The sequence below is a fragment of the Phoenix dactylifera genome, unplaced genomic scaffold (assembly GCF_009389715.1).
Source record: "Phoenix dactylifera cultivar Barhee BC4 unplaced genomic scaffold, palm_55x_up_171113_PBpolish2nd_filt_p 000439F, whole genome shotgun sequence".
Classification (NCBI taxonomy): domain Eukaryota; kingdom Viridiplantae; phylum Streptophyta; class Magnoliopsida; order Arecales; family Arecaceae; genus Phoenix; species Phoenix dactylifera.
Genome location: NW_024067874.1, coordinates 4,674 through 76,762, shown reverse-complemented (window position 1 = coordinate 76,762; position 72,089 = coordinate 4,674). Strand labels below are relative to the sequence as shown.

Genomic DNA, 72,089 nt, shown 5'->3' with positions numbered 1-72,089 from the left:
GCAAATGCTTAATACTAAATGCAGCAAATAATCAATATTTTTTTTAAAGTTTATGCAATGTCATTAGGTTGTATTGATTAAATGAGCAAGCAATTTTTTTTTTTCACTTTTACTTTTTTTTTAATTTTTTTTTTTAGCAATAACTTGAATGTAAACTAAACACAATCCTTATGCGTCAGTTAATCTCCGAATGCCCGTTGAATAAGCTCTGGAGATTACTCCGTGAGGAGCCCCAATAAAGGTATGATAACCTCGGGGGATTGCACCTTATCAATTACTAGCAAAAATAATATAGATTTTTTTAATATTTTTTTATTTTATTTTATTTTATTTTTGAATTTTTATTTTATTTTATTTTTATTTTTATTTTTTTAAAATTTAAATTTCAAATTTCGAATTTCAGAATTCAAATTTTGAATTTAACTTTTTGAATTTTTGAATTTTGAAATATATTTTTTTTCAATTTTTTTTTTTGAATTTTTTTTCGAATTTCAAATTTCAGAATTTAATAACTACGAAATTATTAACTGAAAATAATCAAAATAATAAAAATAAAAACTTACTACTGGAGTGCGTTCACTCCGGGCATCCAAAATCCAATTTGATCTTCGTGATCGTTCTTGCTTCTCGATTTGCCTCCCCGGCAACGGCGCCAAAATTCTGTTCGTCCGGTTCCTGTCTAACTAAAAATATGCTAAACAGATCGTTGTTAGAACCGACAAACAAAGTTTAAATTTAATTTTTACTCTTACCTTTCCTACTCGAAGAATAGTGGTTGTAAGAGGTCGATCCACAGGGAGGCGATTGGAGTTGCATAAAAATTAGAACGTTCACTCGGATTTGAAATCGATTTTTGAATGATAAAAGAAAAACATTATTTTGAGGATGTGGAATGATTCTCTAATCTATTAGAGAATTATTTTTAATTGAAATTAACTAGAAGACATGTACTTAGATTTAAAGAGCATTTATATTTTTAACTAATCAAAGAAAAGCTTTGGCATAAATTAAACGGGATGAAAAACAGTGCTAAGAAGATCAAAAGCCTAGAACATAAATTTCATAAAGGAAAATTAGATGTATTGCATAAAAAGAAAAAAATTAAATGATTGCATAAAGAAAACAGAAATTTAACTAAATCTAGAACAAGGATTGCATGAAAGAGAAATGATAGATTTGCTTAAAAGAAAATTCATTACAAATAAAAGTAGAGATTGGAAACCTAATGTTTCTTCTCTTTTGCAAATAACATAAAAAAAATAAAACAAAAAGCCTCTTCCTCCCGTTAGAACATAAAATATTTTTTTACTCTTTTCTTTCCCAAAAACAGAGGATTGCTCTGTTCTTCTTTTCCCCACCGAGCTCTCTCCTTCCTTCTTCTTCTTCCTTGGACCCGCCGGCCACCACCTCCTTGGACCCGCCGGCTACCACCACTCCCAGCTCTCCTCCTCCTGCCGAGAACTCCCCTATTTATAGATCGCCCGAGCCTGGAGGAAGAGAAACGGGCGAGGGATCATGGCCGCTGGGATTTCGGAAGAGGAGGAGGGTGCGGTCTGCGACCGTGGGCGGGATCTCGGCACGGTTGCTGGAGGAGGAGGCGATCATCCGAGATCGCACATGGAATGGAAGGCGATCCGGGATCGATGGGAGGATGCCGTGGACGCTGGGAGGTGCGAACGGTGTGGCTGGCTTCACGGGCTGAGGCGTTGAAGACGGGAGGAGGCATTCACGGCTTGGATCCTGGCTGGAGCTGGGAGGAATCGCGGAGGAGCCGATCACGGGATGGTGGAGTATCGTGGACGTTGTGGCACGCGGATGCTGGGAGGAGGCGTTGATGAAGCAGAAGGAGGATCGTGCGGGATTACGGGGAAGCACGGGCGGACGTCTTGAATGGCCGGATCCGGAAGCTTGGACGCTGGGACTCTGCTGATGGGCGAACGGCTGGAAGAAGCTGCTTCGAACGGGCGCCTGGGAGGAGGCGTGGATCACGGACGCGACGTCGGAGGCTGGAGATGTGGACGAAGCAGACGGGCTGATCCGTGGTTTCCTTCTTTGGACGTGCCGGCTGGGACATTCATGGCACGGGAGAGCTGGGACGGATGCCACGGCTGTGAAAGAAGTTGGGGACGCGCTGAAGAGGAAGGAGCTGATCACGGCCGCGTGATGCTGGATCAGTCGCGGAAGGAAGGAGATGCGCGTGGGATGGGGTCTCCCGTGATCGCACGGAATGGGACGCGCATGGGGTGAGCTGGGTTTGCGGGATGCTTGTGAGAATCTGGAAGCTTGGAGCTGGAGAGGATGGACGACCGTGATGCACTGCAGGAGGCTGGGAGGAATGGATTTATTTGGGATGTTGATGATTGGCTGGATGGTTGAGAAGGAAATAATCGCGGGGCCTTGATGCGGGACTGATTTGGTAGGTGACCTGATGGACGGCGCAGGATTTCATGCTTGCATGGCAGCTGGGGAATTTGTTGAGCTCGGGCTGCCGGGTATTGGGCTCAAACCCAATGTTATTGGGTCTCTTGGATTCCTTGCACTCAAACACAAATACAACGTTAATTAATTAATTTTATCATTAAAGATTAACTATAATACTAATTAAGATGGTACGATGATTGCACTTTTGTGCTCTCATCACATGGCATACATCATACTTCCAACTCCTGAAGCATATGGAATTCTCTTCATATCCTCAGTCTCCACCTCAGTCTGTGGTGACATTGTCTTCGAAAGACTAACATGACCAGCTATTGGTAATGCTGCCGGTTTCGATCCATCCATGCCATACCTCCGCAAGACCTTTCTGATGTAACCTCCCTAAGATAAATGCAACACCTTCCTGTTTCTATCCCTAAGAATCTCCATTCCTAGAATCTTCATGGCTGGACCCAAATCCTTCATCTCAAATTTCCGAGATAAGGCTACCTTCAAGTCTTCCACAATTCCTCTACTCTTGCAAGCAATCAGCATATCATCTACATACAAGAATAGATATAATTTAGACTCATCCTCACGAGTCTTCACATAGACACAAGGGTCATACTCACATCTGGTCATGCCAATGCCCCTCACATATGTGTCGAACTGCAAGTACCATTGCCTTGATGATTGCTTCAACGCATAGAGTGATCTCTGCAGCAACAGACCTTTCCTTCTGACCCTAGCTTACCAAACCCCTTTGGCTGCTCCATATAAATCTTCTCCTCCAAATTCCCATGGAGGAAGGCTGTTTTAACATCCATTTGCTCCAACTTCAAATCCTGGATGGCAACAATGCTCAACAGCATCCGAATAGAAGTATGTCGAACAACTAGGGAGAATACTTCATTATAATCAATGCACTCCTTCTGGGAGTATCCCTTAGCCACTAACCTGGCCTTGTATCTGATGTATTCTCTATCTAAAAGTCCTTCATTGCATTGGAACACCCACTTGCATCCAATGGGCTTCTTTCCACTTGGCAACTGCACCAACCGCCAAGTCTGATTTTTTTGGATAGACTGCATCTCCTTTGCTATAGCTTGGACCCATCTATCGCTATCTTGGCATACCAATGCCTCCTCATAGGTCTTCGGGTCTCCATTCACAGCAACCAATGCATAAGACATGGTTTCTCCAAAACCATACCTTTCCGGCTGCCTCACAATCTGCTTAGGCTTGTGCAGTGTGACTCCGATGCTTTTGCTGGGATCTTGTTCCTTCCTTTGCACATCTCGTCTTCGAGTTAGCATCTCGCTCGTCTCCATATGTGGAGGCACCTCTGACTGGTGCTCCACTTGAATTTCATGTCCTTCTGGTGCACCTGCAAAAGGTAAAACTAAATAAGAAGTTTGCTGTCCAACCCTATCCGGTTGGTTCTCCCCCGCTCTTCTTTCACCCTTTGCATCTTTAGGACTGAATTCTTATCAAAGACCACATCCCTACTAATAGTAGTCTTTTTTTCCAAGGGATCCCACAGCCGATAACCCTTGACTCCACGCGGATATCCTATGAACACCATCTTTCGTGACTTGGCATCCAACTTGCTCCGCTCACTGGGATCAATGTGCACAAATGCCGTGCACCCAAATACTCTAAGATGGCCAACCTCCACCTTCTTTCTAGACTATAGCTCCTCTGGAATCCTCCCATCTAGCTTTGTATGAGGAGATTGATTCACCAAGTAGCAGGCTGTGTCTACTGTATCCACCCAAAATACCTTGGGAAGCCCTGCCTGCAATCTAATACATCTTGCTTTCTCCACGAGAGTCCTGTTCATCCTTTCAGCCATCCCATTCTGTTGAGGAGTCTTCCTCACTGAAAATTGCCTCTTGATCCCATAATCTTCGCAAAATTTTAGAAACTCCTTTCTTGTGAATTCACCACCATTGTCGGACCGCACACATTTCACGCAGCATTCCTTCTCTTTCTCTACCTCTGCCCTCCAGGCTTTGAACTTAGAGAACACCTCTGACTTTTTCCTCAAGAAGTACATCCAAATTCTCCTTGAAAAATCATCAATAAGGGTTAGAAAATATCTTGCCCCATTCCTGGTTGTGACTGGGGCCGGTCCCCAAACATCCGTGTGCACTAGCTCCAGAGGACCACCACTGCATGTAGTACTGGTAGCAAACTTCACCCTGTGTTGCTTCTCTAACTGGCAAGGCTCACACACCTCTGAAACTCCTCCATTCAGATCTGATATCAGTCCATCTTTGCTCAGCATCTTCATACCACGATCTCCCATGTGGCCCAAGCGGTAATGCCACAAACGATATGCTTCCTGCTGGCCCTGTGCCACTGCTGCTATTTCGGATCCCCCACACACCACGGATCCTTCCATCCTGTACAAATTATTCTCCAACCTCCTCCTCTTCATCACAACTATGGCTCTTGTGGATATATTCAAAATACCACTCCTGGAACGGCAACTAAAACTGTAACCGTTCTTATCCAAGTAGCCAAGTGACACTAGATTCTTTTTCAGATCCGGGATGTGCTTTACATTGGTAAGAGTCCTCACCATCCCATCAAACATCCTCACCTTGATGGTCCCAATGCCGGCCACCTTGCAAGGATGATCATCTCCTAATGTCACTCTCCCCTCATCGATTTTGGTGTATGCAGCAAACCAAGACCGATTTGGTGTGTAGTGATGAGAGCAGGCTGAATCCATTATCCAGATATCCGTGTTGTTCCTGTGATCATCCGAAATTACCAAAAGGTCATCCTCCACCTTGAGATCAGCCACGACACTGACTGAATCCTTGCCATTCTTCTCTTCCTGAAGCTTCTTCCAAAGCGGACAATTCCGCTTCAAGTGTCCTGCTTCATTGCACTTGTAGCATCTGAACTCTTTCTTGCCTTTCTTGGACTTTGATCGTCACCTTTGCTTGCTCCATTCCTTCCCTCTCCCAGGCCTCTCTCCGATAGTAAGACCTTTTTGAGGAACTCCATCCTTTGTCAATCTTTCTCTTTGCTCATTGGACCTTAGCACAGAAATTATGTCTTCATAATTCAGCGTCTCCTTCCCATACAGCAAAGTAGTAACCAAAGGATCATAAGAACCTGGCAGCGAGCAAAACAAGAGTAGAGATCTATCCTCCTCTTCCATCTTCACTCCAAGGATCTGCAAGTCATTGCAAACCGGGTCAAACCTCTGAATATGAAGAACAATATCTCCACCTTCATGCATCTGAAGGCTGTACAATTGTTTCTTCAACATCAACTTGTTGCACATATTCTTCCCCATATACATGGTATGCAACTTTGTCCATAATCCCTTGGGTGTCTTCTCCTCTAGGACGTTGTACAAGGCTGAATCCGCCAAGCATCCTCTGATGGCAACGCAAGCCCTTTTCTCCAAAGAAAACTATTCCTTATCTGTCATACCCTCTGGTCTGTCCTCCAAGGCCGAATCTAGATAGTTCTGCACCAAGAGATCCTCCACCCGGATCTTCCACATAGAAAAGCTTCCCTTTTCATTAAACTTCTCAAACTCCACCTTCATGTTATTGTTCATGGTTGGCCAGACCACAATCACAAATAAACACAAATCTGATTTGAGAAATCACCTTAAAGGGAGATGAGCGGATACTTTCTTCTTAATGTCTTTCCTTCGTTTCTTCTTTCCCATGCCAAAACCTCGCTCTGATACCAATTGTTGGCGCTGTGCGAAAGCGTGTGGATCCCTGATATCGCTAACCTAGGGCATCAGGCCGCATGGGAAAGAAGGAAGAAGAGATGAAGAATCACAATCACAAACTAGGGTTTTCGTGGAGAAGAAGAGGAAGAGAAGAGAGAACGTGGGAGAAAGTTTTCTGGCGACTCCTTTATTGCTCAAGCAATAATCCAAGTGATAACCCTAAAACTGATTACATCAAGCTTTTATATAGGCACCCAATTTTAGTCTAATCATACACCAACTCAATCTCCCCCTAAGCCACATTAGAAAGCACTCAACCCAAGTCCATGACTTACATGGTCTCCCCCTTTGAGCCTAAACCTAGCCCAAGAATGACTTAGACCCTTTGAGACTTGAAAAACCTTAACTTGGCCCGCTTCATGCCTAAAAATCCCGTGAAAACAGTGCTCGGGTTGACTCCTGCAGTCCTGGGGTCGACCCCTGCAGTCCTGGGGTCGACCCCTGAAGCTGTCCCAGAAAACAGCTCTCGGACTTTTTCCTGTCGCTCTTAAGGAGTCGACCCCTGAAGTCCTAGGATCGACCCCTGCACGGTGCCAAGTCTTCACAGCGTGCCAGAGTCGACTCCAAGTCTCCAGGAGTCGACTCCAATACTGTTCACAACCCAGAAACTTGTTGTTTTCCTTTGGATGCGCTACACTTAAGCCTACATCACCTCCAAGCTTCACGCGTCAGCTTCATTCCGGAATCCCAGCAGCTTGTGATTCAGCCCTCCCGCATCATGCTAAGGATCATGCGTCCGTTCCCCATGGATTCATTGCCGGCTTCAAGAAGAAGGGAGAGATCTATATAAAGAGAGGAGAGGCCATCGACAAAAGGGAGGAGGAGGAAGGAGAGAAGAGAGCTCTATTTCAAAAGAAAAAAAAAAGGAGAAAGGAAACAAAGGAGGAGCTCTGTTTTCCGAGAAGAAGGAAAAAAAATATTTTTTTTTTTTTTAGTTTTCCACCGAGAGGGGTACTTGTTCCCTTGTTTTCAATTTTTTTTCCTTCTCACTTTTGTAAGCATTTTTCTTTTTATGCAATCTATTAAATTTTCTTTTATGCAATCCATATTATAGGTTTTGTTTAATTTCTTTTTTTTATGCAATTTATCAATTTTTCTTTTATGCAATCTGTGTCTAAGTTTTAATTTAATATTCTGCAATTTATTTTATGCATTTTGAAATTCTTATTTTAATTGCAAAGTTTTCTTTCTTTTCTTTGTTTATTTTTGAATAGAAAACTAGTTCTGGTTGGTTAGAGATTAATCAAATATCCTCAAGAAATTTTTTTAAAAGGATAAAAGAAAAAAAAATATTGCCATGAATCTTAATGGAGTTTATATTCTTTATTTGTGTGCTCCAATCGCCTCCCTGTGGATCGACCTCCTACAACCATTATTCATCGAATAGAGGATGGTAAGAGTAAAAAAAATAATATTTGTTTGTTGGTTAGGATTTTGACAACGGCACTCTTTTTAAGTCATCCTCAGGTCTACAAAAGAATAGCCGACAACACATCTCGATAGCAATGGTGGGTGATTTCAACTACATCCAGGGCCCTAGTGAGAAAAGGGGCGACAGGGCTTTCACTAAATTGGTGATGAGGGAGTTTCGCAATTTCTTGTCAAGAAATGGTCTAATAGATCTTGGTTTCTCGGGGTTGCATTTCACCTGGTGTAACAACTAGGCCGACAAAACTAGAGTGTGGGAGTAGATAGATAGGGCCATCGTGTCTTTAAATTAGATCCTCCATTTTTAAACCTACCAGGTCAGGCACCTACCTCGGATTGCTTCTTATTATTGCCCTTTGTTGATCTCTACAGCATTGGGTTCCAGTCATCACTGCCCCTTCTGCTTTGAGAAGGTGTGGTTGTCATACCTCCAGTCCTAGTATATTGTCTGGGTGGCTTGGCGCATGCCGACGCAAGGTGATGCCATGCAGAGGGTTTTGCGCAAATTGAAGATCACCAAGAGGTGACGTCGCCGATAGAATCGGAAGGTCATAGGCAACATCTTTAGAAGATTGGAGGAGGTGGAGGCTTCGATTGCTGATCTTCAGAAAAGAGAACATCGGAGGGGCGAGCTCCCGAAGGCCGACATGGCAAGCCTACGGGAGTTACTCGCCACACATCACTCACTCCTGGAATAGTATGAGGTCTTCTGGAGATAGAAATCCAGGATTTAGTGGGTTAGTGAGGGGGATCGGAATACCAACTTCTTCCACCAGTCAACCATCATCAGGAGGTAGAGGAGTACGATCCAGTCCTTGTGGAATGGGATGGGCCAGCAGCAGGAGGAGGAGTCTATAGTCAGACAGGTGTTGCTTGACTTCTTCAGATTCAAGTGGAAGGAGGATAGTGGTGTAGTGGACGTCGGTCAGCTCCCAAGGCTGGATGTTGGGATTGGAGCTACAGAGAATGCAGCCTTGATTCGGCTAGTGTCGAAGTTGGAGATACAGAAGGCAGTCTGGGCTCTCGCAGAAGATAAGGCCCTGGGATTGGACAGTTCCCTTCTTTCTTCTTTCGGACATACTGGGGTATTATTCGGAGAGCAGTGGTGGAGGCAGTATAGTTGTTTCTCAGTCAGGCAGTAAATGGCAGAAGATTGGAAGGCCACCTAAGTCACTCTAATATCGAAGTGCTAGGATGCAGCAGAGCCGAGCCACTTTAGGCCCATCAGCCTATGCACCACACTGTACAAGGTCGTGGCGAGGATTATGTGGGTAGGATGAAGCCATTGCTGCCAGGTATCATCTATCAAGAGCAAGAGACTTTTGTGGGGGGCAAAAATATCTCTGACAATGTCATGCTAGACCAGAAACGAATGTGGGATCTTTAGCAGGCTCTGAAGCAGCAGAGCTTGATGGCAGTTAAGTTGGACATTGACAGAGCATATGACAGGATCCGGTGGGGTTTCCTCAGGCGAGCATTGGAGAGCTTTGGTTTTCATGGAACCTGAATAGACTGGGTGTTGGGCTATGTTTGGGGGCCAAGCTTCTCCATCCTGATCAACGGCACACCGCCACCTTTCTTTCAGTCCACTATGGGGCTTCAACAGGGATGTCTTCTATCTCCGTACTTGTTCATTATTTGCTCTGATGTACTTTTTCGTGCTTTACAAGTAGCGTGCACGAACCAGGAGCTAGAAGCTTATGTTCCTACCTCGGGAGCTCGACCCATCTCATATTTACTATTTGCTGATGATTGTCTTCTACTGGTTAGGGCGAGGGATGCACGAGCTCTCAAGGATGTGCTGGCGGATTACTGTGCAGTTTCGGGGCAAAGTGTGAACTTTCAAAAATTGGCCATCTCCTTAAACCCAAGCACGGAGCGCAGGGTCACAAGGGAGATCAGGAGGATCTTGGAGATGCAGGAGGAGGAAGGGACATGGAGCTATCTAGGAGTACTCATCATAGGCAGGAGGTTGTGGGTTACAGAGTGCTCTGATCTGGTATAGCTGATCTAGAGCAAGCTGGAAGGCGTCATCTTTTTTTATGATGGGCAGATTGATGCTGGTCAGGTCGGTGCTGTGTTTCATGCCTATTTATCTTATGGCTAACACTGTGGTCCCGAAGATAGAGCTGATAGGGATCAAGTTTGTACTTCAGAGCTTTCTATGGAGCTCACATGGAGGGGGGCACGGGGCCACGGAGTCTGCATGCCTATCAGTGAGGATGGCCTTGGGGTGCAGCCCTTCCAGGAGAGGTATGAGGCGCTCATTACTCGCCATACGGTATGGTTTATTCTTGAACCACAGGGTTTCTAGAGTCAGGTTATGGCGGCTAGATATGGTTGAGTGGGATCTGATGGGGCGGCCCTAAGTAGGCGGAGATATTCCTTCATGTGGCGTGAGATCGGGAAGTGTTTGCTAACTACTTTGACAAATATCATATGACTAATTGATGATGGGTGGAGCATTGATGTGGTGGACCCGTGGGTGGACAGTCTCTTCTTGAGGCTTCGGTCGACTACGGTTAGCGCCGAGGCGGCAAACGAAATGAGATCTTGTGGCCTAATTAATGGAATTGATCCCCAGAGGTGACCGATCAGAAATTTAACATCTAGGATTTGATCAATAAGAATGAAAAATTGTTGTTCAGCCCCATTGGCCTCCTAGGAAAACTTGGTGTTCATGCCACCCATTATACTTGGAGTGGCACTTTGCTTGGTTGTCTTTGGCTTTTGTAGGACACCCATCCCCTGATCTGTTTCATTTCATACCTTGATGAAAATGAGCTCATTTAGTTTGATAGATAGAAATGTTGAAATCAAGGAACAAATAAATAACAAGAAGGAAATCCTATATGCTTATCAATATATACATAGTGATCTTTTGTTAACTAACCATTATACTTCATTTAGCATTTTCCTTGCCCAAGTCATTCAATGCATGATTATTATGCATGGCTCCTTTGCAGCCCCTGCTGTGCTTGCATCCCCCTTGCCCAAGTCATTCAATGCATGATTATTATGCACGGCTCCTTTGCAGCCTCTGCTGTGCTTGCATCCAATTTTTCTAGTAGCTAGTTTTTTATGTTGACAAACTATTATGCACCTCCCCGAGTTCTCTTATTCTTCACAAAAAATCTTTAATGAACATGCTTGTTTGTAACTTCAAATGTTATTTCAAATGAAAGTAATACTCTTGCTTTTAATATAGACATATCTGTATGGAAGATGTATGAATTTTGTGCAGATCGACTATATGTCTGAAAGGACAAAAGAGTCAATATATCTTTTCTGATGCTCTTGTATTAGATTGGAATGGATTAATATGTCGATGTATATTGGATTGGATATGCTTTGACTGTATTGCATTGGATTAAAACTTTTCTAACATGGTTCAAATTTTGATATCATATGTGTTAAAATCAAAATTGTATTAGAATGGTAGAATGGTTTAGATTAATATTGGATTGGAACAGATTGTATGCAATCTCCCATTGCATTGGATTAATATTATATTATTCAACATGTCTAAAATTGATTGTAATTAGAATGATAAAAAATTTTGATATGGAAGTAAGTTCAGAGGACTCATATGGGTGTGTATTTAATCTTGTATCAGTTATACACTGGATAGATCTTGGGCATGGATAGAAGGATAAGAAAGAAAATTGATAAAATATAATTTATATTTTTTGCTTAGACTATTTTGGACTTTTCAGATGTTATTTACATAATTTGGAATTAGATTCTTAAATTTTTATTGTTATATAGGTTGATTGCTGTCTAATGTTTATCATTAGCTTATTTTCTTGAGTAGCATGGAGCTAGTGATTGAGATCTACATTAGCTTTACGCATGATATAGCTTGATTATGTCAGTGGAAGAAGATGATGGTCAGTTTTATTATCTACCATTTCTAGCGCCAAGTTACTGATAGCTATTTTTTTAGCAGTTAATAACCAGATAATTATTTTATAATGAACATGCTTGGGGTTTGCTATTTACGTACATAGGACGTGAAGAGAAAAAGGGCAAGAAAGGAAAAAAAAAAAGGGAGCGATAATGATAATGCCGGTTTCTGCTGACGGATCGCTCCCTCGCGACTCGTAAAGAAATACAGCTCCGCTCGTGGCTTCAGCTTCAGTTTCTACGCAGGCACCCAAGCTCAATTCTCTTCTCTCTCTCTCTCTCTCTCTCTCTCTGAGCCTTTGGTCGATCGAGCGATCTCTGGGCTTCGATCCAACTCGAGGAGAAATCTTTTTGTGATGCGAATCTCCTCCCCGAAATGCTCCATCGCCGCCGCCTGAAATCACGGAACCCCGAGCTGGTTTGCTGTGGAGGTGGTGGAGATCTGGGCTAGTTAGAGTTTAAGATGAACCCTCTGTGTACGCGGAGCTCGGCCTAGGGGTTTTCGGCTTCCGGCTCCGAGTTCTTGGGGAACGAGCTCGTTTTCCTATTTCGAGGAGCTTCTTTCGGAGATCTGTGGGGATAGGGTTTGAGATCGTGGCTTGGTTGGGAAGGGGAACTTGTTCTGGTGCTTCGGGAGCTCTTGCAGCTGGTTTGAAGTGCTGGAAGAGCTCCTGAGGGGAGATCTGGGGGGTTGTCGGGTTCCGGTTGGGGTTTCTTCTCAAACGTGGGGGCTTTCGTTCGTGCTATGGTGGTGCGAGCTGGTCTCTTGAGGTTTTGAAAGCTTAATCTCGGTGGAAGCTTAAGATTTTGTGGGGTTTTGGGGGTTTTTGATCGAAAGTTTCTTCTTTGGGGAGAGTTCATACTTGGTTGCCTCAGCTGAGGTAGTTGGTGTACTTTAAGTTTGGTTTTTAGCCTTTTTCTTGAGGTCTTTAATATCTGGTAGGGAGCCTTACTGCTGTTGTTTGACACCTCGGTGGAGGTTACCAAAGCAGGAGTTTTGCTGAGAATTTCTTCCGACGTTTGAAAACCCAGGTTGTCAATAAGCTTAAAGCAAGGACATCTTGCGAAATCTGGGATCCTGGCATAGGTTTCAGGTGGAAAATCTTTTGTCAGAAGGTGGAGATAATCTTTTCATGTTTCAGGTCGAAATATTTAACTCTAGGTTTTGCATGGTGAATGTCAGGAACTGATGAGACTGGAGACGAGAATTTCTGGCAGTGGAACCGGCTTGGGTTGAAGGTGTGCGTGTGTTTGAACAAAAAAAAAAGAAGGTGTGCGTGTGTATCTGCAGGGGTTCGTTCACCAAGCGGAATATTCCTGGCCATTTTTTTTGTTGGTCCTCTTCTTCTCAGTTGGATGAATTGAAGCGGCGGGTTCGGTGCTCTGGAGAGAATCATAAACAAAATGCTGTAATAGCAATTTCAAGCAGGGAATTGAAAAGTGATAATTTTTGTTGACGAAGTGCTTCACTTTGGATATTTCACTTGTGTGCTGAAGAAAAGGAGCAACTTCTGTCTCCAGCTTTTGGTTCCTTTTGCATTAATGCAAAAGATGAGGATCTCGTCGTCAGATCTTGCAAATCTGCCTCAGGAAGGTGAGCTTCTAAGCAGCTTATTTTCTTAGTTGTCTCAAAACGTTGTGTTTATGGAACTATATAGTACCATGCATTCTTTTTAGTTGCTGTGGATACATATTTTTATATTTAAACTCGATTATTGTATTTTGCTTTTTTATTATAGAATACACAGTAGAAGGTTCTGCATTCCACTGGTTTTGGATTCTGCATCAGTTTGGTTTTTTTGCCGATAATCTGTGCATCACAGATGAATGCGCTTTCCTCTGTCAGAATTCATCTTCCCCATCGAAACTCCTACAAGTACTTTGATATTTTAGTTGGTTGCTCAGAAGTTGCATGGGAGCTATGTAAGCGATACATAGGTTTTCTGCTCCCATGAGCTGGTCTTTAAGCTTTACAGCAAGGCCCAAATTTGTCTTGGCCCGGAAATTGGCATCATTTAGGAGGTTGATGTCCAATCCTAGAAAGTTGTCAAGCCTTGATGTGTCCTGTATCCATAAAGACAAGCCCATATAGATGTTATAAAAGGTGTGCAGGCTGAGGTTAAAGTATTTATTCAGTTGTTGAATAGGGTTTCCTGATTTGAATTTTTGATGAAGTTTGGAATATGAGATTTTTGTTTATTTTCTGCAGATGACTTTCTTTGGGTGTTTTCCTTCTCCTGAATTTATCTGTATGTCCTGTATTTAGTTTTCAGTTTGATCTTCTCTGGGCTCATGGTGTACAGGCTCTGGATCCTCTAGAACCCAAATCATTGCAATTTTCTGCAGCTTCAATATGTCACGCTAAACAATAAACATTTAAGTTTCTCTTGCTTCATTTAAACCACCATTATCTGGCTGTATTGGATACAGGCCAGGAGTTGCACAAAAGAACTATCCAGTGAGCATTTACCAAGTATCCAAAATGTATGTGTCTCCTGTAGCTGTTCTTGTGGATGTTCCGAACTCTGCTATGCATACCAGGCTTTTATAGTTGGAAAGTTAGTTAACCATACTGAGATGGCGGGTTCAAACTCTAATATTCATGTAGGTCTTACCTATTTTTGGACAGTTCTGATCACAGACAGAAAGATAACAGTTTTTCTGTGAGGAGCTGTGGAACTAAAAGAACCATTATCAGGAGATTAAAATTTTAAATCTATAACATTCCTTTATGTAATAGAACTGTGAGTTTCAATTCACTATGGAGGAAAGCAACATCTTCTGCAAACATAGACTTTGCTTTATAGTTGTTGTGGTTTTGCAGTGTATGAATCAGTTATCAAATAAAGATAGGAATGATGTTTTTTTTTTTTTTTAATCTTGAAACAGCTTGCAATATTTTATGGTTCTGTTTACACATATTTGGATTAGGTTTAGTTAAGGTTTCAAAATGAATCTATATATGGAAATTTTTGCCAATTTTTATATAATTGCATCTTTTCCCAACTGTGCACCCAGTAGTTTTTTCTATAATTGCCAATTTTTGCTGATCAAATCCAAGACAAGATCATTTTCTCTTTGCTTTCTCCTTTTGAAGTTTGCTTATCTATGTGCCATCATTTACAGAAGAAAAGAGATATCTGAATTCAGAGTTATGGCATGCATGTGCTGGGCCACTTGTAGCATTACCTGCTGTTGGAAGTCGTGTGGTATATTTCCCACAAGGCCATAGTGAGCAGGTCAGTTTCTCACTCAAATTATAGATCAGTTTGTTTCACTCATGGATTACAAAGATGTGCACTATTGTAAAGTGATGATGTTGTGTTTATGACTGGAGCGGATATCAAGTACTTTTCAATTTGTATTGCATGGGACAATTTGTCGTACATTTTTGCTAGCTTGCTAACTTTGATGGGCTTTCTACTTTCTTATGTCTTGCATGTTTTATAAATTTGGCATATTATGTGTGCTATCAATTATTTATTGTCTTGTTTTAATATCTGTAACCCTTCTATTATTAAAATGCTTGATGGGCTGTGTAAAAGGTTCTCTGGTTTCAGCTTTACTATGGGCAATCTTCCTTGATAAGGATCAGGCCTCCTGGCGTAGGAAACCTATTGGCTTCCTTATTATTTTTTTGTGAATTATAATTCTTCAGTGTACCTATGCAGGTGGCTGCATCAACAAACAAGGAAATTGATTCCCATATTCCCAACTATCCAAGCTTACCTCCTCAGTTGATCTGTCAGCTGCATAATGTTACCATGCATGTAAGTTAAATATGCATTTTTTTGGGCATGTATGATTTCATGGCCAGCTGCCTGACACATGAACACCTGTTGTGCACACTTCAGGCAGATGTAGAGACAGATGAAGTTTATGCCCAAATGACATTGCAACCTTTGAGCCCGGTAGTCATCAGTATCTTTGTGCTTTTGACCTTATTTGATTATATTATGGATGCTTTGTATAAATTTTTGACATGATCTTATATTCAGCAAGAGCAAAAAGAACCTTATCTCCCTACTGAATTGGGTACACCCAGCAAACAGCCAACCAATTATTTCTGTAAGACGCTGACTGCAAGTGACACCAGTACACATGGTGGTTTCTCTGTTCCCCGTCGAGCAGCTGAAAAAGTCTTTCCACCATTGGTGAGTTTGTTTTGTCTGTGTGGGGGTGAATGGTTACTGATGGAATGGCTGTTTTTCTGGAAACTATCCATTACAAATCTGCTTATCTTTCTTATTCTTCTATGTCTATGTTGCTCTTCCAGGATTTTTTGCAGCAGCCTCCTGCACAAGAGTTGATTGCACGAGACCTTCATGGAAATGAGTGGAAATTCCGTCATATCTTTCGTGGTATGTGAGAGGTTTCAACTGTTATCAGCAGCCATCCACCTCCTTCCTTTAGATTACTAGGTCTGTGAACTGAGTCATCGGATGCAAAAGGCGCATAGCAGACATCAACGTGAAGTGGAGCCCTTATCTTTCTAACCCTCAGCCTATCCGATTCTGTGCGGATTAACACCCTTTCATTTCTATCGAAGCCAGCCAACCATATGAAAGCATCTGATCGTCGCGGTTTAACCGGCGATATATCTTACTTGAAATGTGCCTAGTTAGTTCATCTGTAGGCTTTTGGCAACCACATGACTCATAGTTTGCTAATTATATGACTTATGGTGATTAATTGTCAGAATCATGCATATGGGAGGATATCCACTTGGTTGCCTCATCCCACTTTAAGACAGTTGGTACATTTATTGAGCACTAAAAGTACTTTGTCTTATTTCGTTCTTTACCTAAACTCTTTCTTCAACTCCAGGAGATATAGAGACATGTTCCTAGTTTGTCAACTAAAATTGGTTAACCAGTGAGGTAGGCATACCTTTTGGCCAACAAGTATTGCATGTGTTATTGGCAAGCTTTCTCTCATTTGAAGTTGCTTTTACCAAGAGCTCAGAAAAAATCCCCAAGGTGTTAAATATCAGATTCCTGGCTGGTTACCTTAAGTTTTCATGACTTGTTAAATGATTAACAAGAATTTGATCCATTAGACAATCCCTAGTAAAATGGAATAAGACCATCTGATTAATGTTAAGATAGTACACTGCCTTTTCCACATTCTCTATAATCATTGCAGCAAACAGATGATTTGCAAGGCAACTTCGTCAGGTTCATATATATTATTGTTTTTTATATGCATGTGTGTGCATGGCAAGATTCGCCATCTTAGTACCGTATCCCGTACCAGTGCCACACTAGCACAGTGTCGGTACGGTATATATTTTTTTGGTATACCGAGTGTCGATATGCCATCCGTACTGGGTACCGGTACCGAACCAGTACGATATAGTATGACCCGTACCGTCCAGTTCGGGTTGGTATGGCATACCTTGGTGTATAAGATAATGATGCATGGTATTAATATTTTAGAATGCTTTAAGCAGATTTTGACTATCTTGTCTTCAAGATATGAAGTTTGTTGAAATTATGGCCCTAATTCTCATAGACTGGATTGGGAATGATATGTAGGCATATACTTTAGCATTCCTTATGCCAGGTAAATCTAAGAAAGTATTGATGGCACAATGGTAAAAATAAGTTGTATTAGAATATCAGAAACAGAAAGAAAAGGAAATAAAAAGGATGCTTGTATATATGATGATTAAATGTGCCTATGCCAAAATCAGTTTGTTTCCTAGATGAATTTGACAAGCTAAATGATTGGCAGAACAAAAATTGAGCATGATAATGAGGGAAGAACACTACTAATGATCAAGAGTTTTGGAAATATAGTCTAGAAGCATGATTATAGTTTATTTTCTTTCCGGCATCTTACTTGTGCATCTATCGAAATTTTGTTGACTAATGAACATTATTAGGTCTTGCAATAAGTGCACAAGTTTTCTGAGTTACTTTTGGTTGTTCTCTGCATAAACATTATTGGTAACTATCTCCTGTGCGTTGCATCAGTATAAGAAAGCAAACAATAATCATTTTTTAGTTAAGTTTTTTTTTTCCTTTTCTCTAGTCCAATTTTTTAGTTTAAATGTGTTAGTTTGTATCTGCAATTTACCATTAACAAACATAGGAATTGGAATATTGCTTGCTTCTAGTGCAGTAGGTATTGGTCGTTTTTAGATATCGAGTATAACTTTTCTTCCTTAGCTACTGATTTAGAATTCAGCAGTTGCCTGATAAATTTCTATGCTGTTTTAGCCTTTCATTCTCCACCATGATCACTGAGAAACTTAGATCTCCATGCTGTTGAGACTTTCTCTAACATTACTCAAATACTTGTTTGCAGTTAGCTGCATTAAATTAAGAGCCTTGTGTCATACTTGTAAAAAGTCACTTTATTCGTTTAGGATGGTAATCTAGAATATAACCTGGCAGCTTTATAAATGATAACTTAGTCATGAAATGGAGAATTTATAATATAACAAGTAATGTAAAACCAAATATTGCTTCTGGTTACCATATCCTATTAAGTATCATGATATTGTGGCTGTTCAACTGAGCTTATGTCAAACAATTTTTTGACTTTGTGACAGCACATTTTTTATGATGCATTTATATGTAATATATAATTGCATATTTTTTTATTGTGTGCGTGTGTGTGTGTGTGTATATAGAGAGAGAGAGAGACTATGCTCCTCATGAGAGGAGGGTATCAACTCTCCGCGATTAATGATCTATATCTAGAAAGAGAGATGAATTAGGCTCCTCTCAATTCCAAAATCAATAATAAGGCATCCAAATCAAAGATCCACACCGTTGATTATGATCTATATCCTAAAGATACCCAGAAACTAAAATCACAGATTTTGGTAATTTCTAACTTGTACATCATGTTGATACAAAAGTGGACAGTTTCCATTTTGTTAGCATGCTGAAATTATGACAACGTAAATTGAGACTCCACTTTATCATGATCTATACATATTAAAAATCAATAGATTTTAATGCTTAGATCATAGCAAAACGTAGTCTCATATCATTTTTACCATTGTTTTTTACCTCCGTCCGATGCATAGATTAGAGACCGCCAAAACACGTGATTTTTAGTTTTGTAAAATTTTTTAATATAACTCATAATTAATGGTATGGATCTTCAGTTTGGATCCCCCATTGTTGATTTTGGAATCAAGAGGAAGAAATACCCTATCTTGAGAGGGGCATAGTCCTATATATATATATATAATATAGCTCATCTACTCTCCTTTCTAAAGAATTAAGGTTTCAATTCGACCAACTCAAAATCGATAGTGGTCTTTGAAAATTGAAAATCCATATCATTGATCATGATAAAACATATATGTATCAGAATTCAATAGATTTGGATGGTTCCAAACTATAATTTATGCAAATATCAAATTGAGCCGTCAAAACAATATATTCTTGGACCACTTGATGCATGGGTAAATGACCTTCAAAAGACACGATTTTTTTCTTTCAAAGTAATTTTTGGAATGTAGGTCATAATCAATGGCAGGGATCCTCCATTGATTTAGGATCAGTTGGATTGAGACCTCAATCCTTTCGGATGGAGGGTAGACCATCTCTCTCTCTCTCTCTCTCTCTCTATATATATATATATATGTTTGCACATTTATTGTTAGATTGTAAAATTGATATTGGTTGTCTATGATGCATTTTTGCGCCCTATTATGGGGCTGTTTGGAGCCCTGTAGATGGAGCTACACTGCAACTCAAGTGGCAGTTCAAATTGAGTTGCAGGCGCTCAATTTTCCTTGTTAGGATGAAAGATGATGGGAGTGGTGAAGGGGGGATGGAGAGAAGGATGAGGGAGAAATGGATGAAAAAAGTGGGCGAGTACGAGAGGGGCTGAGGAGAGATCAAGGCTGGCGGGCTTGGATTGGTCAGTTTGGGGCTTCTTCCAGTAGCTGCCAGCTACTAGGGAGGAGGGCACAGCTGGAAGGGGGCTCTGCTGCAGTCCAGCTGCAGGCCTCTAAACTTGCAGGCTGGCCAGCCTCGCAGTTGGAGCTGCGGCACATGACACAGCTCCTTTGTGTAGCATTTGTGTCATAGTCCGCAAGCCTCATACACTACTTGCTGGCTGGCTGGTAGACACCGATGAGAAGGTAGGGGACATGCAGTAAGATGGGCATTCTTCCTTGGTCTGTCCGTGTGGCCAAGATGAGGTCTTTGTCATGACTGAAATGAAGAATGAGGTGTCCAACCATACATGGTAAACTTGATTTGTCAACAGCATTTGATCATGAGGTGGTTACCTGTTTTTGCATTACATATTCATTAGAAGTGTTTTGGTTCTTTTTGGCATCAGTAAGAAAATGCCAAGGTGCCATCGGTGTCTTGTCAACATGATATGAACTATGTATGTGCATAGCTGTGGTTTTAGTTTGTGTATATTGTGCTTTTGACTTAAGTTCATTTAGGCATAACACGAGTGTTAAAGTGTAATACGTATATGCGCACACGCATATATATATGTATATGTATGTGCGTGTGTGTGTGTGTGTATGTGTGTCTATATATATATATATATATAATATTTAGCATGTTTGCTACTTGCTAGTTTGTGAAATATAGTATTGTAAGTTTGTAACCGTAAGTACATATTCGTGATGCAGGTCAGCCAAAGAGACATCTTCTTACAACAGGATGGAGTGTGTTTGTAAGTGCCAAGAGACTTGTTGCTGGCGATTCAGTCCTTTTTATCTGGTATTATCTTTTAGCATTGTATCATTGCGACTTTGGGGGTCGGGGGTGATCTATATAAAGTTGTGGAGCTGAAACTTTTGAGTATATTGTCTTGTTAGGAATGAAAACAATCAGTTGCTTCTGGGCATTCGTCATGCTAATCGACCACAAACAGTTATGCCTTCATCAGTTTTGTCAAGTGATAGCATGCACATAGGTCTTCTTGCTGCAGCTGCTCATGCTGCTGCTACTAATAGCCGTTTTACCATATTTTATAACCCAAGGTAGAGTGGTGCATTTGCCGTGTCGGCATCTTCTTACTTTTGCTAAACAATGATAGTTCATATTATTTGATTTCAGGGCAAGTCCTTCTGAATTTGTTATACCATTAGCTAAGTATGTTAAGGCAGTGTATCACACACGTGTTTCTGTGGGCATGCGTTTCCGAATGCTTTTTGAGACAGAAGAGTCAAGTGTTCGCCGGTAGGTTCATGTTATGATTTTCATTATTTGTTTAAATTTTTGAGCATGTACATACATGTGCACCAACAGGTACAGATTGGCACTTTAAAACTTCTGTGCTGCCTTTAGTTATTGATATTTGTACTGTCAAGCAAGTTAGGTTTTCCCCATTATTAATGGTTTCAACTCACATAATGCTTTGCCTTGTTTATTTCCAGATACATGGGCACAATTACTGGCATAAATGATCTGGACCCTGTCCGTTGGCCAAACTCGCATTGGCGTTCTGTGAAGGTAAATATTTTGACAACTGTTGTATTTGATTTTCAATATAGACTGCTCTGTTCTCACAATGCAGCTATTTAAGTTCTATATAACATTGTTGTCTTGCTACTGCTGCAAAGATGATTGCCTGGAATATGTTATACATTTGCTTTTTGCAGAAGTATTATCATAAGCTTGGGGTTTACTGATTCAGGTTGGCTGGGATGAATCAACTGCTGGAGAGAGGCAGCCTAGGGTGTCACTATGGGAGATCGAGCCTCTAACAACATTCCCAATGTATCCAGCCCCTTTTCCACTCAGGCTTAAGCGTCCATGGCCTACAGGATTACCCTCTCTACATGGTACTCCTTTTGATTGCATTTTGTATTTGATAGCCAAGACTATTAGCAGGATGTTTTATTCCGACTGCTTGATATAGTTATTTGAGCAGAAAATCCCTTAATTGTTTTTCATTATTGTACTTCTTCCATCTTACCTTTGTCACAATTTATGTAGGTGGAAAAGATGATGATACCGGTCTGAATTCTCCACTGATGTGGCTTCGAGATGGTGGAAATCCAGGGATCCAATCTTTGAATTTCCAGGGAATTGGTAGTACACCTTGGATGCAACCAAGACTTGATGCTTTGGGACACAGTCGACAGCCTGACATGTACCAGTCAATGGCTGCAGCTGCACTTCAGGAAATGAGGACTTCGGATCCTACAAAACAGGTATTACCAGCTATTCTGCCATTCCCACAACCGCAAAACTTAACTAGCAGACCCACCCCTCTATTACCGAGCCAGATTCTACAGCAAGTGCAACCTCAATCACAACGAAGTTTCCTTCACACCATTCTAGAAAACCAGGTTCCAAGCCAGACTCAGTCTCACTTCTTTCAGCATCAGTTGCAGCAATGCAACTCGTTAGGTGAGCAGCACCAGCATCAACAGATTCAGCAGCAACAAATTCCACAGCAACAGCATTTGCAAATACAACAGCAACATCAGCATCAACAAATGCAACAGAACCACTTGCCTGATCATCAACAAATTCCTAACATAGTGTCAGCCCTGTCTCAGTTTACCTCTGCTTCTCAATCCCAATCTCCTACATTGCAAACATTTTCCTCGTTTTCCCAGCCACAGAACTATCCAGATTCCAATGGTAACTCTGTTTCAACAACTAGCACCTCCCCCCTGCATAATATTTTGCGACCGTTTTCTCCAGAGGACGCATCACACCTTCTTAGTTTGCCAAGAACCACCCCTCTAGGCACTTCTAGTCCCTGGTCATGTAAACGAATTGCAGTTGAGTCAGTTCTCCCATCTGGAGCTCAATGTGTTGTGGCCCATGTGGAACAGTTAGGTTCTACACAGCCTAATCCCTCCCCACAATCTGTAACATTGCCACCTTTTCCAGGAAGAGAATGTTCGGTGGATCAAGATGGTACCACGGATCCCCAAAACAATTTGTTGTTTGGGGTTAACATAGATTCCTCGTCACTTCTAGTGCAGAATGGCATGCCAAGCCTCAGAACTGGTGCCAATGAAAGTGATTCAGCAGCCGTGGCATATGCTGCTTGCAATTTTTTGAGTCCGTCAGGAACTGACTTCCCATTGAATCAAGCATTGACTAGCTCCAGTTGCTTAGATGAATCAGGATTTTTGCAATCCCCTGAGAATGTGGATCAAGTGAACAACCCACAGAGTGGAACCTTTGTGAAGGTGAGTGAATTTCTTTTCAAATGGACAATAGCTGACTTTTCCATTCTCTTTTCTGGATTTTGATTTGCTGCAAAGCATTTCAGATGTTGAACGTTAGATTCATTTTTTTCCCAAATGGCTTGCTTTTTTCTTAAACTATTTCATTTTTTAATCAAGTTAAAGACTTAAAATATTTAACATGTGACTTGGCCTTGCAATGTTACATATGATGGAGATAATAAAGTTTGATAAACAGTTTCAATGTGTTCCTCCCGTTCTCCTCAAGAAAGCTGATATCATACATAGCATGCTTGCATAAAGTCAATATATTATACCTACATGTACATATTACCTCACAGGAAAAAAGAATATATATATATATATATATATATATATATATATATATATATATATATATATATATATATATATATATTGGGAAAATGCTGATTTGGGGTTGTCAAGTTTTCTGATTAGTCTGTTTAACATGATTGATGTGTGCTTGTCGACTGAATTTATGGAGTATGCTGTCAATTATCAGCTTTTTGTTTGGAATCTTAGGTTTACAAGTCAGGGTCCTTTGGAAGGTCGCTGGACATCACCAGATTCAGCAGCTACCATGAGCTGCGTGGTGAGCTTGGGCATCTGTTTGGCCTAGAAGGTCAGCTAGAAGACCCTGTGAGATCAGGCTGGCAGCTTGTATTCGTTGACCGGGAGAATGATGTTCTTCTTGTTGGCGATGATCCCTGGCAGTAAGTGCTTTATGCTCTTGCCCTTTCTATTGGTTAAGATTTCTTCAGGTTCTTTGTTTGAATGATGCTTGTTGCTTATGATTATAGTTGTTTGTTCAAAGTGAAAATCTTCTTAGAACATGGATTGGTATTTTGGTTTGCTTTTGCTTTTCCCAGGAATTCTGCTGCCTTTGCCACATTAGTAAACTAAAATATCTAAATAAATTTCTGTAGTTGTCATTATTATTTAGATTAGATGATTTTTTGAGGTCAGGAAGTGCGAGATACATTGTACTTCAGGATTGTTGTTTCTGACATGTTTATATCCTCTGCACATTTCATTTGGTTGTTCTTCCAGGGAGTTTGTGAACACTGTATATTGCATAAAGATACTTTCACCCCAAGAAGTGCAGCAGATGGGCAAACAAGGTGTTAATCTTCTGAACTCCGCCCCCATCAAAAGGCCCCCAAGCAACAGTTGTGATGGCTATGTGAGCCGGCAGGACTCGAGAAATTTGAGCAGTAGTATCACATCTGTGGGGTCTTTGGATTATTGAAAACCTAGGTCTGCCGAAGTCTGCAAGGCGTCAGCTCATGGCAACTCCTTTCTTGTATTTTGCTGCACTTGCTTGTTTTAGAAGCTGGACTGAAGCACCGAGTAAGTCAGCTATGTATGTCTAATAACTGTATCATATGATCTCCCCTCATAACCTTGATATCCATGCAGAGAACTTATTTATCTGAAGACTTGATTCTGTGAATGTAGGCTGTTTCATTAATTAGTCCTGATCCAGGGTATTGGGAACAGACCACTGATTCTTGATCTCCAGAAATCTTAATGATGACATTCCCTTTTACTTTAACCTCATTCCAGTGACATGTTATTCCTCTAGGTGTCAGCTAGATTGTAAAGAGAACTAACCCTTTCAACCAGAAGAGAACCGAACGGCGTCAGCCTCTGCAACTGCTTCAGAAAATGACCTCCAGAGCTGGACCACGCCGATATTCTCAACTCCCTCCATGCGATCGGATCGCTGTCTTCATTTCCGAATTTCCACCCATTCAAGCATGGAAAATTACCACTGCCTTCTTAGGGTCTGCGATGCAAATTCCTTCTCTCCATTCTTTTCCCATGCCTGCGTTTCCGTGTGTGTCCTTTTCCAAAGGTAAGCGGCCCCTTTATTTCAATTCAGCTTCTCTGCCTTAGTCGGTGAGTGTGATATTATTATGCTGCTGGAGCCCACCATCTGGAGGATGTGTTTGATAGGCTGCAGTGACGCATGGGCCCTTCTCAATGTAAAGTACGAGCATGTGACCTCCACTAACTCGCGTCTTCAGTTCAATGGCACCTTTCCTCTTCCATCAATTTCTGGTGATTCTATGCTGCTTTTGTATCTTTCGCTGGGCCAAAGGCCTCAGATCTGGTATTCTCTCTTTGACTGCACTGTGCTCAAAGTCCCTCAGTTTCATCTACGGCAGTAGTTGGAGCAGCAGCAGCAGCAGCAGCAGCAGCAATTAGTAAAAACTGTTTGCTCGAAGCCTAGGAAGTTGCACTGCATAGTTTCACGGCCGGCCACATTTGACAGCAGCTGTGTCACATATGAAGAGTATGACACTGCAATGGCTGCGAAGCCAAGGAATTTCTTCGACTTTCTGTCTATATGCGTCAAAAACCAGTTGAACAGAGGGCTTAAGCCATGGACTTGGGAGAACAGCTGAAGTGATCATGGATGGGCTGCGGGGTGTGCCTATGTCATAAGATCACTTTCACGTGGAAAATGGAATATGGTTTTGAGCACTGGCGTATCTTGGTTACTTTGGTTGTGATCTTTGAAAAGAGGACAAGCTGCCCAGGCAGCATGATTACAAATATAACTGACGATATTACCTTTTTACGGGGAAAGTAAGGAATAAAAGCTGTAGATTGTTAGCCTAGATGCATAAATATAATTGATAAATCTTTCTAATATTTATAAACAGTAAATAAGAAGAATAAACTAGCAAATTATTTACTTGACAGTAGAATAAAAAAATAAAAAAATAAAAGAAGATGGCCTGTGAATCGAAGCATGTTGACGTGCTGTCTTAAAAAAGTTTATGCTCCTCACGTACGGATTCGCCGGCATAGATCTTCTAGAGATACGACGACCCATTATATAACTACATCTTTTTTATCAGTATGCATCCAGGGAAGAAAGAAAATCACGTTCACACTTGTAGATAGTTCAAAAGAAACTTAGAAAAATAATTAAAATTATGAGAAGAAGTGAATAAGAATAAGAGTGAGAAAAGAAATTTTTCATTGTCTTGAAATGATCCCTATAGCCCTTTATATAGACTCAAACGTGTTAAAAGAAGCAGACTCTCCTCTCGCGGATTGATGACGTCTTCTTGTGCTCTTTTAATCCTGTGGTCTGTTGCATCTTGGCCGCCCATACTTCCTTCCTTTTTTGGAGGTTATTCCATGCTTGCTCTTACGCATGGATGTATGATACTTGTCTTGACCTGTTTCCTTTGGAGATCTTTCTATATTTGCTCCCTTGCTTATGCATAGAGGTGGGCATTGGGCTGGGCCGTCCATGGCCCTGCACGGCCCGGCACGGCCCGGCACGAAGTGGGCCGTGCCGGGCACGGCCCGCTTGCTACAGTAACGGGCCGTGCTAGGCACGGCTCATAAAAAGGGGACGAGATGGGTTAAGGATTTCTGGCCCGCAGGTGGCACGGCCCGCTTGCTACAGTAACGGGCCGTGCTAGGCACGGCTCATAAAAAGGGGACGAGATGGGTTAAGGATTTCTGGCCCACAGGCCGAGCCCGGCACGGCTCATAAGGGCCTAGGCTGGCACGATTCGTGGGCCAAGCACGGCACGGCCCGCGGGCCAGCCCAGAACGGCCCATAAAGGGTATTTTTCTCCAAAATACCTCTCAAATTAGCCGTTTTATGGCTGTTGGGAGGGGCAAAATGGGTAAAAAGCCACAAATAACCATTATGGGCCAAAAAAATAGCTATTATGGGCCCGGCATGGCCCGCCACCCCACACGCCTAGGGCCGTGCCGGGCTTAGTCTTTAGGTTAAGCGGGTCGTGCCAGGCACGACCCATTTAGTAACAGGCCGGGCCAGGCACGACCCGTTTGGTCTGTGGCCCGGTGGGCCTGGACCGGGCCAGGCCCGGCACGGCCCGATGCCCATCTCTACTTATGCACGGATGCTTGACACTTAGCCGTTGACGAAGTCAAAGCAGATGCAGGCCAAAAGAAGCAGAAAGCCCGTTGACGCAGAATTTGAATTCAAATTTTGAATTTGAATTCTAATTTTGAATTTAGAGGAAAGATTTAAAATATTTAATTTAATTTAACAATCCCCCACATAAATTAAATATTTAAATAATTTAAAAATCAAAATAAAGTGCTGAGTATCTTATATTATGTAATAGGTGTAGGTACCTTTCGGTTTAAACCTCCACTTAGTAACAATTGATTATCTCTGTGGAGCCAAGATGGACTATGCCTTGAACCTTGGTCCATAGCTCAGATTTCATCAACAGCACACATAATATAGCATGAACAATGCTCGAAGCGGGTTTGCACCTTACGACCATGCGCATGTATCCCTTCATGTGTGTTATTAGGGAATAGCCTGCTTCCCACAGTTGTGGCCTCACGACTACACACATATAGGTTAATCCTCAAAAGGGTACAAGCAAGTAGGTACCTTGTCTCATGGGTCTCGGATTCATTAAGAGTAAAAACTCAACCTAAAATTGTGCATGCAATATGTGGCAGAATGTGTAATAAATGTTGTAATTTAAAATCTAGTGCTACCATTACATAAACTTTTATGGATTGTTAGCCTAGATGCACAAATATAATTGATAAATCAATAATTCAATGTTTCTAATATTTATAAACAGTAAACAAGAAGAATAAACTAGCAAATTATTTACTTGACAATAGAATAAGAAAATAAAGAAATGAAAAAAATGGCCTTTGGATCGAAGCACGTTGGCGCGCTATCTTAGAAAAGTTTATGCCCCCCATGCACGGGTCCGCTGGCATAGATCTCCTAGAGATACGATGACCCAATATAGAACCACGTTTTTCCCATCAGTACACCTCCAGAGAAGAAAGAAGGGCATGTTCATGCTTGCAGATAGCTCAAAAGAAACATAGAAAAATAATTGAAATTATGAGGAGAAGTGAATAAGAACAAGAGGAAGAAGAGGAATTTTTCATTGTCTTGAAATGATCCCTAGAGCCTTTTATATAGGCTCAGGCGCGTCAAAAGAAGCACTCTCCTTCCGCGGATTGATGACATATCTTCTTGTGCTCCTTTGATCCTTTGGCCTGTTGCATCTTAGCCGCCCACCTTCTTTGGGGGCTATTTCATGCTTGCTCTTGCGCGTGGATGCATGACACCTGTCTTGGCTTTGCTTTCTTTGGGGATCTTTCCATGTTTGCTCCCTTGCTTGCGTGCGGATGCTTAACACTTGGCCATTGACCAAGTCAAAGCAGACGCAGGCCAAAAGAAGCAGAAAGTCCGTTGATGCGGAATTTGAATTCAAACTTTAAATTTGGAGGAAAGGTTTAAAATATTTAATTTAATTCAATATAGATGAAACTTAGCCCTGGCTAAAATTAACTTGTTTTTCTTTTTCAAATTACTTATTATATCATCAGAGTAAAGGTACACTTACAGCAGTCAATAAAGGCTGTTAAAGTGTAGTAAACACTAGGTTTAACCAGCTAAACGAACGAAGGTCCATTGTAATGTGTGATTTGTACCAAAAAGGGGCCGCCAAATGTGGTTCTAGATCACAGGGTACCCCAAGCTCCACCCATGAAAGGTTTGGTACCTCCTCAAGGAGGATGTCTGAGAGGTGGGCCTAATTTGCGTGTCTTCCAGCATGGGAAAGGCCTACGTGCTTCATGTTACTCAAAATGTGAAAAAGTAACATAAAAAAGGATTCACGAGCCGATTAATTAAAAAGCAATTAAAAAAAGGTTTCTCCCGCTTGTTTTTTCTTGACCGTCCATAAGTTTTGGCTGGAAGGTTGAGATCTCGTATGTTACATGCCTCATAAGTTTTCGGCCGGGCAGAGTAAGCCGGGCTGGACTTGGAATCTTACATCCTTGCCTAACTTCACGGTATATATAATTGATAATATTTTATGTAATAAATGTTATACTATTAATTTGTTTATTTTAAACGTAAAAGTGAAAAAGGAAAATTATGGCGAGATCCTTTCAAGTTTGGGTGCGAATATCTTTGACCTTAAAACTTCAAAATTTTTCAACGAGCCACCATATCTAATTTTAGGTTCCAATGTAGCCTGGCCATCTATGTCCTAACACCTTTAACGGATTGTGGAAAATGACTAAAATACCATCTAGCTTCCAGAAGAATTGGCAATGAAGGGAAACTATTTTGGGATAAATCTTGGCCAAGCTTTTGATCTAATCCCTCTTTCCCCTCCCATCTCCTCCCTGATTCCAGTGTAATCGAAGCCCTAATTGACTTCATTTTCCATCTCCACGAGCGCAGTAGGAGTCAATGACGTTGAATTCCTCACCAGCTAGTGCACGAGCAAGCTCAAGTTAGCGGCACTCATAGGACATCATTTAGGTAAGTCTCAAGTAGGGCTTTTGTATTTCCCATTTAAATTTTGTTTGTGTTTGATAATGCTAGCTATTTTATGATTCGGGGTTCCAAATGAATGTTGCTTGGGTTAGGGATCGTGGTAGAATATTCTTTATGGTTTTGTGCTTTAAATTACTATGTGATGTAGAGTGTATTTAAGTCTAACGACCAGCTTCCATGTGGAACCAAAAGCATAAAATAATGGCAATGGGCAATTGCATCTACTTCTTCTAAGAATCTTATAAGATTCTTTTTTTAGTATTTTAGTCCGCCCAAGATAACCCATTGCAGCCGTCCAAGCTTTGTTTAATATTATCTGCAGACTAGCCGACCGGAAGGCAATGTGCTGGTAAATACGGGATCTATGAGTTATGCCGACAATGTTGTTACCTATGCTTTAGTTAATCGTAAGCGAACTCTAGAACCAACCATGGATTTCAGCCATCTAGATCAATCATGGATTTTAGCCATCTAGATCCATGATTAAGTGCGAGCAGAAACGGTTGGGGAAAAAATGAATTGCCCAAAACACGTGGATACATCGTCGGTACGTGATGATGAGTGCAACGGCAGCAACCCTCAAGGCGCCCGACCTCGAGGCGCTCGACCTCGAGGCGCCCGACCTTAGCGCGCCCGACCTCAGAGCTCGCTGCCTTGCAGCCTTATTCTTGGTTAAGTTGAGCCCGATCGACCTCAAGCCCAAAGGAGACTCAGCTAAAGGATGAAGTAGACCTCTCCACTCCACCGGAAATCAAGCCCCTCTCCTCCTCATCCGAGATCCAATCCTGCGATCTCCGCCCTAGCGACTGTCAACGATTAAATGCGCACGATCTCAACAGACCTCCAGCCATGCCATCCACGGCAACTCATTAATTCACACGATCTCGTCCAATCATCCACGGCAACTCATTAATTCATATGATCACGTCCAATCATGACAGCAACTCATTAATTCGCACAGTCACGTCCAGTCATAGGTAACCCCTACACCCCTCTTATAAAAGGGAGACCTTTTCTTCTGAGAAGGGGATCTTTTGGATGCAATCTCTCTCTCTTTCTCCACAAAAAAATTTCCTCTGACTTAAGCATCGGAGGGCCGGCGCTGGAAACTCCGGCCACCGGCTTCTTGCAGGCCCCCAGAGGACGCAGCCCGTCGACGCACCACCTGCCGGAGCTTCTCCTCCTCAGCCCGCGGTCGCCTCCGGGTCCAATTTTCAGTAACAGTTGGCGCTAGAGGAAGGGCCCGAGTCGTGACCAACACCTCTCGGCGTAAAGGAGCCTCCAACACCTCTCGGCGTCGCACGCCAAGTCCTGGCCACTCAGTCCAGAACCCACCACCAAGACCTCCGACGAATCCAGCCCCCCAAGTCCAGCCGGAACATTTCAACACACTGGAGCAGCAAGTCCAGGCCCTGGCAGCGGCAGTCCAAGGCCTACAACGCATGGAGGCCCCTCCTGTGCCACCTCCACAGATTCCGGTCCGATCAGCACTCCTTCCAAATGGACCGGTGTTCCAAGGCCAAGGTCCCCATGACTCTTTGAGGGTCGACCATGAAGGATGGCGTTGTTACCAGGATTCAACCCGAGCGTCTCCCCGGAGGGAGCCGCTAGGGAAGAACCAGGATAAAAGGCCCCAACTCTCGGAGGCTGAGTCGGCCCCGGATCAACCGGTACCGGGGCAGACCGCCGTGATAGTCTCCCAAGGCGGAGAACTCGACAAGAAGGTCGAAAAACTCGAGCATCAGATCGAGGCGCTCCAGGACCGGAAGGCAAGGCGTGAGGGTGATTTTGAGTTCACTACCAAATCACCCTTCTCCCGCCAGATTGAGGACGAATCAGTCCCGCCGAGGTACAAAATGCCTCAGATAGAGCTTTACAACGGAACCACCGACCTCTTAGACCACTTGGAGAGCTATCTGTTAGATGGATGCCCTAGAAGCCAATCTGGCTGACACATTGTTAATTCTAGGACATAATTTTGTACTTGACTATTTATTATTGAATAAATAAAAGGCATCTTTTTCATTCATATTGTTTATGTGTCTATGAATCGTCCAAGAATTAATAAGATGATGATGCATATTCTTAAGAGTTAAGAATTTGAGCCATGCATCATTGGTGATTAATTTCTAAAATACTCCTGATCAATGGATCATCACAAGGACGGTGATCGATCCGAAGAGATCAGTGCACACATTGCTTTTCTTATAGATGGACGAGACTCAAGTCCACGGTGTGGCGACACTGAAGTAATAGTGCAGGTGCTTGTTAAAGAACAAGGGTACTGAGCGTGACCAAGACAAGAAGTCACTTGGATGTCTATCCACTCGTCAGTGACTTGCTTGATGTTGCAGTAGTGTGACTGATCCTTTGATCTGCGGTGCTTCGGCTACTCACAGTGAGATTATTGTAGTTTGACTGCACGTATACATGATCTCTAGACATATGGGTCCATGCAGTGTAGATTGGCTGCAGTAGGTTCACTGTAGGAGTAGGGTATGCACCTACATGAAATCTATCGACCTTGGTAGATAAGGAGAGATCCTATGTGATTTATAAGACTGAGTTCGTAAGACCTCGGCCGGGGCAGTATGCATAGTGGAGAAAGAGTTTTCCACTCTCGAACTTAAGTCGAATAAATCTTGACATATGACAGACGATGGGGTTTGACGAGTTGTCCATGACCTCCATCCTGTAGGGATCTACGATAGTTGGACTGTATCATACGATAACTGTACCTAGAGGTTCATCATTCCATTCTGCTGGTAGCTTCTACATGCTGCTAGGTGTCACTGGTGGATGGTGAGACTCACAGAGAATATCTTGATGATCGATAAACCCTAATGAGTTAAGTTGGAACTGTTCCAACCCATTGAAAGAAGTTTTCAATGATATTGTGATAGAGATCGCAATATATCTCACTACCAGTCAGAATAGAACCTATGGGGTCACACACACTAGATGTATTGACCGATCCGATGGTTGAAAAGTGATTATGAATCACGAGTAATCAATTTGATTGATAATCAGTAGAAGAAGGAACAATGGGAATTGATTAATTGGACTTTAAAAATAAATCCTACTTGGAGTAGGATTCCTAGAGTCCTAATTGGATTAGGACTGGGAGTCCTACTTGGAGTAGGACTGGGAGTCCTACTTGGAGTAGGATTCCTACAATCCTAATTGGATTAGAATTTTGAATTCAATTTGGATTCCTACTTAGAATAGGATTCCTAGAAGTCTTAATTGGATTAGGACTTCGGATTCAAATCAGAGTCCTAATTGGATTAGGACTAAAATTAAATAAGTCTTAATTGGATTAGAATTTCTTCAGTCCCAAATTAATTATTAATCTAATGAATCAAGATGACTCCTAATTAGATTAGGATTGAAGGTTTCAATTGAGTCATGATTCATTGAGTTCTAATTGAATTAGGACTTACCTAGATTAAACCCAATTGGTTCACCCTTAGACTAAGCCTAATTAGATTAGGACTTAGCCATTAGGAGGCCCCCTAATTCTCCTTAGAGGAGGACTAGGGCTAACCAAGAGGAGGGCCGTATGCCCCCTCCTCATTCTCTTTTTTGGTGCGGCAAGACAAGAGGGGCCGGCGCCCCTCTTGGAAATCATTCAAGGAGCTCCTAAAAGTTAGGAGCTCCACTTGCTTTATAAAGGGGTATGTGAGGCACCTAGGGCATTCAATAGAAGTCCTCCTTGTGGCCGTACGCCTCCCTCTCCCCTTTTCTTGGTTCAGCCGCAAGCAAGAAGAGGAAAAGAAAGAAGCTTGGCGGCCTCCTCCCTCCTCCTTTGCTTCATCCAACGCAAGGGAAAGAAAAGGGCTGCAAAGTGCTTTGGTTCTTCTTCAAGATCCCTCCTTCTTCTTCCTCCTCCCAAGCACATTCAAGAGTTGAAAGAAAAGGAGGAAATCAGCCATCTAAAGTAGTCTCTGCAAGTGAGCTAGCACCCCGGGGAGACGAGGAAGTTTCGATCGGTCCTTTGCTTCGTGTGGATACCCATAGAGGCTGGATGCGTGTGCGGCTTCAAGCGAGCCTTCTTCCAAAACCACGATCATCAGTTTGCGGTGATCATCTACCCGCACAAGGTGAAGATCTGATCTTCATAATTAGTTTAAAAGTTTTTAATTCTAATCTATTTACGAACAGTTTTTGAACAACGTTCATAGGATGAACGTCGATCCCACGCATGCCTCTTCCACTACATCTGAATTTTTTTTAATTTTCTGCGGCATGGGCGGGTTCCCAACACTATCGAGCTCTTATGGCATTGCAGGGGTCCTCGAAGGCTGTGCTCTGCAAGACTTTCCATGCAACCCTCCGAGGAGTGGCTCGGCTCTGGTTCTCAGGCCTGAAGCCGAGCACTGTGTCCTCCTTCGAGCAACTTGGCAGGCAGTTTGCCGCCAACTTTACTGCCAGTCGACGCCAGCGGCGAACGTCGGACTCTCTCCTCGATATCAAGCAAAAGGAGGGAGAGTCCCTTAAAGACTACATCGACCATTTCACCGCTGCAACCTGGGAGGTCCGCGAGCTCGATCAGTCGATCGCCATGTCCGCGCTGAAGACAGGAGCTCGATCCTACAGGTTCCTCTTCTCCATCGAGAAGAATTTTTCCGTCGACTTCACCGAGATGCTGGCCCGAGCTCGGAAATATGCAAAGACCGAGGAGGCCATCGCCTCCAGGCGGGGTGCGGCCGAGCAGGCCCTAAAAGGGCAGAAAAGGTGCCGCAAGGAGCGCGGTCGCTCGAGAAGTCGGTCTTCCCGCCGAGAGAAGAACCTGCCTCGTTTGAGGACTCCGCCTCGCCAGTAGGCGTAGCCCGACCGAGATCCTCTCCTCAGCGGAGATCTCCGCCTCGACCACGGATGCCTCCAGAAAGGTATGGGAACTATACTCCTCTCAATGCACCCCGGGCAGAGATCCTCATGGAGATAGAGGGCCGAGACTATTTCCGACTTCCACACCCGATGAGGAAGTCAGAAATCCAGCGGCACTCCAGGAAGTATTGTTGCTTCCACTGAGACCATGGACATGACACAGAGGAGTGCTTCCGACTCCGAGACAAGATCGAGGCACTCATTCGCCGGAGGGTGCTCAACCGGTTCGTGTAGAACCAGCATAATGAAAGGAGGCCGGTAGAGAACGCTGCGCCGCCCGAAGATCAAAATGACAACAGGCCCATCGCTGGAACCATCAACACTATAGGGAGAGTCCCGGCTGAAGGGAGCTTGGCTGAACAACTGACCGGGAGAAGAGCCCCTCCAAAGCGCCAACGCACCTCTGAAGCCATCTCGTTCTCGGACGAGGACTTAAAAGAAGTTGAGTGTCCTCATGATGACGCTATGGTCATCTCCATGGTCATGAATAAATTTGATGTAAAGCGTATTTTGGTTGATAATGGAAGCTCGGCGAATATTTTGTATTATGATGCTTTCCAAAGAATGGGGATGACAGAAAGTCAACTCTGGAGAATGAATGCTCCGCTGGTCGGGTTCACCGGAGATTCCGTCCCGATTGAAGGTGTGATCAGCCTACCTATTACCGTCGGGCTTGCCCCTCGGGAAAGTACTGTGAGGACGGACTTCCTCGTGGTCCGCCTGCCCTCGGTCTACAACGCCATCTTTGGGTCAATGCTCTCCGAGCTGTAGTCTCGATATACCATCTGCTTGTGTGGTTTCCTACCGAACGAGGAGTAGGCGAGATTCGTGGGGACCAGATGACAGCCAAACAATGCTACATGGCGACCCTCAAAGCAAAGCAACCGGCCAAAACGCCAAGCGGAGCAGAACAATCAACCGATGCATCAGCTCAAGCTTCGGATCAGGTGCTGCCCATCGAGACCCTGGAGGTACAGGATGAGCCTAGGAGGGAACGAGCAGAGCCTGGCGAGCTCCTCATCCAAATCCTCTTGAGAAGAGACTGTCCGGAGCTGACTGTGCAAGTTGGCTCCGGCCTGAGCCCTCGCAAGTGGGATCGATTGATTGAGTTCCTCCAGTCCAACATGGATGTCTTCGCCTGGTCATCTACAGATATGCCGGAATAGATCTCGAGGTCATGGTCCACAGACTCCAGGTGAGACCAACCTACAAGTCCATAAGGCAGAAGAAACGGAGTTCCGCACCAGAACAACTGTTGGGGTATGTGGAGACCATTGGTGATGAAGAGAATTGAAGGAGAATCAATTCTGCATAGTTCTGTCTGGCAGACTGTCCGAGTCGACTCGAGCTACAGCCGAGTCGACTCGGGAACAGCCGAGTCGACTCGAGGCTCGTCGAGTTGACCCGGAAGGAGAAACGTCAGAAGACTGAGAAAAACCATGTTTTTGTCTGGACTGTAAGAGTCGACTCGAAGGTTGGTCGAGTCGACTCGAAGCATCGTCGAGTCGACTCGAGCTACAGTCGAGTCGACTCGAGATCGTGCCAGTTATACTAGAATTTGTCCAGACGTGCCAGAGTCGACTCGAACTACAGCCGAGTCGACTCGGGCTCACGGGAAATCATACGGACGAGTTTCCTTTGGTGTTTTTTGGGTGGCGTTTCGATGGCTATGATCATCTGAAGGTCTTGAGACTATATATAGGACTCATGAGAGCCCTAGAGATTGATGATTCCAATATTTTGAGAGAGACTCTTGTTTGTTTTGTGAGGCTAGGGTTCAAGAGAAGAAGAGGATTGGGATCCTTCTTCTTGTGCAAAGGGAATTCTATGTGAATCTCTTGTAGATCGGTCGCTTGTGATCGTTCGGGTGTGCGCTATCTCTGTAATCAGTTCATCCTAAGTGAGATTTGGAGCGGTGGAGGACGTAGGCTACTTGTAGCCGAACCTCGTTACATCTTTGTGTTTGCTTTGCTATTTTCTTCTTTCTTCTTCCTTTGATTTGATAATTCGCTGCGGTGCTCAAGTGTTTTACCCTATTGATACCAGGGGTAATCTTTTGCCCTTCGTAGCGGAGCGAAGAGGTGATCCTTGAGTCCGGTGTCGAGGGAGCGAGAGAGTGCTTATCCGTTTATTCTCTCTTTGCTTGTCCGACGTTGGTGGTGGTGCCGGTGTGAGTGTGGGTTCCGGCACAGTCGCTGCCCCCAACAAGTGGTATCAGAGCTATTGGTATTCTGCGATGGCGGATGAAGGAAAGTTGCGAATTGAGAAGTTCAATGGCACGAACTTCGGGTTTTGGAAGATGCAAATAGAGGATTACCTTTACCAGAAGGATCTCTATTTACCTCTTGGAGGCAAAGCGAAGAAACCAGAGAAGATGTCCGATGAAGACTGGGAGGTCCTTGATCGGAAGACGCTCGGCACCATTAGATTGTCACTTGCATCTCAAGTGGCATTCAACATCAAAAACGAGAAGACGACGATGGAGTTGATGGCAACATTGTCACGGATGTACGAGAAACCCTCAGCATCAAACAAGGTATTTCTCATGAAGAGGTTGTTTAATCTTCGTATGAAAAATGGCGGCAGCATAGCAGAATATCTCAACGAGTTCAATGGACTCACGGCCCAGTTGGAGTCAGTGGAGATTAGTTTTGACGATGAGATTCGGGCATTGCTAATCCTCTCCAGATTGCCTGATAGCTGGGAGGGCCTGGTGATGGCGGTGAGCAACTCTTCGGCGACGGGGAAGTTGATTTTTGATGACGTTGTGGGAGTGCTTCTGAGTGAAGAAGCAAGAAGGAAATCTTCTGGAGCTACGGAGTCGTCTGGAAGTGCACTAAACACCTCTGACCGGGGAAGACAAAAGAAGGACGGTCGATTTCGAAGCGACTCGAAGTCGAGATCCAGCAGGTCTCGAGCACCTCAGAACAAGGGAGCGAAGTGCTGGAACTACGGAAAGACGGGGCACTTTAGGAGGGACTGCAAATCTCCTAAAGGGAAGCAAGGCGACCACACCGAAGGAGTCAGCAAGGATCTGGCAAATCTTGCTGAAGACGGTGACATGGATGCCCTCGTTCTATCTTTATCTACCTGTGACGAGTCTTGGGTGATAGACTCGGGCGCGTCTTTCCATGCTACATCCCAACGGAAGCTTCTTGGAGGATATGAGAAGGGAGACTTCGGCAAAGTCTACCTAGGGGATAGAGAGCCTTGCACCATACAAGGAAGGGGAAGCGCGGAAGTGAAGTTGATTTCTGGATCTTCACTTGAGCTTGAGGACGTACAGCACGTGCCTCAACTGCAGAGGAATCTGATTTCTGTTGGATAGTTGGCGAGCCAGGGGTACAAGACTACTTTCACAGCTGATCAGTGGAAGATATCCAGGGGTTCGTTGACGGTGGCTAGTGGCAAGAAGGTTGGGACACTTTATGTCGCCAACGGCACGGAGAACTCTATTGGAGTTGTTGCAGCAGATGTGGACACCAAGTTATGGCATTGCAGACTAGGGCACATGAGTTATCAGGGACTGGAGGTGATGCACCAGTTGGGAAAGCTGCAGGGTCTCAGGAGTGTTGAGATGGACTTCTGTGAGGATTGTGTTCTCGGAAAGCAGAAGCGTGTTTCATTCAACAAAGAAGGTAAACCTCGGAAGCAAGAAAAGCTAGATCTCGTGCACACGGATGTGTGGGGGCTTGCACCGGTTTCTTCCATTGGTGGATCTCAGTACTATGTTACTTTTATTGATGATGCTACCAGGAAGCTTTGGGTGTTCTTCTTGAAGCACAAGTCAGAGGTATTTGGGGTCTTCAGGAGATGGCAAGCGATGGTAGAACTTGAGACAGGAAGGAGGTTGAAATGCCTGAGATCGGACAACGGTGGTGAGTATTGTAGCAAGGAGTTTGAGGACTACTGTGCAGAGGCTGGGATTGTCAGGCAGAGGACAGTTCCAGGAACACCACAACAAAATGGAGTTGCTGAAAGGATGAACAGAACAATTAATGAGCGTGCCAGGAGTATGAGGATACATGCTGGATTGCCACAGCAGTTTTGGGCGGAAGCAGTTAACACTGCTGCCTACTTGATCAACAGAGGGCCATCAAAGAAACTTGAATTTGGAATTCCTGAGGAAGCATGGACAGCGAAGAAGATTGATTTGGCGCACTTACGAGTATTCGGTTGTACCAGTTATGTCCATGTTGATTCCAGTCAAAGAAGCAAACTAGACGCCAAATCAAAGAAGTGCATTTTCGTTGGATACGGAGGTCAACAGTTTGGGTATCGGCTTTGGGATCCCGAACACAGAAAGATCATTCGTAGTAATGATGTGGTATTCAATGAGAAAATGCAGCAGAGCACTGAATCAGAAACAAAACCTGTTGAGCCGTGTTTTGTGGATCTTGAAGAGGAGTCTACAAATTCTGGTCAGAAGACTCAGTCAGAGCAAGAACCTGAAGTTTTAACACCCTCTCCACAACTAAGAAGGTCCACTCGTAGTACTCACGGAAAGCCTCCTCAAAGGTATGATGGGACTCTTAGTTATTTGCTGCTCACAGATAATGGCGAACCTGAATGCTTCACGGAGGCATTGGAGGTTGATACCAGGGAGGAGTGGGAGTTGGCTATGGATGATGAGATGGAGTCATTGGAGCAGAATCAAACGTGGGATTTGGTGGATCTGCCCAAGGGGAAGAAAGCACTGTCAAACAAATGGGTTTACAGGCTGAAGGAAGAGCAGAATGGGAAGAAGCGATACAAGGCCAGGCTAGTTGTAAAAGGATTTCAGCAGAGAGCAGGTATCGACTTCACGGAGATCTTTTCTCCTGTAGTCAAGATGAGTTCTATTCGGGCGGTGCTGAGCATGGTGGCAGTAGAGGATCTTCACTTAGAGCAGCTTGATGTGAAGACGGCCTTTCTCCACGGAGATCTCGATGAGGAGATATATATGCAGCAGCCGGAGGGATACATTGCAGCTGGCACGGGTGACTTGGTTTGCAAATTGAAGAAAAGCCTATATGGTTTGAAACAGGCGCCTAGGCAATGGTATCTCAAGTTCGATAGTTACATGCTTGAGATAGGATACAGGAGATGTCAGGAGGATCACTGTTGCTACTTCCGGGACTTCGGCACATCTTACATTATCTTGCTATTATATGTTGATGACATGTTAGTTGCAGGAGCTAGCATGCATGAGATTGCAAAATTGAAGCTGAAGCTGTCAAGAAAATTTGCAATGAAGGATCTAGGAGCAGCAAAACAGATCCTTGGGATGCGGATCAGCAGAGATAGGTCTAAACATATCCTCAGACTATCTCAGGCGGAGTACATCAGCCGAGTACTCAGGAGATTCTGCATGGAGGGTGCCAAACCTGTTGGCACACCGCTGGGTGCCCACTTAAAGCTTTCAAAAGGGCAAAGTCCGAAGACGCGGGTGGAGGAGCACAATATGTCAAAAATCCCGTATGCATCGGCGGTGGAAAGCTTGATGTACGCTATGGTGTGTACGAGACCAGACATTGCTCAAGCAGTGGGAGTTGTGAGTTGCTTCATGAGCTGCCCAGGCTTGGAGCATTGGCGCGCGGTCAAATGGATACTGAGGTATCTGAGAGGCACGGAGCACATGTCATTGTGCTATGGAGGTTCTGAGATCCGATTACAGGGCTTTGTGGACTCAGACATGGCAGGGACTTGGACGGCAGGAGGAGCACGACGGGGTACTTGTTCACCTTGGGCAGTGGAGCCGTCAGTTGGATTTCCAGGTTGCAACCAGTTGTTGCATTGTCGACTACGGAGGCGGAGTATGTGGCAGCCACAGAGGCGTGCAAGGAACTAATATGACTTCAGGGCTTGATGAAGGAACTTGGGAAGGAGCAGAAGGATTGCATGTTATATTCAGACAGTCAAAGTGCAATTCATCTGGCGAAGAATTCAGCTTTCCATTCGAGGACGAAGCATATTGACATACGGTACCACTTCGTGAGGTCATTGCTCGAGCAGGGACTCGTCAAGTTGGAGAAGATTCATACAAGTCAGAATCCTGCAGATATGTTGACGAAGGTCGTCACGGTGGAGAAGCTGAGGAGCTGTTCAGCTTCTGCTGGTCTTCATGCTTGAAGACGTTGAGGAGGCATCGTACCTATCTCACTAGGATGATTCATTTTCAGTGGGAGCACAGAGGAGAGCCAAACAACAAGAGGATATACCCAAGGTCTCCAAGTGGGAGATTGTTGGGGTATGTGGAGACCATTGGTGATGAAGAGAATTGAAGGAGAATCAATTCTGCATAGTTCTGTCTGGCAGACTGTCCGAGTCGACTCGAGCTACAGCCGAGTCGACTCGGAAACAGCCGAGTCGACTCGAGGCTCGTCGAGTCGACCCGGAAGGAGAAACGTCAGAAAACTGAGAAAAACCATGTTTCTGTCTGGACTGTAAGAGTCGACTCGAAGGTTGGTCGAGTCGACTCGAAGCATCGTCGAGTCGACTCGAGCTACAGTCGAGTCGACTCGAGATCGTGCCAGTTATACTAGGATTTGTCCAGACATGCCAGAGTCGACTCGAACTACAGCCGAGTCGACTCGGGCTCACGGGAAATCATACGGACGAGTTTCCTTTGGTGTTTTTTGGGTGGCGTTTCGACGGCTATGATCATCTGAAGGTCTTGAGACTATATATAGGACTCATGAGAGCCCTAGAGATTGATGATTCCAATATTTTGAGAGAGACTCTTGTTTGTTTTGTGAGGCTAGGGTTCTAGAGAAGAAGAGGATTGGGATCCTTCTTCTTGTGCAAAGGAAATTCTATGTGAATCTCTTGTAGATCGGTCGCTTGTGATCGTTCGGGTGTGCGCTATCTCTGTAATCAGTTCATCCTAAGTGAGATTTGGAGCGGTGGAGGACGTAGGCTACTTGTAGCCGAACCTCGTTACATCTTTGTGTTTGCTTTGCTATTTTCTTCTTTCTTCTTCCTTTGATTTGATAATCCGCTGCGGTGCTCAAGTGTTTTACCCTATTGATACCAGGGGTAATCTTTTGCCCTTCGTAGCGGAGCGAAGAGGTGATCCTTGAGTCCGGTGTCGAGGGAGCGAGAGAGTGCTTATCCGTTTATTCTCTCTTTGCTTGTCCGACGTTGGTGGTGGTGCCGGTGTGAGTGTGGGTTCCGGCACAGTCGCTGCCCCCAACAACAACAGCGAGCAGTAGCCGAGGAGGTTGACAAGCTCCTTGAGGCCGACTTCATTCGGAAAGTCTCTTACCTAGATTGGCTCGTGATAAGTGCTGAATAATGCATATATTAATATCTTTCTCATAGCACTTATCATTATTTTAATACATATATTTTGTAAAGTTAACCATAAAAGATGTGTTACCCTCATCATTGCATTTTAATAAATTAATTCGAGTTTGATTTAATTATATTAATTGAGCCTAATGTATGCAGGTCGAGTCAAGCTCAATAAGATAAAGTCTAAACCTACACTGCATCATTTCACATCCTCTGGAGTCGACTCCAAGAACTTTCCTCCAAAACCCAGTGCTTCTCATTAATTCCCTCTCGAGTTGACCTGCGGTGCTTCGGCTACTCATAGTGAGGTTATTGTAGTTTGACTGCACACATACATGGTCGCTAGCCATATGGGTCCATGCAGTGTAGATTGGCTGCAGTAAGTTCACTGTAGGAGTAGGATATGCACCTATAAGGAATCTATCGACCTTGATAGATAAGGAGAGATCCTATGTGATTTATAAAACTGAGTTCGTAAGACCTCGGCCGGGGCAGTATGCACAGTGGAGAAAGAGTTTTCCACTCTCGAACTTAAGTCGAATAAATCTTCACATATGACAGACGATGGGGTTTGACGAGTTGTCCATGACCTCCGTCCTGTAGGGATCCACGATAGTAGGACTGTATCACATGATAACTGCACCTAGAGGTTCATCTTTCTATTCTACTGGGTAGCCACTACATGCTGCTAGGTGTCACTGGTGGATGGTGGGACTCACAGGGTTTATCTCGATGATCGATAAACTCTGATGAGTAGAGTTGGAATCGTTCCAATCCATTGAAAGGAGTTTTCAATGATATTGTGATAGAGATCACAATATATCTCACTACCAGTTAGAATAGAACCTATGGGGTCACACACACTAGAAGTATTGACCGATCCGATGGTTGAAAAGTGGTTATGAATCACGAGTAATCAATTCGATTGATAAGAAGTTGAAGAAGGAATGGGAATTGATTAATTGAACTTAAAACACAAATCCTACTTCAAGTAGGATTCCTAGAGTTCTAATTAGATTAGGACTGGAAATCCTATTTGGAGTAGGACTGGGATTCCTACTTGGAGTAGGATTCCTACAATCCTAATTAGATTAGGATTTTGAATTCATCTTTGGATTCCTACTTAGAATAGGATTCCTAGAAATCCTAATTGGATTAGGACTTCGGATTCAAATAGAGTCCTGATTGGATTAGGACTAAAATTAAAGATGTCCTAATTTGGATTAGGATTTCTTAAGTCACAATTAATTATTAATCTAATGAATCAATAAGACTCCTAATTGGATTAGGATTGAAGAGTTCAATTGAGTCAAAATTGATTTAAGTTCTAATTGGATTAGGACTTACCTAGATTGGATCCAAATTGGTTCACCCTTGGGCTAAGCCTAATTGGATTAGGGCTTGACCACATTAGGGTATCCAAAACCTTACCTAATAAGGATTAGGGCAACACATGTAGAGGGGCTGACGCCCTTCCTTTTCCCTCTCCTTGGTGCGGCATGAAGAGAGGGGCCGGCGCCCCCTCTTTGGAAGGTTGTCATGGAGCTCCTAAACGTTAGGAGCTCCACTCCCTTTAAAAAGGGGTAAGGGGCGGCTGACCTAGGGCATTGAAGCCCTCTTCCTTCTCCATCCGTGAGCCCCCTCTCCTCCTTTTGTTTCATCCGCAAGCAAAGAAGAGAAGAAAGAAGGCTTGGCGGCACTCTTCTTCCTCCAATCCTTCTTCCAACGCAGGGAAAAGAAAGGCTGTGTTCTTCTTCCTTGAGTTCATCCTTCTTCTTCCTCCTCTCAAGCATAATCAAGGATTGATTGATAGAGAGGAAATCAGCCATCAAAAGAAGTCTTTGCAAGGGAGCTAGCACCCCGGGAAGACGAGAGAACTTTGATCGGACCTCTGCTTCGTGTGGATACCTGTAGAGGCCGGACACTTGAACGGCTTCAAGCGAACCCTCTTCCTAAAACCACGAACTCAGATTTGCGGTGATCATCTACCCGCACAAGGTGAAGATCTGATCTTCCTAAAGGTTTAAAAAGTTTTTAATTCTTGCCTAACTACGAACGGTTCATGAAACAACGCTCATGCGATGAACGTCGATCCCGCACATGCCTCTTCCGCTGCCATCTGATTTTTTTGAAATATCAGCGGCATGGGCGGGTTCCCAACAGTGGTATCAGAGCCTAGGCTTCGTAGATTAAGGTAAGAATTAATTATCTAAAGGCTTATTAGATCTGAAAATTGAATGATCATGCATGCTGAAAATTTCTGCATGCAGATTTTTCAGGGGTGCTGATTTTTGCATGCTGATTTTTATGTGATAAGATGATGATTCTAATTGCATTGTTAATGAGATTACAAAGTTTAGAATCATGATTAGCATGATCAGCAACCTATGTCATGATATAATCAGTTAGTTTTCAGATCTGAAAATTATAATTGTTGCATATGGTGATGATCATAGGATTCAAACCCTTTTGGTATCAAATGTAATGACCTGCGATGTGATCTGCGATGTCATGTAATTTTTTAGTTGCTTGCATGCATCTTATTTAATGTTTTGAGAGGCCTGCGTGCCTCCTAAAAGGGAGATGTAATTTATTTTTATTTTTATTTTATATCTGGTTGTATTTCTGTGATGTGATGTACGTCAACGATCAAGTCGAAGATGATGCATGAGATGAGCAGGGGTCTAAGCAGTTGATGGCGATTGGATCAAGAGTTGGTCAAGGATCGAATCAAGGAGGCTTGGAACCAATTCAAGAGTTGAAGACCGATTGATCGATTGACGTGCATGTGCTTGTAATACGACCTAACTAGAATCCATGATCATCACTTATTTAAAGTTTAGCTTTAATTATTGCTGCGATTATAACTGCCTGCAATGTGCCGCTTACATGTGATGTGAATGTGAGTCGGGTAGATAGGTTTACATGTGATGTAGCAAACCCAATTGAGACCTAAATCAAAACCTCCTCAATCAAGTCGAGAGTGAACCGACATGAGCAAGTCATATTAGATTAATTGATCTAATTGGTGTCTAGGAAAGCATGAAAGGTGGTTACTTAATTAGGACCTTACTCTCTGAGTAAGGGGAGCCTCCCACCTGCTTACCTGGCCAATTGTTCGATTACCTCTTATGAAGAGCTCAAGTTGCAAACACTAAGACCTGATTAACCAATATTAAGTCAATAGGTCTTCCACTGTAGTAGAGCTGCTAAGGTCTTTCTGATGTTGATTTGTCTCGGCTGGACACAGTGGGCAAGTTGCATCGGGGGGCTGGACCTCTCTATAGACATGAGATGTTGTAGGGTAAAGGTGGGGTTGGGCACCAATAACTGTTAGGTGAGGACCCAATGACGACTTTATTCCTACGGTTATACGGTGGGTCTGACTTAACTAAGAAATGGGACCAATAACTGTTAGGTGAGATTTTAATGGCTTAGAGACCAAGTTACACTGCAACATGCTTGAGAAGCATTGTACAAGAGTTGTACATTCATCAATCTATGTGTCACCAATAACTGTTAGGTGAGGTGGCATGTAAATTGGTGGGACCGCAGTACCCACTAGAAATCCTAGTCGTGTGGGATTTCCGTTTCCCTACCAGGGGAGTGTGAGGGATTCGAAAAAATAGTGGGAGTTACATTTGTTCTAAAAGACCTTAGAACAGATTAGGATCAAGTACAAAAGTCTAACTAGAATCTTTACTCTCTGCAGATACAATGTCAGCTTCAAATCCTTTGACCCGTATTCTTGAGACCAACCGACTGACCGGAACCAATTACAAGGACTGGCTAAGAAACCTCAAAATTATTTTGGACTGTGAGAAAATAGGCTACATACTCGATTCTGATAGCCCCATACTACCAACACGTCCTACTGATGTTCAGCGTCAGATGCATCAAAAATGGATGGATGATGATATTAGAGTTAAATGCTATATGATGGCATCCATGTCAAATGAACTCCAATGCCAACATAAAAATATGAAGACTGCTAGGGACATACTAGCACACCTGCAAGAGTTGTATGGTGAGCAGAGTCGCACAGCTCGTTTTGAAGTATCCAAGAGGCTCTTCAAGACAAAGATGCGCGAAGGGCAGTCTGTCCATGATTACGGTCTGACTATGATCAAGGACCTAGAGGAGCTTGAGAAGCTCGGAATGAACATGCACAAGGAATTACAAGTGGATTTGATCCTACAGTCACTTCCTGATTCATTTGGTCAGTTTATAGTAAACTACCACATGAATAAAATTGAATGCACTAAGACTGAACTGATAAACATGTTGGTAACTGCTGAGGGAGCCTTGAAAAGTTCAAGGGGCAATGTCCTTGCTACTGAGTTGACTTCTGGTTCTAAGAGAAAGTCTACTTGGAAGAAAAAGAAGCCTGCTAAGAAGCAGAAGAAAGACAAGAAGCCAAAGAAGGAAGTTCAAAAGAAAAAGGCTATCGACAAAGGAAAATGTTTCCACTGCAATGTCGACGGCCACTGGAAGAGAAACTGTCCTTCATACCTCGAGAGCCTGAAGAACAAGAAAGGTGACACACCTTCAGAAGGTATAGACTTGCTCATAATTGAAACTAATCTAACGGTTTCTTCTACTTCTAGTTGGGTTATAGATTCTGATTCTAGTGCTCATCTATGCACTACCATGCAGGGTCTAAAGGAAAGTAGAAGGCTGGCGGAAGGTGCGGTAACCCTTCGGGTTGGCAATGGGGCAAAAGTTGCTGCTGTGGCTGTGGGCACCTACCATCTGCGACTACCGTCTGGTTTTAGTTTATTGCTTAGAGACTGCTATTATGTACCTGCTGCTAGCAGAAATTTGATTTCTGTTTCATGTCTAGCACAGGAAGGTCATGTTTTTACTTTTGACAAAGACTGCTGTTCTATTTATTTCAGAAATAAAATAGTTGCACGTGGTTTTATGATTGACAGTCTCTATCATTTACATATGGATGTATCTGTGAATGTTACCGAGCAAGAAGTGAGTGCCAAAGGATCCAAAAGATCCAGAGATGAGATAAACCAAAAATATTTGTGGCACCTCAGACTTGGCCATATTGGAGAGGATAGGATGAACAAAATGGATAAAGATGGGCTTCTCGGCTCATTGACTTCCGAGTCATATCCAGTTTGCGAGTCCTGTCTTCAAGAAAAAATGGCTAGATTGCCCTTTGTAGGACATGGGGAGAGGACCACTGAAATACTTACCCTAGTACATACAGACGTATGTGGCCCATTCGATGTGCTAGCCAGGGGACGTTGTTCGTACTTCATTACCTTTACCGATGATTATTCACGGTATGGGTATGTGTATCTTATGAGACACAAGTCTGAATCTTTTGAAAAGTTCAAAGAGTTCAAAAATGAAGTAGAAAAACAAACTGGAAAACCTCTTAAGGCTCTTCGATCAGATCGAGGAGGAGAATACCTTAGTGGGGAATTTCGGGACTATCTCAAGGAAAACAGCATAGTCTCACAGTGGACACCTCCGGGTACACCTCAACTCAACGGGGTGTCAGAGAGGAGGAATCGAACCCTATTGGATATGGTCAGGTCCATGATGAGCTTCACTGATTTACCTATGTTCCTTTGGGGAGATGCCTTACTCACAGCGATTTATTTATTGAATAGAGTTCCCTTTAAATCAGTTCCTACCACACCGTATGAGATATGGCATGGTAAGAAACCAAGTCTTGGTCATCTCAAGATTTGGGGATGTCCGGCCCACGTCAAGAGACTACAGGCGGACAAACTAGAGGCTAGGACCATAAGTGCTCGTTTTATAGGATATCCTAAAGAGTCATTAGGATACAATTTTTACATCTCAGAGGATCACAATGTGTTTGTGAGCCGTCACGCCATCTTCTTGGAAAACCAGTTTATCCTTGATAGAGGCAGTGGGAGGAAAATTGAGCTTGAAGAGAAAGTCTCTGAAAAGCAACGAGTCATGGATCCTATTGAACCCATTCATACAGAGCCAGTACACGATGTTCCTCGACCACCTTGTAGATCTAGTAGGGTCTCCCATCCTCCCGATAGATACTTAGGTATACTAGAAGAGGATACCGAGGAAATGTTCCTAGTGGGAGATAGGGATCACATACAGGATCCCAAAACCTACAACGAGGCGATATCTGATATCGATTCCGAGAAATGGCTGGAAGCCATGAAGTCAGAGTTACACTCCATGCATTCCAACCAAGTCTGGACCTTAGTAGACCCACCAGAAGGTATTGTACCTATTGGATGCAAATGGATCTACAAAAGGAAGATAGGTTCGGATGGAGAGGTAGAGACCTATAAGGCAAGGCTTGTGGCGAAAGGGTATAGTCAGCGCGAAGGCATTGACTATCAGGAGACCTTTTCACCTGTAGCCATGCTAAAATCTATCCGAACATTGCTTGCCATTGCAACATTTCATGATTATGAAATCTGGCAGATGGATGTGAAAACTGCTTTCCTGAATGGATATCTTGATGAAGATATCTATATGGAGCAGCCTTTGGGTTTCACTTCCAGTGATGGAGATCACAAGGTCTGCAAGCTGCAAAGGTCCATCTATGGACTAAAGCAAGCATCTCGGAGTTGGAACACTCGTTTCGATGACGCAATCAAAACGTTTGATTTCATCAAAAACGAAGAGGAACCGTGTGTTTACAAAAGGGTTAGTGGGAGCGCTGTCGTATTTCTCGTACTGTACGTGGACGACATCCTACTGATAGGGAATGTGTGGAGTGATTGATTAAAACCCCATTTGATTTTGATGAGCTCAAAGCATTTGAGTATATCTTTTGATTACTAATGAATTCAATTGAGTGTTTCAGTGAAAATCCTGTCTAAGTGTCCCAAGACTTGGTTCATAATCTTTGGATAAGATAAGGAGTCTGTTTGAACCAATGTCTGAGACTCGAGTCGACTCCCGAGTATCACGAGTCGACTCCAAGCGTATCAAGTTCACTGGCACGAGCTCGAGTCGACTCCAGATCAGTACGAGTCGACTCCGATTGAGAACAGACAGAAGAACAGAAGGGATCAACTCAGAACCTGTCAACGAGTCGACTCCTGAAATGCGCGAGTCGACTCCGATGTTCACCGAGTCGACTCCAAGGAAGTAAGAGTCGACTCCATGCAGTCACAGGCAGAAAAGTCAGAGAGCAGTTTTCGGGTCTGAGATTCGAGTCGACTCCAGTGGAACGCGAGTCGACTCCGATGGATGGCAGGTCGACTCCAGAAAAAGCAAGAGTCGACTCTCAGCGGTACACAAAGAAAAAGTCAGAGAGCATTTTATGGACTCTGAGATTCGAGTCGACTCCCGCAATACGCGAGTCGACTCCAAGACACCGCGACCCCAAGACAGACAGAAAACCAAGTTACTGCCTCTGAGATTCGAGTCGACTCCTAGACAGCTCGAGTCGACTCCAAGACAGCTTCGCGTCAAAAGGCAGAAGACCAACTTTCGGAAACTGAGAGCCGAGTCGACTCCAAGGAAGTTCGAGTCGACTCCAAGACTGGACGAGCCAAAAGACAGAGGATCGGGAGTTCGAGCTCTGAGATTCGAGTCGACTCCCAGGACAGTCGAGTCGACTCGAGTGGACAAAATTCAAAAAATTGGATCCACGGACTTCAGTGGATGAGCCGACTCCAAAATTGCCAAGTCAGCTCCAAAAGTTGGCGAGTCGACTCCGGGTCAAGACGAGTCGACTCCCAGTCGTAAAGGCAACTTTAATTCAAATTTGGAACAGTTGCCGAGTCGACTCTGGAAAAGCTTGAGTCGACTCCTGCTACAGCCGAGTCGACTCCTGATTGCGCGAGTCGACTCCAACCCACCAACGGTCATATTGTCAGGCTGCGCAGAGTGTGCAGAACGGACAGAAAAAGCAGTCTAACGGCTAGTTTCCGTGGGGGTTGGCTTAAATAGCCACAGAGGACTGTAGCAAGGCAGGGAACAACCATTCCACTCCAACTAATCAAGCATTCAAGCTCTGCAACGTGCTCTTCAACGAAAAAGAGGAAGATCTGCAATTACTGCTACCAACAACATCTTCCCAGCAATTAAAGCTTCCTCCTCCTACATTCAAGTCGACCACTCTTTCAAGAGGAGACCAGAAGTTTAAGAACCCATTCCCCATCTCCGATCTAAAAGCATTTGAGGCTTCTTAACTTCATTTATTGTTCATATTGTTTTCATCTGCTTTTTGAGAAGCTCATTTTCTGTTTTCTTTCTACAACTTGTATTTACTTGGTTTAATCGGGGATTGAATCAAGGGGATTGAGGTTGGTTGGTGAGCCGAGTTAAAACCAACGTGTGTAAGGGTTTGATTGTGATCCCGGGAAAACAATCGGGGCGGTTCTAGTCGGTGAGCCTGGGAAAACCGACCGAGTTCGTTGTGAGCTCGTAAAACAACAAGTTTGGTTGTGAGCTTGGAAAACAACCGGCTGTAATCCAAGGGGGTTATAGTGAATTCCCAAGTGCGACTTGGGGAGTGAACGTAGGAGCAAGGGTTAGCTCCGAACCACTATAAAACTCTGTGTTTGTGTTGGATTGTCTCTCCTCTTCTTCCTCTCATATCACTCACAACACTTAGCATTAATTATATAACTTGCAATAGTTTTTAATTAATCATCCATAAAGTTTTAATTATCTAAGTTATTTTAAAAACCCAATTCACCCCCCCTCTTGGGTTGTCTATCTGGGCAACAAGTGGTATCAGAGCCTAAAACTCTTCCACCCAAGAGTTAAAAGATCAAAATGACAACCCCATTTGGATGTTCCCACATTGAGGGTCAGTCCACCCAAAGACCACCTTTCTTTAATGGATCCGACTACTCATACTGGAAGGCTAGGATGAGAATATTCATCCAAGCCCAAGACTATGAGATGTGGACCATTGTAGTAAATGGCCCATACATCCCATCCATATATGTAGAGGGTGTCAAGGTACCCAAACTAGAAACGGATTGGGATGAACATGACATGAGGAAGGCACAACTTAATTCCAAAGCTATGAATGTACTCTATTGTGCCTTAGATAGAAATGAATTCAATAGGGTTTCAACTTGCAATTCTGCAAAAGAAATTTGGGACAGACTTGAAGTGACCCATGAGGGCACGAATCAAGTCAAGGAATCCAAAATAAACATCTTGGTTCATAAATATGAACTATTTAAAATGGATTCAAATGAAACAATCACATGCATGTTCACTAGGTTTACTGATATTGTCAATGGCCTAAAAAGCCTTGGCAAGAACTATACTAACAGTGAGCTTGTCAGGAAAATCCTTCGGTGTCTACCAAGGTCGTGGGAAGCTAAAGTGACGGCAATCCAAGAAGCCAAGGACTTGAACAAGTTACCACTTGAGGAGCTTCTTGGATCCCTTATGACGCACGAGCTCACCATGAAACAACACAATGAGGAAGAGTCCTCCCATAAGAAAAAGGTAATAGCTTTAAAATCTACTTCATCTAACAAAGACTTATCTTGCAGTAGCAGCAGTGAAGAAGAAGAACATGAGGAAGATGATGGTGAGGCGCTTCTTGTGCGTAAGTTCAAGAAATTCATCAACCACAAGAAGGCGTATCATCAAAGGAGAGGCCCCTCAAATTCCTATCGAAAGGATAAGGGTAAGGAAAGGGAAAATGAGGGGATAGGATGTTACGAGTGCAAGAAGCCGGGTCACATAAGAGCAGAGTGCCCCTTACTGAAGAAGGGGAGTAAGTACAAGAAGAAGAAGGCTCTTGTCACTACACTATCCGACTCCGACTCATCATCCTCCTCATCAGATGATGAACAATAAGAGAAGGCCAATTTCTGCTTCATGGCCAATGAAAACGAGGTAACTTCCGATACGCATCCTGATTTTTCTTTTGATGAACTTTATGATGCATTTAATGAATTAATGGTAGAATATAAGGCCATAAATCTTAAGAATAAAGAACTAAAAATAGCTAATCAATCCTACCTACATAAATACGATAAATTAGTTAAGGATAAGGATTTAATCATCAAAGAAAATATAGAACTTAAGACAAGCAACCAACTTTTAACTCAAAAGACTAGTACCTTAACTAAAGATAATGAAAAACTAACTAAGGAACTTTCAGAGCTTAAAAATCATAAACAAATCTTAAATAAGGATCTCACAAAAGAACTTAATGACCTAAAAGCAGAAAATCAAACTCTAACTAAAGAACTTAACAAATACAAACCCTTAGTTGAAAAATTTACATATAGTTCTGAAAAATTAAACATGATACTTAATAGTCAACGAGCCGTATTTAATAAAGCAGGTTTAGGGTATAAACCAAGAAATAAACAAAAACTTCTTAGTAACTTCTTTGTTAAAGCTGGAAAAACTAAAACTAAGAAAATAACTTGCTTTTGCTGTGGTACTATAGGTCATAAAGCAAATGTGTGTAATTTTAGGAAAAATAAAACAAAAAGGAAAATTAAAAGGGTATGGGTTCCAAAAGGAACCAACTTGACTAACCATGAAGGACCCAAGAAAACTTGGGTACCTAAGATGACATGATTTGTTTGTGTAGGAGTGTCTTGCAGCCAAGGTCAACAAAAACTGCTGGTATTTGGATAGTGGCTGCTCAAGGCACATGACGGGTGATAAAGATCAATTTTTCACCCTTGAAGCTAAGAAGGGAGGTGCTGTGACTTTTGGAGACAACAACCAAGGTCACATCATTGGTATTGGTAAAGTTCAAATCACCCCTTCTACTTTTATAGATAATGTTAGATATGTTGATGGTCTTAAGCATAACTTGTTAAGCATTAGTCAATTATGTGATAAAGGATATGATGTTATGTTTAAACCATCACTATGGATTATAACAAATCCTAATGATAATAGTTTAGTTTTTAAAAGAATTAGACGTGGAAATGTATATGTTGTAGACCTAGAAGATCTTGCAAAACATAACCAATGTCTAGTTGTAAATGAAACTAAAGATAATGATGTCAGTTGGTTATGGCACCGTAAGTTAGGTCATGCAAGCATGGACACAATAACTAAACTAGTTAAAAGAGACTCCGTGATAGGTTTGCCAAAATTAAAATTTGAAAAGAACAAAATATGTGAAGCATGTCAATTTGGCAAACAATCTAGGAACTCTTTTAAATCCATAAAATGTGTCTCTACCTCTAGGCCTCTAGAATTACTACACATGGACCTATTTGGTCCAACTAGAACAACAAGCCTAGGTGGAAATAAATATGGTCTAGTTATAGTAGATGATTACTCTAGGTACACATGGGTCATGTTCCTAGCGCATAAGGATCAAGCATTTTCTATGTTTAAGAAGTTCCATAAGGAAGTAACAAATGCTAGAGAATCTTCAGTCATAGCCATTAGAAGTGACCATGGTACCGAATTCGAAAATCATTCATTTAATGAATTTTGTAGTAAGAAGGGGATAACCCATAATTTCTCAGCACCTAGGACACCACAACAAAATGGAGTGGTGGAAAGGAAGAATAGAACACTAGAGAAAATGGCTAGAACTATGTTATGTGAAAGTAACCTCCCTAAGTACTTTTGGGGAGAAGCCATTAATACCTCTTGCCACATATTAAATAGAGTTCTATTGAGACCCATTATAAAGAAAACACCTTATGAACTGTGGAAAAACAGAAAACCAAAGGTTAATTATTTTCATGTTTTTGGATGTAGGTGTTTTGTGCATAATAATGGGAAAGATAATCTAGGAAAATTTGACCCTAAATCTGATGAAGGAATATTCTTAGGTTATTCTACAACTAGTAAAGCCTATAGAGTCTTTAATAAAAGAACCTTAGTTATAGAAGAATCTATACATGTTGTTTTTGATGACTCTAGTGACATCTCGTCTAGTAAGAAGGTTAATTTTGATGATGATGTTGAAATACTTGAAGAAAAGATAGATGAGATGGGATTACAAGATAATAATCAAAAGTTGATTGAAGGAGAATCATCAAGCCAAGAGGCCATTGTGGATCATGGCCTAACTAAAGCTTGGAGGTATGCTCATGGGCATCCTAAGGAACTAATTCTAGATGATCCATCTCAACCCGTTAGGACTAGAGCATCCCTTAGGAATTTGAATAACCATCTAGCTTTTGTTTCACACTTTGAGCCCAAACATATAGAAGAAGCCGAAAATGATGTAAATTGGATAAATGCAATGCAAGAAGAACTAAACCAATTTACTAGAAACAAAGTGTGGAATCTAGTAGAGAGACCTTCTGAATATCCAATTATAGGTACAAAATGGATATATAAAAATAAACTAGATGAAAATGGAATTGTTATAAGGAATAAGGCTAGACTAGTAACAAAGGGTTATAATCAAGAAGAAGGCATAGATTTTGATGAAACCTTTGCTCCCGTAGCTAGACTTGAGGCTATTAGATTATTATTAGCATATGCATGCTCTAAGGACTTCAAACTATATCAAATGGATGTAAAAAGTGCTTTTTTAAATGGGTATATTAATGAGGAGGTATATGTAGAACAACCTCCTGGTTTTGAAAATCATCAATACCCCAATCATGTATATAAACTAAATAAAGCACTTTATGGTTTAAAACAAGCACCTAGAGCATGGTATGAGAGGCTTAGCAAATTCCTATTAGAACATGAATTCTCTAGGGGAAATGTAGATACAACATTATTTCTGAAAAAGCAAAATAAGGATATGTTATTAGTACAGATTTATGTTGATGATATCATTTTCGGTGCTACTAACAATCGCCTCTGCGAAGAATTTGCTGATTTGATGCAGAGTGAGTTTGAGATGAGCATGATGGGAGAGCTGAACTACTTCCTAGGGCTTCAAATCAAACAATCTGAAGGAGGGATCTTCATCAATCAAGCAAAATATATCAAGGAGATGCTCAAGAAGTTTGATATGGAGGGAAACAAGTCAATCAGCACCCCCATGAGCTCATCATGCAAATTAGATCAAGATGAATCAGGTAAATCTGTAGATCAAAAATTTTATAGAGGTATGATAGGATCTTTACTATATCTTACTGTAAGTAGACCTGATATTATGTTTAGTGTTTGCATGTGTGCTAGATATCAGGCTAATCCTAAAGAATCACACCTAGCTGCAGTTAAGAGAATTTTTAAATACTTAATAGGAACTAAGAACATAGGGCTATGGTACTCTAAAGAATCTAGCCTAAACTTAATAGGGTACACAGATTCAGACTTCGCTGGATGTAAGCTTGATAGAAAAAGTACCAGCGGGTCGTGTCAATTTCTAGGAGAAAACCTTATCTCATGGTTTAGCAAGAAACAAAACTCGGTTGCATTATCCACTATAGAAGCTGAATATGTTGCAGCCGGGAGTTGTTGTGCTCAAATCTTGTGGATTAAACAACAATTAGAAGATTATGGCATTAAACAAGATAAAATCCCCATTAATTGTGATAACACAAGTGCCATAAACCTAACTAAAAATCCAATTCAACATTCAAGAACTAAACACATTGAGATAAGACATCACTTCATAAGAGATCATGTATTGAATGGTGATGTGACACTCCAATTTGTTTGTACTGATAATCAATTAGCATATATTTTTACAAAACCCCTAAGTGAAGAGAGGTTTAGTGTGCTTAGGAGGGGATTAGGAGTGATTGATCCATCCTAGTGGTAGTTTCCACTAGATTCATTGATTTTGATGATTACAATGTGGTTAAAATAGAGTTCCTTTTTCAATAATCATCAAATCAGATCTTAATTAGGTGATTTTCCCTCATTTGGCACGATTATAGCTTGATTTTTAGGTGCGTGCCAAGGTTAGAGACGACTCGAGTAAGTTTCAGAGCCGGCTCCTAAGGGGGAGTCGACTCGCGCATAGTCGGGAGTCGACTCGAGGTCCACAGGCGCATAAGGAGAGTCGACTCGCGCATATTCTGGAGTCGACTCGAGGACGAGTCGACTCGTGACTCAGGGGAGTCGACTCGCAGTCGGGATCCGACTTTTTAACCCTAGGTTTGTCGTTTCGAAAACACTTTTCTTTCAAGCCGCCACTGTTCAAAAAGCCCTAGAGCCGACTCCTAGGTCGTCCCCGATCGTCTCCAAGCCATTTTCCCCGTCGTTTCTTCGCCGGACATTGAGTTCTCCTCCCTTCCTAGGTCATTCTCGGTCGGTTTCGAGTCTTTTCCGTCGGTCCTTCACCGTCCTCTAGGTTTTTCCTCTCAGTTTAGGTCAAAATGCCGCGTAAGACCGTAGTTAGGAAGAGGTCCCGACCCGAGGCCGGTCCGAGCGGCGCTCCAAGGCGCGGCACGATCCCGTGAGGCAACCACCTCCGGCTCGTTCCCCGCCTAGGGCGGTTCCCGCGAGGCCATTGGCCGGGAAGGTCGTCTCCACCGGGAGGTATGTCGATTTCGACTTCCTCTCCCGGGAAGGGTTCACCATAGGTGATAGACTTAGGGCCCAGGGCCTAGAGTACTTCCTTACACTGGACCTCTCCACTTACCCGGGCCTTATTAGAGAGTTCTATGGTACCGTCCATCGGGGAGATGGAGGTATCGAGGGCACAGTAGCCGGTGTCCCTTTGCGTGTCACGGAGGATCTTATTGCCCACATCCTCCACCTTCCATTAGCAGGGGTGGCTCCCGCACACCCTGAGGATAGGGTTGAGGCCCTTACGGCCGTTCTAGGGCATCCACCTCAGTCCCCCCTAGACGAGGTATCTGCTAGCTCACTTCCGATTGAAGTGAGAATCCTTTTGAGTATTCTGTCTAGGTCCATCTTCCCTAAGACAGGGAGATTTGATTTTGTAAATGAGAGAGACCTAGCTCTTATGTTTTATATCCTTCAGGACACCCCGATCAACTTTCCCAAACTCATCTATAGGTATATGTGTGTGTTGCCCAAGGTGACAAGCCAAGAGGGGGGGGTGAATTGGTTTCTTCTAATTTTCGGTGCTTTAAACGTTTTCTCAATATAAGTGCGGTGGATGCTTTCTTAAGCCATTAGAATGATTTAAACTAGTGCAAAGATAGAAGATGATGCAAGAATAAACGGAAACACAAGCACAACACAAACACAACAATATATAGTGGTTCGGTGCTCTCCTTAGCACCTACGTCCACTCCCCAAGCGTCCCCTTGGGAATTCACTATAATCTCTCGGATTACAGTTGGATTATTTTCCGGGCTCACAATCCAAAAACCTTTGTTGGTTTTACGGGCTCACCAACGAACCTATACACTTTGGTTTTCCGGGTTCACCAAAAACCTTTGTTGGTTTTGCGGGCTCACCAACGAACCTTTACACTTTGGTTTTCCGGGTTCACCAAAAACCTTTGTTGGTTTTGCGGGCTCACCAACGAACCTTTGTACTTTGGTTTTCCGGGTTCACCAAAAACCTTTGTTGGTTTTGCGGGCTTACCAACGAACCTTTACAAAGTGTTTAACAAATGAAAAGAAAAGATTCAAACTCCTAAATGAGCATATGAAACAATATAAACTACAAAGAAGAGTTAGAAGGTATTTATCGCTTTGAAGTCGCTTTGCTCTTCTTTGTCAAGGATGCTTCACTCTTCAAGGGAGGATGGAGCTCTTGATGACTCTTTGAATCTGCTCAATCCCTTTCTTTGATTCTTGAATGAAGCCCTTGGATGAAGCTTGCCTTGCTAGGGTTCTCTCTTGAATGCACTTAATGTATTTTCCCAAAAGCTTGCTTCCTCTGATGAATACTCCCTCTTAAATACTTCTCCAACCTCCAAATAGTCCTTTCTGACCGTTGGATTGAAGAAACTAGCCGTTTATAGCCGTTGGGAGTCCAAAAAGCATTTCTGCACAACTAGCCGTTATGTTCAGCCCGTGTTTGGGTCGGCTCAACCTGTCCTTGGGTCGACCCAACCTTCACTTGGGTCGACTCAAACATTCCTTGGGTCGACCCTCTCAGAAAATACAGAAACTTGAAATTCAGCCTTCTGTTGCCTTGGGTCGACCCAACCTTTCTTTGGGTCGACTCAAACCTTGGGTCAGCTCAACATTTTTCTTGGGTCGACCCAAACTCAGAAAAATCAGAACCTTGAATTTCAGCCTTTCTTCACTTGGGTCGACTCAACCTTTCTTTGGGTCGACTCAAGCTTGGGTCGACTCAACTTCATCTTGGGTCGACCCTCTCAGTAAATCCAGAGAATCATTTTTTTGAGTTGTTTGAGGATCTTGATGTTTGGGTCGACTCATGCTTTCCTTGGGTCGACCCAACTCACTGTTCATCTGTGTCATTTTTGCAGAAGTGTGCCAAATGCTTTCTTGATGTGCCGGGGTCGACTCAAACAATCTTTGGGTCGACTCAATCCACACTTTGCTGCATTCTCAAGGTTAGATTCATTCAAATGAACAATGAAATATATCTATATCAATTTAAACAAATATACTGAGAGTAATGAACTTATAAATGAAGTATCAATTTAACTTATAGCATGCTCTAGATAATTGCTTGTTAATCATCAAAATAACATTATCATCCTCAATCTCCCCCTTTTTGATGATTACAAAATAAAGAGTATAAGCCTATTGATACTTGTCTTTAAAATCAGTTTATAAAAGGGATTAAGTTGCTGAATTTCAGCTTTTTATATATCCTTGTGAAATCTCCCCCTATATCATTCAAATGTTGCCAATTTGACTTTTTGAATTGCTCCCCCTTTCATTTATAATTCATTAGCAATGAAACTTCAAAAATTTGAGATAAAATATGAGTTTCAGCTTATGTATCAGGGTGCTAGAGGTGCGTGCCAAATTCTGAATTTTTATTTGCCAAATTCTGAATTGTGATAGAAATTTTTGATTTGATGATTTTCATTGTTACAAATTGCTCCCCCTTAAATGTATAAGCTTTCTTATATGATTTCCAATTTGTTTGCCCATTTATTCCTCTTTTCTTAACATACTCTAAACACTATTTTTACTTCTCCCCTTTTTGTTATACATATCTTTACTTCTCCCAAAATTAATACTCTTTCTTTACTTCTCAAATGAAGTGCTCTTTCTTTTCTTAAATTGAATACTCTATCTTTTCTTCTCCCCCTTTATATACTCTTTTCTTCTCCCCCTTTATATACTCTTTCCTTCTCTTCTTCCCCTTTTTGTTATCATCAAAAACATATATATGGGAAAGGATGCAATAAGGAACAAACTTCATACTTCATTGATCAAAATAGGAACATTTTCATACATTAATGCCCAAAATAAAGATAAGTACAATGTTCCTCAATCAAGATTTAAAGATATAAGGAAAAAAACAAGATACATATGGGAAAAAGCAAGATACATATGAGAACTAGATATCTAGCCTAGGCTCTAAACATAGATCGTGAGACTCTCTCGGATTGCTTGGCTACGGCTCTCTCGGGTCCCATTTCTCCAAGATATTGAAGTAATCTACTGTTTGGAGATGATTGGAGAAGATTTGAGAGTGGGAAATAGGGTTTTCGGAAGAAGACAAAGGGTAAACAGTGCCCTAGATAGCTCACGGGTCCCCCTTTTAACAGTGGGATCCCGACGTTGGGTCGACTCAAGAAACTTCTTGGGTCGACTCAACGTTGGGTCGACCCTATTCTGGGTTGGGTTGACCCAAGTGCAGAATTTTTCTTTTCTCTTCCTTTTTGCTTCTAAAAATTTTCCTTGCTTCCGATCCTTATAAATTCTTTCTGGGACAATGATACATGAGTAAGGAATCTATAGATAACAAGTTTGACTCATGTTTCATAGATTTTTAGAAATTGGAGGAATGTATCATGAGACTACTTGCTCCCTTTTATATCTCTTCAATAAAACGGATCACATATGCCTAATTTCCTCCTTAGCGTGCAGAATCTATCTTCACTCAAGGGTTTTGTGAATATGTCGACTAATTGTTTTTCAGTGCATATATGCTCATATGTTTCCATTTTGCACATGATCCCTAATAAAATGATATCTTATTTCTATGTGTTTGGCTTTAGGAATGAGATATTTAGAATGTAAGCCAGAAGTGATCTCTAAATGTAGATTCCAAAGATAGTTTTGAAATCAAGTGTAGATGGAATCTTTTTCAAGTTATTTCAAGGAGTATCAAGAATAATATTCAAAGAAAGCACGAATGAAAATCCAATATCTTTTTTTTTTTTAATATATTAAGTATATAGCAACATGAGAGCAATCTAATTAATTTTTAGAGTATAGTATAAGAGCAGATAAAGATCAAAACTTATATACTCAAAAAATATAAGATTATGTTGAATCCTTAATTCTTAATGACTTCAAAGTTCTTTCATGATATAAAAGTATTGGAGCATAGATACCAAGACATGAATTTATGCAATGTAGGATATATAAAATTCAGGGCTTTGAAAGTTCTTTTAAACCTCTCTTAAAGACTTTCTTTTACTCCTTTAAAGATCATAGCATCAAAATCAATTAAAATGAATTGGCTTATGATTGAAACACTAAAGTGCAAGCCAATAAGAGCTCATTAGTAGATTCCAAAGTAAATTTCCAATACTAAGACAAATGGAATCCTTTTCACTTAGTTTTCAAAACAAGTGATTTACCAATTAAGTACAGATAAAAATCCAACTTTCAAAAGATATTCAATGAAGCACAAAGTTTAATACCACTTTACATTTAGTATTCTTTCTCTTATCTTTAGTTGAATTTCAGATTTTAATGATAAACGTGAATAAAACTGAACCTTTATGATATCAAGAATGTAGAGTGATCTAGAATTATTCAAAATTTATAGCAATCACTCTTTTTAATCTTTTAAGAATAAGTTATGCTTCCTCTTAATCTTTGAGAAAATGTACTGAAATATTAATCAGAAAATGATTCATTTGAAGCTCAAATTCTTTCAAAAGCATTTACATTTTCTTTCTTTTAAGAATCATTTGAGTGAGCTGAAATATTTCTAGACTTAAGATCATTCACTCTTTTAATAATATATATATACATATATTTTTGATGGAAGTCTTTAATAATGTAGGAGAGGAAAAACATATAGATGATCATTGAAATATATATATTTGTAGAACTCAATTTCTTAATCAAAGTTTTTCAGCTATGTATATATGAAGCACCATAAATCTTTTTAATATCAAAATAACATCATATGTTTAGAACCATTTGTTTGCAATCAAGATCATTGAAAAACACATCATTTAGACCAATTTCAGTACACTTATAAGATAAAAAATGATATGTTTCAGATGCGTATCGGAGCAAACAACCAAGTTATCAAAATTAATTCTATTTTTCTTAAGCTATAGTTTTTATCTAAGAAACATAGTAAATTATTCTCCAGCATGATGCAATCTTTGAAGCATATAATGAAAGTTACAAAAATACAATGATAGAAGCATTTTTAAATTAAGTTTAAGCTTTTATACAAAATCAGATTCTGAATTTCATAAAAATTTTCAAGGAGCCTTTCAGGATTATAATTTGAGATATGCATCTTCTACATTGTAGCTCATCTTAAATTATTAAGATTGAAAACATATATTTCAAGAACATTAGAGCACATCCAGAATCTTTGTAATTCATATTGAATTTTGGTACAAATTGGAGGATATTATGTACTAGTGTTAGACAAATTAGAATTAATATATTCTGCCTAATTTAGAAATTCGGATTATTTTTTTTATTTTTCAGATGATATTCATTAAAATAGAAGTATCCTTCTCTTCTCCTTTTGCAAATATATTCAACTTTCAGATTTCAAAGGTGATCATGAACGACAAATCTGAAATTTCTTTCAAAAATACGATTAGACGAGTGTAAGAGAAATTCAAGATATCATTGATGGGCATGGAATGCAAGTGAAAATAATTTTCATTAGGCTTTGGAACACAAGTTATTTCGAAGTCAAAAGTGAAGCAAAAACTTGTATACAAAGTTAAAGCCTATTCCAAATTATGAGCGTCATAAAAAAAATAAATTTGCTATTGGTAGAAATATGTTTCAATCAAATTATTCAAGCATGGAGCGTTTCAAACTGAATATTGAAAACATATAATTCAAAGTATGCAAAACATAACAAGCATGTCATGGATCAAAATCAATTCTTTTCAAATAAAATTTCCTTTATTTAAATACAATTTAGCACTGATTTTATCCTTAAGGTGTGTTTTCAAGTGATTGAAACTTTATTTGATTTTTCACAACCTTCTTATATATTTTCATTTATTTTATCATTCATTCCCCAAATTTTTAATTTCTTTCTTTAACTATTCAATGAACATTTTGATTATCTTCATTTATTCTTCGGTTTTACTTTTCTATGCTCTATATTCTATTTGCTCCCTATCCGGTGGAGTTGGAAGGGGCACGAGGTACTACCACTAGCCTCCCTCTTGTGCCGTCCCTAATATGCCCTACACCGAATAGTTGGGTCAAATAGTGCCGGGTACTACCACTAGCCTCCCCATTGGCACCATCCCTATAATGAGCAATGCAGAAATGTTAAACTGTTCTCTTTAGCAACAAGATATTCACTCCAAACTCTCCCTATTTAAATATAATTAATTACGGATTTTATCCCTTCCAAAAGAATGTTCACACAAGTCTCACAAATATGCTGAATATATTATGCTTGCGCTGCTTTTACTTAAGATTGGAGTATTTACTTAGCTTTTACTTCTTCTGAGCAATGTTCATTTTCTTTTTCTTTATCTCTCTCTCTTTTTGTTATTTTCAAGTAGTTACATGAAAGAGCAGAATAAAGAATTAATCTAATATGCTGCATATAAATATATATCATGCAAACAGCATTTTCATTATGCCCAATGATTCATAGCTTATCACAAGTTATTTTGAATTAGAAACTTGAGGCATAAACTTGTGTATTTCATGGTTATGCATTATACAGGCAAAAGTGAACTTCAATTTAATCATACCATGAAACAATTATCATTAGCATGAGAATGAAGCATGATATCAAGAAGATTAGCAATTAAATGTTTAATCATGCTACCATATAATTTCAGACTATTGATTTTGCTCAACTAACTCACAAGAGAAGAGTTTAGATTACCAGTGCATTTAGCATTCTTCAAGCCAAATACCTTTTAGATTCTTTATTCCCTTGGCTGAAGAAAATCTTCTTTTTTTTGTTTCCAAGGGAATGTTTATTGTATCTTTCATCGAGGTGTCCTTCAAGTTGAAATTTCTTGCTCACAAATCCTGTATCATTAGCAAAATCTTTTTCTTTTCTTGAAGGCAATTCATTAGGTTCTCTAGGATACAAAAACATTCATACAACATATTTCTTAACTAGATGACTCAACATGAGATATGACAATAATTGAATTTGAGTCACTTTACTCAAGAGATTGCCTAAATATAAGCAAGCACAAGTCACTTGAACTAAAGAGATAACTTCATTAAGTAAAATGGTTCAAGGACAAGCATGTGAGGCAATAGAAAGATTCATCAAGATCAAATCAATTTCTTATTGTCAGAAGCAATTTAGCTTAGATTCTATTTGCTTAAGATAATTATTAATAAGATATACCAGTTAAGTTTTAATCAAATTATCTTAAATAGTTGTGTCTATCAAAATTCTGATTGTTACATAGAATCAAAATGATAAACTATATTCTCAATAAAGGATCTAGTTTTAATAAGAATAGTATGAATTGATATCTCTACAACTAGTATCTTTTCATTGAATATTCTATATGCATTGCTTGAAGAGTAATATCCAAAGGAATATTTGTTTTACCAGATTTGACATTATTTTCATAAGAATATATCAAGCATGACATGTATGACTGAAAAATATAAAAGATATACAATATATCATTTTCTATTTTTCAGACGATCAAAAGGAGTTTTCTAATAGAAACCATATGTATGACAAGCAATGATGATAGCTTTTAACAGAAATTATTTAAGTAGATGACTATCATACAACATTGTCTTTTTCATTTCTTCAAGGATTCTATCAACTCTATTTTATTTATGGTGTTCTTGGTGTAGAAACAATTGTATTCAATATTATTTTCTGTGCACAACTCAATAAGAAATAGGTTTTCAAAACTATGCCATGATACAATTTTATTTTCATAGTTTGCAAACCTTTTTCATTTGAACCCTTTTTGTGAGTTTGTGCCAATGCAGAAAATATTTTAATTTAAGTGCCAAGAACAAAACCAATATTAGCTTTGAGAAATTTTCCACAATTACAAAATCAGAAAGCTTATCTCCTGGGTTCACAATCCTAGAGATCCAAATAAGTTCTTATGAAGAGTTTTCAAAGGCTAAAAGGTGAAAACAATATTTTCAGATTTAGAAATGATTCTAGTTTGTTTTTCTAGATGACATACATAGCAAACTTTGACCTTGCAAAAATTAATCTAAGTGAACCAATGACAAGGTCTTTTGAGATTAAGTCCATACTAGTATGAGTTGATTTTATATGCCAAAACTAGACTCTTTAATCTTGGTATTCTTAATACATATATTTAAAAAAAATACCAAGTAAACATTCTTATGTTTATGATCAATAAAGGATAATGCCATGGATAACAACTCTCAATCAAGCATATAGATAATTCAAAGAGTTATTCTAAGAGTATTGATTAAGCAAATTATCCATCAATAACTGAAGCATAATATAGGAAGATGGAGTGATTTGGATATATTTTCATTTCATACCAAGAGTATCGCCTATATCACAGAAATGATTAATACTAGCTACAATTTCAATATGAGAGGATGCAAGGATTACTAATTTCATTATTTCTTCCATTTTGGTCACTCTTCTTAATTATATTTTAAGTTCTATTCTTTAACACGTGTCTAGAGAACCCATTGTCCAGATAACATCTTTCATTGGAATCTTGGGTAGCTAGACACATTTGCTAACAATGATCATGTTTTCAACTTAGAAACCCAAGCTCTTTTGGGTCCTTGCAGGTTAGCTATAATTGTTCCTTTTGGAACCCATATTCTCTTAATTACCATTTTGTCTATTAGTTTGCAGGTTTTAGGAGTACAAGTAATATACTTCTGCATACTCTTGCTAAATTTAAACAACATAGATTTAGCAAAAATAGATAATGAATTTTCAGTTTTCTGTTTTTGTTTATTAGTTTCACCAGATTTGTGAAAAATCGTTTTAGGATGAATAGTGGAGGATTTAAGAAATATATTCTCGAAAGATTTTTGAGTGTACCAAGGTTGATATCCCAATCCAGCTTTGTCATATACAGCTCTTGAGTTTTCTATCATTAAATTCAGTTTTTCAGAGCTGGGAGTGAATCTTTCAACAGTAGGTTTCAAATTATCAACTTCTTTAGTTAATTTTTCATTATCTTCTGAAAGCAATCCATTGTTTTTCTTAAGTTTATCATGGCTTTCAGTGAGAAGTTGATTTCTCTGATTTAGTTCTTTATTTTCTTTAATTAAGATTTCAATTTTATTATTTAGTTTTAGTTTTTCATCTATTAGAATTTGATTTTCATTCTTCAAGTTCTTGTTCCTACAAATAAGTTTCTTATGTTCTATATACAAATCAGAAAAAGCATCATGAAGTTCATCGAATGTAAAATCATCTTCAGTTTTATCATATACTTCATATTCAGAAGAGGAGACACTTTGTGTTTCAACACATACCTCGTTCTTGTGTCCCACAAGGCATAGATTTTCAATATCTGCTTGCCTCTCATCTTCTTCAAAGCTAATTTTTGATTTGCTAAAAATGTTAGTGCTTTCATATTTAATCTCTAGCATATTCCATATGTCTTCAGCAGTTATGCAAGAAGATATGTAATTAAATTCACTATCATTTAATGCACAAACTAGCACATTCATGGCTTTTGCATTTTGCTGAGCCATTTTCTTATCATGATTAGTGCTTGTGTGTGGTCCATTGACTATGATACTCCATAAATCATAGTCATGTGCTTGAATGAAGATGCGCATGCGTGCTTTCCAATATGTGTAGTTTATACCATCAAATAGTGGAGGTCTATCAATTAGTTGTCCCTCACTCATAGAACATCCCACTTGGGTTGTCATGATCTTTAACTCTTGATTGTGAGATCAATGAGTACTATTAGAGCACCTCGCTCTGATACCACTTGTTGCCCAAGGTGACAAGCCAAGAGGGGGGGGTGAATTGGTTTCTTCTAATTTTCGGTGCTTTAAACGTTTTCTCAATATAAGTGCGGTGGATGCTTTCTTAAGCTATTAGAATGATTTAAACTAGTGCAAAGATAGAAGATGATGCAAGAATAAACGGAAACACAAGCACAACACAAACACAACAATATATAGTGGTTTGGTGCTCTCCTTAGCACCTACGTCCACTCCCCAAGCGTCCCCTTGGGAATTCACTATAATCTCTCGGATTACAGTTGGATTATTTTCCGGGCTCACAATCCAAAAACCTTTGTTGGTTTTACGGGCTCACCAACGAACCTATACACTTTGGTTTTCCGGGTTCACCAAAAACCTTTGTTGGTTTTGCGGGCTCACCAACGAACCTTTACACTTTGGTTTTCCGGGTTCACCAAAAACCTTTGTTGGTTTTGCGGGCTCACCAACGAACCTTTGTACTTTGGTTTTCCGGGTTCACCAAAAACCTTTGTTGGTTTTGCGGGCTTACCAACGAACCTTTACAAAGTGTTTAACAAATGAAAAGAAAAGATTCAAACTCCTAAATGAGCATATGAAACAATATAAACTACAAAGAAGAGTTAGAAGGTATTTATCGCTTTGAAGTCGCTTTGCTCTTCTTTGTCAAGGATGCTTCACTCTTCAAGGGAGGATGGAGCTCTTGATGACTCTTTGAATCTGCTCAATCCCTTTCTTTGATTCTTGAATGAAGCCCTTGGATGAAGCTTGCCTTGCTAGGGTTCTCTCTTGAATGCACTTAATGTATTTTCCCAAAAGCTTGCTTCCTCTGATGAATACTCCCTCTTAAATACTTCTCCAACCTCCAAATAGTCCTTTCTGACCGTTGGATTGAAGAAACTAGCCGTTTATAGCCGTTGGGAGTCCAAAAAGCATTTCTGCACAACTAGCCGTTATGTTCAGCCCGTGTTTGGGTCGGCTCAACCTGTCCTTGAGTCGACCCAACCTTCACTTGGGTCGACTCAAACATTCTTTGGGTCGACCCTCTCAGAAAATACAGAAACTTGAAATTCAGCCTTCTGTTGCCTTGGGTCGACCCAACCTTTCTTTGGGTCGACTCAAACCTTGGGTCAGCTCAACATTTTTCTTGGGTCGACCCAAACTCAGAAAAATCAGAACCTTGAATTTCAGCCTTTCTTCACTTGGGTCGACTCAACCTTTCTTTGGGTCGACTCAAGCTTGGGTCGACTCAACTTCATCTTGGGTCGACCCTCTCAGTAAATCCAGAGAATCATTTTTTTGAGTTGTTTGAGGATCTTGATGTTTGGGTCGACTCATGCTTTCCTTGGGTCGACCCAACTCACTGTTCATCTGTGTCATTTTTGCAGAAGTGTGCCAAATGCTTTCTTGATGTGCCGGGGTCGACTCAAACAATCTTTGGGTCGACTCAATCCACACTTTGCTGCATTCTCAAGGTTAGATTCATTCAAATGAACAATGAAATATATCTATATCAATTTAAACAAATATACTGAGAGTAATGAACTTATAAATGAAGTATCAATTTAACTTATAGCATGCTCTAGATAATTGCTTGTTAATCATCAAAATAACACTATCATCCTCAGTGTGAGCCCCTAGATAGACCTAGGCTCACCCTCCCATACGGCATGATTTTCACCCTTCTTTTTAGGGAGTACGAGGTTCCCATTCCTGAGGGGGAGCCCTTTCGCGCTTTGCGATGGACTGATCGCACGCGTGCGGGGACCCTACACAGGATGGGGTTTCGGAAGAGAGAGGGGGTATGGGTTAGGAAGTCTACCCTCACCACTCGGACCACCAGACCTTCATCCAGTCCTGAGCCCGATTCAGACTACCCAGACCTTCCAGACCATCCAGACCTTCCATCCACTCCTCCTGCTCCTACCACCTCCGCCGGACCTTCCTCCTCGGCTCCACCATCTATGGAGGTCCGGATTGATCCTGAGCAGCTCCGGGAGCTGCGGCAGGAGATCGTCCGAGATCTGAGGGATGAGCTGCTCCGGGAGCTCCGAGGTGCGGTGCCTGCTCCCACTCCTGCACCCGTATCTTCTCAGTTGGTCCCTTCCTTGACAGCCGTGACTGACATGACGGCTCATGTACGGGAAGATATCTACAATGTCCGGAGTTTGGTCCAGGGTCAGTCCTCCAGTATGAGTGAAGTCACGGGCATCACTCGGAAGATGCGCGATGACATCCGGAAGGACATGAGCACCACCACCCAGGGGGCCGAGCGCTTGTCGAATGTGCTCATCGACAAGTTGGACACACTTCAGACGTCGGTGACTGCGCTTCAGACATCGGTGACTGAGCTCTCCACTACACATAGCAGAGCCACTACGTTTATTATCACGCAGCTTGGCCATGTTACAGATGCAGTCACCCTTCTCATGGAGCAGAGCCGATTGAGAGGAGGAGCACCATCCTCGAGAGAAGGAGCCACATCCTCGAGAGGAGGAGCCACATCCTCCAGAGGAGGAGATGCATCCTCGAGAGGGGGAGCCTCATCCTCGAGGAGGCCATAGATTTTTTTTTTTTTTTTTTGTGTTTTTGTCTTGTTTTACTTTACTTATTGTATGCTCAAATGTACTTACATTCATATCAATACAATGAGTAGACATCTTATCTTCAATTATGTGCCATTTGATGATTGGTTGTGCCATTGATTGTGTGTGATTACCTTCTTTTTGATATGATGACAAAAAGGGGGAGAAATATGTATAAAATATGTAAAAGGGGAGAAATATGGATAAAATATGTAAAAGAAATCAATAAAAAGATAAACTCTTAAAAACACACACAAATTTGTTCTAAGTGGATTCGGTACCTCGAGGCTCATTATCTCTCTTTTGGGGCTTCTAATGGAGTAATCTCCAGAATCTATTCAAGGGATATTCGGAGATTAGCTGAATCCTACTCAAGAACAAATTGACAGATTTTTCCTCTAAAAACCAAAATTTCAGCTCAAATACTTCAAAGCATGAAAAGGAAATTCAGAGAATCAAAACATAGTTGAATGCATATGTTGAGGGGGAGAATCTGAATTTTAATCAAGCTAAATCATTAATGACATATAAGCCAAACAATTGACTGCATAATATGAAGGCTTATATAATTCCAAATGAAAGGGGGAGCTTTAACTCCGAAATTTATTGTTTCACTCCTTTCAAGCTTGGATAAATTGAATTACCAGACATTTGAATTCATTTATGGATTTTATTTCATTGATCATTGTGCAATTCACTTTACATATACTCAATGTTTTGTCATCATCAAAAAGGGGGAGATTGTGGAGTGATTGATTAAAACCCCATTTGATTTTGATGAGCTCAAAGCATTTGAGTATATCTTTTGATTACTAATGAATTCAATTGAGTGTTTCAGTGAAAATCCTGTCTAAGTGTCCCAAGACTTGGTTCATAATCTTTGGATAAGATAAGGAGTCTGTTTGAACCAATGTCTGAGACTCGAGTCGACTCCCGAGTATCACGAGTCGACTCCAAGCGTATCAAGTTCACTGGCACGAGCTCGAGTCGACTCCAGATCAGTACGAGTCGACTCCGATTGAGAACAGACAGAAGAACAGAAGGGATCAACTCAGAACCTGTCAACGAGTCGACTCCTGAAATGCGCGAGTCGACTCCGATGTTCACCGAGTCGACTCCAAGGAAGTAAGAGTCGACTCCAAGCAGTCACAGGCAGAAAAGTCAGAGAGCAGTTTTCAGGTCTGAGATTCGAGTCGACTCCAGTGGAACGCGAGTCGACTCCGATGGATGGCAGGTCGACTCCAGAAAAAGCAAGAGTCGACTCTCAGCGGTACACAAAGAAAAAGTCAGAGAGCATTTTATGGACTCTGAGATTCGAGTCGACTCCCGCAATACGCGAGTCGACTCCAAGACACCGCGACCCCAAGACAGACAGAAAACCAAGTTACTGCCTCTGAGATTCGAGTCGACTCCCAGACAGCTCGAGTCGACTCCAAGACAGCTTCGCGTCAAAAGGCAGAAGACCAACTTTCGGAAACTCAGAGCCGAGTCGACTCCAAGGAAGTTCGAGTCGACTCCAAGACTGGACGAGCCAAAAGACAGAGGATCGGGAGTTCGAGCTCTGAGATTCGAGTCAACTCCCAGGACAGTCGAGTCGACTCGAGTGGACAAAATTCAAAAATTGGATCCACGGACTTCAGTGGATGAGCGACTCCAAAATTGCCAAGTCAGCTCCAAAAGTTGGCGAGTCGACTCCGGGTCAAGACGAGTCGACTCCCAGTCGTAAAGGCAACTTTAATTCAAATTTGGAACAGTTGCCGAGTCGACTCTGGAAAAGCTTGAGTCGACTCCTGCTACAGCCGAGTCGACTCCTGATTGCGCGAGTCGACTCCAACCCACCAACGGTCATATTGTCAGGCTGCGCAGAGTGTGCAGAACGGGCAGAAAAAGCAGTCTAACGGCTAGTTTCCGTGGGGGTTGGCTTAAATAGCCACAGAGGACTGTAGCAAGGCAGGGAACAACCATTCCACTCCAACTAATCAAGCATTCAAGCTCTGCAACGTGCTCTTCAACGAAAAAGAGGAAGATCTGCAATTACTGCTACCAACAACATCTTCCCAGCAATTAAAGCTTCCTCCTCCTACATTCAAGTCGACCACTCTTTCAAGAGGAGACCAGAAGTTTAAGAACCCATTCCCCATCTCCGATCTAAAAGCGTTTGAGGCTTCTTAACTTCATTTATTGTTCCTATTGTTTTCATCTGCTTTTTGAGAAGCTCATTTTCTGTTTTCTTTCTACAACTTGTATTTACTTGGTTCAATCGGGGATTGAATCAAGGGGATTGAGGTTGGTTGGTGAGCCGAGTTAAAACCAACGTGTGTAAGGGTTTGATTGTGATCCCGGGAAAACAATCGGGGCGGTTCTAGTCGGTGAGCCTGGGAAAACCGACCGAGTTCGTTGTGAGCTCGTAAAACAACAAGTTTGGTTGTGAGCTTGGAAAACAACCGGCTGTAATCCAAGGGGGTTATAGTGAATTCCCAAGTGCGACTTGGGGAGTGGACGTAGGAGCAAGGGTTAGCTCCGAACCACTATAAAACTCTGTGTTTGTGTTGGATTGTCTCTCCTCTTCTTCCTCTCATATCACTCACAACACTTAGCATTAATTATATAACTTGCAATAGTTTTTAATTAATCATCCATAAAGTTTTAATTATCTAAGTTATTTTAAAAACCCAATTCACCCCCCCTCTTGGGTTGTCTATCTGGGCAACAGAATGATATTCCCATGCTAACCTCGGTCAAGGTCTGATTGTCAAAAGAATTCTCCATGAAAGACCTTGGGGAAGCATCCTATATTTTGGGAATAAAGGTCTATAGAGATAGATCTAAAAGGATGCTTGGCCTTTCACAGAAGATGTACATAGAGGAGGTGCTGAAGAGGTTCAGCATGGAAAACTCCAAGAGGGGTCTCTTACCCCTAAGGCATGGAATTCATCTCTCCAAGAAGATGTGCCCCAACACATCTGAAGAGATTCAACGCATGAGCAAGATACCCTATGCATCGGCAATAGGGAGCCTCATGTATGCCATGCTATGTACACGACCTGATATAGCCCTTGCTGTGAGTGTCACAAGCAGATATCAGTCGAATCCAGGCGAAGAACACTGGACAGCTGTGAAGAATATTCTTAAGTACTTGAGAAGAACTAAAGATTTATTCTTGGTTTTTGGAGGATCATCAGAGTTAAAGGTAGAAGGGTACACAGATTCAGACTTCATGACTGATGTCGATGATAGGAAGTCAACATCTGGATATGTGTTCTTGTGCAATGGTGGTACGGTGAATTGGAAGAGTTCTAAACAACCGATCATTGCTGATTCTACTATGGAAGCTGAATACATCGCCGCCTCTGAAGCTGCTAAGGAAGGCTTCTGGTTCAAGAAATTCATTGCAGAGTTGGACGTGATGACATCAGATGCCATAACACTCTATTGCGATAATAATGGCGCCATAGCTCTTGCTAAGGAACCAAGGTCTCATCAGAAGTCCAAGCACATAGAGCGGCGCTTCCATCTCATACGCGACTATGTTGAGAAGAAATATGTAGAGGTGCAGAGAGTAGACTCCGCGGATAATGTGGCAGACCCGTTCACTAAGCAGCTAAGTCAGCAAAAGACTGAAGCCCACCTTGAGAAGATGGGGCTTAGATATATGACTGATTGGCTTTAGTGCAAGTGGGAGATTGTTAGATGTATGCCCTAGAAGCCAATCTGGCTGACACATTGATTAATTCTAGGGACATAATTTTGTACTTGACCATTTATTATTGAATAAATAAAAGGCATCTTTTCATTCATATTATTAATGTGTCTATGAATCGTCCAAGAAATTAATAAGATGATGATGCATATTCTCAAGAGTTGAGAATTTGAGCCATGTATCATTGGTGGTTAATTTCTAAATGCTCCTGATCAATGGATCATCACGAGGACGGTGATCGATCCGATCGGTGCACAGATCACTTTCCTTCTGGATGGACGAGACTTGAGTCCACAGTGTAGGGACACTGAAGTGATAGTGCAGGTGCTTGTTAGAGAACAAGGGTACTGAGCGTGACCAAGACAAGAAGTCACTTGGATGTCTATCCACTCGTCAGTGACTTGCTTGATGTTGCAGTAGTGTGACTGGTCCTTTGACCTGCGGTGCTTCGGCTACTCACAGTGAGGTTATTGTAGTTTGACTGCACACATACATGGTCGCTAGCCATATGGGTCCATGCAGTATAGATTGGCTGCAGTAAGTTCA

General features: G+C 41.7%; 1 protein-coding gene across 3 annotated transcripts; it reads left to right on the top strand.

Moving 5' to 3' along the window:
- The first annotated feature begins 11,700 nt into the window (after positions 1 to 11,700).
- LOC103696719 (auxin response factor 17-like) lies at positions 11,701 to 24,240 on the top strand. 3 transcript variants are annotated; one of them, XM_039118901.1, is made up of 15 exons: positions 11,701 to 12,615; positions 12,705 to 13,115; positions 14,648 to 14,760; positions 15,193 to 15,291; positions 15,376 to 15,432; positions 15,520 to 15,675; positions 15,798 to 15,882; positions 20,142 to 20,232; positions 20,331 to 20,495; positions 20,572 to 20,694; positions 20,892 to 20,967; positions 21,152 to 21,299; positions 21,454 to 22,667; positions 23,208 to 23,398; positions 23,736 to 24,240. In XM_039118901.1, exons 2-15 carry the CDS (start codon positions 13,064 to 13,066, stop codon positions 23,932 to 23,934), a joined length of 2,769 nt encoding a protein of 922 aa, XP_038974829.1. In that variant the 5' UTR covers positions 11,701 to 12,615; positions 12,705 to 13,063; the 3' UTR covers positions 23,935 to 24,240. The 3 variants fall into 3 exon arrangements, with proteins under 3 accessions (XP_038974829.1, XP_038974830.1, XP_038974828.1); XM_039118902.1 differs by having other exon boundaries at positions 11,701 to 13,115; positions 21,454 to 21,671; positions 21,849 to 22,667; XM_039118900.1 differs by having other exon boundaries at positions 11,701 to 13,115.
- Positions 24,241 to 72,089: the final 47,849 nt, after the last annotated feature.

What these genes read in the sequence shown, in the direction of transcription:
- LOC103696719 (XM_039118901.1), top strand. Translation starts at nt 13,064, where the DNA reads ATGCAAAAGATGAGGATCTCGTCGTCAGATCTTGCAAATCTGCCTCAG. An exon ending in TGCATAATGTTACCATGCAT is followed by an intron (nt 15,292 to 15,375) that starts GTAAGTTAAATA and finishes TGCACACTTCAG; the next exon opens with GCAGATGTAGAGACAGATGA. An exon ending in GATTCAGTCCTTTTTATCTG is followed by an intron (nt 20,233 to 20,330) that starts GTATTATCTTTT and finishes TTGTCTTGTTAG; the next exon opens with GAATGAAAACAATCAGTTGC.